Below are 72,089 nucleotides of genomic sequence, written 5' to 3'. Positions count from 1 at the left end.
GACTCCATTCGTGCTGGGCTTGGAGAGAGCTCTGACCAAGGGAGGCTGCATGGGTGACCAAGCTCCCTAAGTGGGGAAACAATTCTCAGCCCCTCTCTTCAGCATCACTCCTTCCAATCACAAGACATGCATTTGTTGAGTGACTGAATGACCAACCTGCAGGTGGCTATGCAGCCTCTCACACCCAGAACTGGTTTTTCTTCATCAGCTTTGGAGTATTATCTCTCTCTGACCAATCTCCAGTACTGGGGTTCCCTGGGGATGCTCCCTGAGCTCTATTCTCTTTGCTCTGCCTTCTCTGTGTGATCACATCCCTGGTCCTATTACCCTCTGTGTGTGAGTGGCTGTATTTCAGCTCAGACTTCCCCTCTGAGCTCAGTACTTCACAGGTCTCCACCTGCATGCCCAAAAGACATCTCACCTCAATACTTCACAATAATTGGCATCATTTCCTCCCCACCTCAGACAAAGAGACTGGGACATTCTTGCCCAGCTGCCCAAGCTCCAGCTTCAGGCTTGTTCTTGAGAGTCCCTCACCCTCACTTCCCTACAGCTAAGTTCTCCTTGGCTAATCTCCAAGTTCTGGTGCCACCCTCATTTATCCTCCAGATTCCTCTGTGACTCCCAACTGATTCCATCAGCTCTAGCTGCCCCCCACCCCCACCTCCATCCAGTCTCCCCAGGGCAGTAGGAAAAAACCTTCCAAGTCCCAGATCTGACCTTAGTACACTCCAGCCTAAAACTCTGGACTCAAAGAGAAAGCTCAAATCTTCAGTGTGACACCCAACGTCCCCCAGGATCTAGTCCCCACTGACGTCTTTGATCTCAACATTCTCCTTGCTCCTAGCTGCTGGACATTCAGCCACCAAGCATTCACTACTCCTGAAGTGCTTGTGAAGCCTCTGGACATGCCATCTCCTGAGCTGTAAATCTCTTCCTTTTCCTCTACACCTGCTGAACTGTCATTAAGCTTTCAGGACCCAGCCTGGATGGTGTCCCCTCCTGGAAGTCATTCCTGATCCTGGAGTCTGAGCAAGGAGCCCATCTCTGGGCTTTCCTACCCCCTCAAGCCTCTCTTTTATGTAATGGCCTCCATGCCCGGGCTGTGGGACTCTGCCAGGATGAGGACAATATTTGATGGTGGCCCCAGCGCCTAGCCCAGGGCATGGTACAAGGAAGCTCCATGAATATCCATCAATCAGGCATGGATCCTGGGTCATCAGAATGAAAAAATGTCCTCTTCCCTTTGTATCTTGGCTTTAGTCAGCTGGGTTCACAATCTCCTCCCCACTCCCCTGTACCCTGTTACCTCATCCAGCTTGTTCTGGGACAGGAACCCCCTCCTTGGGCACACCCCCTCCACTTCATGGTGATCACCTCTTCCCTGAGGCCCTCAGGACTACACCAGACACAGAGCTCCTCTAGGGTCCCATTTTAAGGTCCTGGGAGATCTCTCCACATATAGTTTTTCCCCTGACTGCACCACATTTGAAACCTCACATTCACTTCTTAGGACATAAGAAATTTCAGTAGAAAGTTAAAGATCTTGGGGAGAAAGAACATTTAGGTTAACTTCACACTAAAGTATGGCCAGCATAATGTACTTAACTGGGATCAGGTATGAACAGGTGGGGCAGGGACAGGAACAGGAATTCTCTGGCTGCGTAAAAAGGTTAAGAACCCATGAGAAAGGGAAGAGACACTGTCAGGCTGCATGACCTATCTCATACAGCACTCAGTTCTCACCTGTATTATCTATGGGGGTGTGTGTACATGCATATGTGTGCATGTGTGTGTGTCCATCCTCAGGTAAAACTCTTAGAACCTGAAAGATTCTCCTGCTGGCTCCATAACTTCAGCAAGGAGCTGGACACACTGTGGGTGCCCAATAAATGCTTGTAGCTGACTTATTGGTCCAGAGCTTGGCTTGACAGTTGCCCCTGCTGGGGACACACCCATCAGCCACTTCCCCATAGGGGACTGGGCAGTGTTTGCAGGAGGAGGGGGGTCCTTCCTGGTTCTCTTGTGGCTCTGATGAGCTCCTTTCCCATGAACTCCTTGCCCTTCCGGCAGTCACACTAATAACCTACTAGAGCAGCTCCCTGGGCGCTGAGGGAAGCGGAAGCCTGGAAGTACCTCCAGGGTCCTGGCCCCTTTCTAGGGTCAGAGCCCCTCTAGGGAACTGCAAATTTGCTTGAGATGGCCTGAGGCATCTTCTTGGCCTCCAACACCCCTCCGTGCCTTCCATTCATTCAACAGATGTTTATATAGGTGCCAAAACCAGTCTTGGTGCTGGGGATGCATTGGCAAACAGACAAAAATCTCTGCCCATATGGAGCTTATATTCTGACATTTTTTTTTATGAGAGGGAGGCAGCAATAAACAACAAAAAAGTAAAATAGAATAATGTATTAGTCATAAGCACTAAGAAGAAAAAATAAAGGAAAGAAAAGAGAGAGATATGAGTCATCTTGTAGGTGGAGAGTAGAAATTTTAGAGAGAGTTATGTATATTTTTAAAATTTGTTTTTATTGGGGTAAAATATACCTTAACATAAAATTTACCATTTTAACCATTTTTCAGTGTACAGTTCAGTGGCATTTAGTACATTCACATTGTTGTGCAACCATCACCACTCTCTCTCTCCAGAACTTCATCATGTCATACTGAAACTCTGTACCCACTAAACACTAACTCCCCGTATTCCATTGTATGCATGTACCACATTTTCTTTGTCTATTCATCTGACAGTTGTTTCCACCTTTGGCTATTGAGAATAATGCTGCTATAAACATGGGTGTACAAATATCTCCATGAGTCCCTGCTTTTAATTCTTTGTATATTGCTGGGTCATATGGTGATTCTATGTTTAATTTTTTGAGGAGCTGCCATATTGTTTTCCACAGCAGTTGTACCATTTTACATTTCCACCAGCAAATGCCCAAAGGTTCCAATTGCTCCACATTCTTGTCAACACTTATTTTTCATTCTCTATACATACACACATCATACCATCCTAATGAATGAGGAGTAGGTTTTGTAGTGAAGAGTAGATTTTATTTGCATTTCTCTAATGATTAATGATATTGAGCATCTTTTCCTGTGCTTATTGGCCATTTATATATCTTTGGAGAATTGTCTGTTCAAGTCCTTTTCCTATTATTGAGTTGAGTTGTTTCTTTTGTGTTGTTGAGTTTTAGGAGTTCTTTATATATGCTGGATATTAAACCTCTATCAGATATATGATTTGCAAATATTTTCTCCCATTCTGTGGTTGTCTTTTCACTTTGCTGATAGTGTCCTTTGATGCATAAAGTTTTCATTTTGATGAAGTCCAGCTTATCTATTTTTCCTTTTGTTACCTGTGCCTTTGGTGTCATATTTAAGAAGTCACCACCCCATCTAATCTTATGAAGCTTTTCTCCTGTGGTTTATTCTAAGAGTTCTATAATTTTAGCTCTTATGCCCAGGTCTTTTCAACTTTGAGTTAATTTTCATAAACGGTGTTAGGTAAGGGCCCAACTTCATTCTTTTGCATGTGAATGTCTGGCCTTCACAGTATCATTTGTTGAAAAGGCTGTCTTTTCCTATAGAGTAGCCTTGGGACCCTTGTCAAAAATCATATGACTATATGAGGGAGAAGATGAGTTTTGAGTAAAGACATAGAGGAAGTAAGGAAACTATGTGGATGTTGGGGGAAGAACGTTTGTTGGGCAAACAGCCAGTGCAAAGGCCCAGTGTGGGGGAGCATGAAGAAGGGCAGATCTGGCTAGAGTGGAGTGGGTGAGGGGGAGAAGGGTAAGAGATGAGGTCAGAGAAGTGGGGGATAGAGGAAGCAAATCATGGAAAGTCTGTGGGTCACAGGGAGGATTTTGCTGTTACCCTGAGCAAAATTGGAAGCCACCGGAGGGCTGCTTATGTTTACATTCTGGTTCCCATGTTCAGGATAGACTTAGGGGCCCAGGGCAAAAGTAGGAGGACCAGTAAAGAGAGCCCCCAGGCAAGGGAAGATGGTGGTCTGGGCCAGGGGGTGACAGGTGGTGAAAATCTAGATGATAGGATTTGGTGATAGATCAAATGTGGTGGTGGAGGTAGTGGGGGGCAAGGAAAGAGCAAGAGAGAAAGAGAGATATTGAAAAGTAGAGGGAGAGAGATAGTTAAGGATGATGTTGAAATTTTCAATTTTAGCAACTGGAAAAGTGGAGTTCACATATAACCAGAGGGCAGGAGAAAGACCCATGAAGAAACCCATGCAGGCATGGGTTTGGGGAGAAATCAGGATTTTGATTTTGGATGTGAGGCACCCATCAGACCTCAGACTGGAGGTGTCATGTGGGCAGTTGGAGATGGGTCTGGAATTTAGGAGAGTAGGCTTGGCTGGGGTCATGGAGCAGGCAAGGAAGCCCCATACATTGATGTGTGACTACAGTATAATCCCTCTCCCTCTCTGGGCCTCTCTGGGCAAATTAAGGTGGCTGGGTCAGATGCATTTCAAGCAAAATCTTCCAGCTTTTGTGATTCTAACAGGAGAGAAATGGAGCGAGAAGCTGTAGGATGCCCCTATCTCCTCCACAGACCTGTTTCTCTCCCTAGATGATTTTCTCGTAAGATCGCCACCCCCAACAGATTGCCCAGCCACTACCACAGAGGGTTCAAATCTTGGAGAACATTGGAGAGGAGGAGCAGAGCCAGCCCCATCTCCATCCTATCAGTGCTCTAGGGTGCTCTAGGCTCCTTTAGAAAGAAGATATGTGAGACACACAGTGAAGGCATGTGGACGAGCAGAGACCAGCTGGGCAGACCAGTGATTGGAGTATGGGCTAAACTCTAACCACTCTCAGCTCCTGATCTTCACTTGTGACCAAGGAGAACATAAAAGAATTCTTCCCAAGCCAGTGACTGTTTCTTTACTTAATTTTGCTTATTTTTGTCTCCATAATAAAAGTAATAATAGCTAATGATTATGAGTGGTAACTGTGTTCTAGGCATTATGCCAAGTGTTTAGGCCACATTTTCTTATTTAACCCTTACACCAGTTCTATGGAGGTATGTGTGTCCCTCTCCTCACTTTAGCAGTCAAGAAGCAGAATTTCAGAAAGGTTACTTAACTTTCTGCAGGTCACACAGCAGCAAAGTGTTAGATTTGAGGTTTGTATTGAAATATATTTAACCCAAAAGAATTTAATAAAAATGCATTGAGGAAATTTGGGCTAAGGGAAAATTCAACAAGGAACAGAAAATAATGCCTGTAACACAAGGTCCTATACCTTGTGTTGCTGAGAGAAATGAATACTGATTGGGTTTCTTAGCAACCAAGGCAAAAAGGGAAATTGATCAGATGTAGGATTCATAACGTCCACCACATTAAAAATTTGAGTATTCCTAGTGTTGAGACTGAGAGGACTTTTGGAAGTCAGTGTCGTGAGGATGAGCTGTGACATGTTGGATGATGGTGTCAGCAACAAGATCCCTTAACAATGACAAAAGGAAGTTTCATGTGGAGGCCTCACACAGTGCCCTTTGATGGAGGTCAAAGCCCAGCTCAGCAAAAACAACTGCAGGGAGGAAAAAACAGGGTGGTCAGAATCAGACCCTTGGGAAGAAGCTGCCTGTGTTTCAAGGAGGCCATCTCAGCACCCCAGGCTCACAGAGGAGCCCCACCAGGCCTGGGATAGTGGGTAGGGAGCCCTTTTATTGCCTTCACAACTCCGTGGAGTCCCCAAAAGGCCAGTCCACCCTCCCTTTTAGGGCAGGGCTGGCATCATTTTCTGGGGACAGATATTACTGTGGGAATCCAGGTCTGTCTCCCTCCATTCAGCTTAGGGGTTGGGGAGCCCCAGGTCAGGACTCTGTTCCCAGCCCTGCCCACTGGTGCACAGACTCCAGGGTGTCAGTGTCCAACTGCTGCTTCTCAACACACCTTCCCCGGGACAGCCAGCGACCCTGGGAGCCCTTCCCCAGAACACTCTTGGGTGGGACACAGGCAGTGACTTTTTCCTGGAAGGACACAGAGCCAGGTACCCCCTTGTGCAGAGTGCTGCTCCATAAATAGTTGTGGAAGAAAGGAAGGAATGAAAAGCCCACTGGAAGAGATTTTGTATTTTGTCATGCACTCTGGACCCTTCTCCATGAGTATGGGCTTCTAACCTTTGTCCTTCACATGGCTCCGAGCAGGTACACTGTCTCTGGGAAGGTGGGCTGGTCCCTTGGGACCCTTGGGAAGTGGGGCTGTCCCCTAGTCTGGGGAGAAGGCAACTACACTTCTGGAGCTGTGTGTGGGTGGGGTGAAGGGTAGGAGGAGTAGGTCTGTGAAGTCAGCAGCTGACTTAAACTCTTACTCCATGGGTCAGCTAAGAAACTGTGGATGGAGATGCCACTTCTCTGGTCCTTTATTTTCTCTTCTCTGAAATGGGGATAGCACTACCTGCTTCATGGACGGTTGTGGGTATTCAAAGAGGTCCAGCCCCTTCCTGACACAGCAAAAGATCAGTACAAGATCCTTCTTTAAATTCTGGCCTAGCCATTACAAGCTGTGTGAACCTGATGTGTCACGTTACCTCTCTGAGCCTAGTTTCCTCATCTGTTAGATAGGAATAGTAACACTGACAGTGTAAGATTGTTGGGAGGACTGAAAGAAATAGCACATATAGCCTCTACCATAGAGAATGGCACATAGTAGGTGCTCAGTAAAAGGTGGTTATAGTTATTGTTGTTATTATCAGAGACTAAACTGTGTCTCATAGGATGGATGTCCACAAAGGATATAGGTAACCGAGGGCCAAGGCACAGAAACATGCCCTGGAGGAGGTGTCCCTGGTGCCCAGCCAGATCAGATTGGGATTATGTGGGTGTCAAGGAGAGGGCTATCACCTCTGGGTAGGGCCTAATGTGAGCCAGAGAGGGCACATGAAGGGGCTAGGGTCTGCTCTGAAAGGGAAGGGAGCATTTTGGAGAGAAGCAAGAATACAAGTATTTCTAGTTAGCTGTGGGAGCTCAGGAGGACCCAGAAAGGCCAGCAGAGAGAATAGGGGGCCACTCTAGTGAGGCAAGAATCAACCCCATTCTACAGGTCTCAAAACTGAAGCCCATGGAGGACAGATAGAATAACTTGCTCAAGAGGAGTGAAGAACTTGGCACTGAAATATAAATCCCAAAATGGCTGGTGCTTAAACAGTATGCGTTCCTGGGTCTTTAATTAATAAAAAAGACCTCCCCACAAGGCGGTGGGGAGGGGAGCGTAGCTAACTGGTGAAGAGCAACCGCGAGAAATGGGGAGTGGTGTGGAGCTCAGCTAGGCCGTTTGGAAATGAACACAGATGAGCCTGAGCCTCTCTTGGGCTGTTATGGAGATTAATGGCCACAGACAAGGGCCCTCACGCATCACTAGGGAGAAGATTTCAAAGACCCTTAAAAATCATTGGGAAACATTTCAAAAGGAAACTGCTAGCAAAACGCGCTGCCAGAGGCCCGCCAAATGCGCTGGCGTATAGCTCACCAGGCGATGCTTGTAATCTAATTGCCTATGAGCAAGAGTTTAAAACAATATTTACGATGTGGAAAAATAGCCCATGATTTGATTTGTACAGAAGAAACACGCCTAATGAGTAAATTAGATTTTGATCTTGTTGGCTCGGGTCCTGTGGGTGGAGCCTAGCTCTTGGGAAGGGCGAGGCTCTCCTACCCTTCACCTCCCTTCCCACCCCTACCATGGTTCTGTGACAGCTCTGTGCCCCGGTATGACGTCCAAGACCAGCACCATTTCCCTGATGCCTGAGCATAGAAGCCCCAAAACACATCCTTCGTTTTTCTTGAGCCTGCCAGCCTTTCAAACCTCACCTACCCCTCCGGGAAGCCTTCCGGACTGCTCCAGCCTGCTCTCTTTTCACCTCCTACAGCTCTGACAGTCTGAGACACCCAGTCGAGCTTCAGCGAGATAGAGCTGGTTCTTATTTACATATTCACTAGCTTGGATTGTTTTTGCTTGGTGTGCTGTCTCCTGAAGGCTTTTAGACGTTCCTTTGCAATCTCGACTTGTTGCATTTCTTTCCTTATTTAATGAAAGTGCTGCAGTGAGTATTAATTGGTTTTGCCTGATTCTCTTTTGCCAGTGTCGATTCTCCTCCTTTTGGAAAGAGGATGATGATTTCCCTTGGGGAAGGTATCCACTCTGCCCAACCCCCATCCCAGTCTCACTCCACGTGTTGTGGGCAGTGCTGACTAGACTCCTCTCACCCTATGCGCCTGTGGGCACGTGACCCAGAGCTGGCCAATCAGAGCACCACTCCTCTTGGCTGCAGTAATGTAGTCAGAGTTGGGCACGTGACTCACGCCAGGCCAATGAGAAACCGCCTTGGGAAGGCTGCTGGAGCTACCGGGAGAGAGGCACGTCTGTGCTCTGGGATTGCTAAACTGGGAGACTTAGAGTGCAGCTCCTGGTGGACATTTGGTTACTTCTTGGGGGAAGCGACTGTGAATGTGACGCAAGTTCATGGGAAGTGGAATGTAGAGCAATTCCTAGGTCCGTGGTCAAGCACCTGAATCCAGACGTGGGTGATTCACGTGTACTTGAATCCAATACTTTACCGGCTCTCGTCTGTTTAAACCAGTTTGAGTGGGCTTCGGTCTTTCACACAGAGGCCACTAGTTCTGACTTGTACGGGACTAGTGTCCAGAAGTGATGTGTACAGAAGGCACAGGACTAGTGTCCAGGAGTGATGCTTAGGTTCTTCCAAAACTGAGTGAAATGTAGAGACTATCAAAATCAAAATCACATAATTCTGTGACTGAAGCCGGGTTGCCAGACTTGTCCTGACTGCCTGCTCTGTGTTGGCTCTTCCTTTAGGTACTGGGAACACAGAGAAGAATTAGAGCAGGCCCAGCCCGGAGGAGCCCACAGTCTTGGAGGGGAGGTAAGAGAAGCAGTGGCCAGCTGCAGCCAGGGGCTGTGAGGAGGAAGTGTCCTGTGTGCTGTGGAGAATCACCCCAGCCACAGGGCTCTGGGAGCATCCTGATGAGAGAGCCGAGGAGACATTGGGAGGGTGGGTAGGGCTTCATAGGGAAGTGAGAAGGCCCCATGAGGGAGGGGCAGAGGTTTAATTGTAAAATTGGTGGCAGTGCCTGGGATGAGGCTCCTCGCCCCAGCCCTCTGGAACATAGGCCCCTAAACTTCCATTTAGCACTGGACAGAGGTCTCCTGGTTGTCTCTCTTCCAGCCCACTCCATAGCAGCCCCCTCAGCTGGGAGATGATGCAGAAGAGTGTAGAGGTTGTCTTGGGACGTGTGTGGGCATTGGGGGCCAGCAGAAGGGTATGGGGCTTTCCAACCACATGGTGAGGCAGGGAGGCACGTGCCAATACTTGTCTGGATGAGCCAGTCACGTTCGTCATGGCAATCACTCTCCAAGGCCTCTGTGGCCATCAACAATTCTGTGACATTTGCTGCGTATTTCCATGTGGTGGCTACTATGCTGGGGACTGACACACAACGTTCCGTGTCCTCACTTAACAGTGAACCACCTTCCTTGGCTCTCACTTTTCTGATGGTGCTTAGAAAAGCTTAGAGAACTAAGTGCAGGCCTGTCTCGCCTGGGTCTACTTGGCAATGATGGTGTTACCATTACTATGAAGTAAATTGAACTGAACTCAGCTGTTCCAGTCACTAAGTGCCTGCTATTTACTGAGCCTACCTCCCTCTCTACTCAGCTGCCAAAAATAGAATAAGCAGCAGGCCATAGCTGACCACCATCCTTTCATAGTGTGGGACGCATGCTGGGATGTGTGTGTGTGCATCTGTCCATGACAATATGTAGAAACACGTGCCGAGAAGATTGGGCTTAATTCAGTGTTGGCGATCAGAAAGGCATACTGAGGTAGTGAAGGCCAAGCAGTACTTGGAGGCTGGGAAGAATTATCCTTCAAACAGCAACCTTTTTGTGCAGTGAGATCCTAATAGCAGCGTTGGCATTCAAGGTCTGTCATTTCCTGAGAGGTAGGTTCCCCCTCTCGCCCCATTTTACAGAGGAGGCAGTTGAGGCTTAAGTAACTTGCCAAGGCACAACAGGGCCAGGATTCAAACTATGCTCTGTAATGCAAAGTTTGGGCTGCTTTCTCTGTGCCTTGCTCCCTTTGGGGTACCTGTGGCTTTTGTTACCCCACCACTGAGTCTGCAGAATGGAACCTCCCCTCTGCTGGCCTAATACATCCAATCCTCAGTAGAGTCTGATGTCACAGTGCTTGGAGATGCTCTCATTCACCCCACCCCCACTTCATAGGTATAAGGGAGACAGACCGGGGAGAGATCCAGGTTTCTGCCACTCGGGCCTGGCTCCCCACACCGTCCCGCTTCTCTGGTTGTGGGGATGGATGTCAGACTTCAAAGGCAGCAATGCACTGTCTCTCCAACATCCAGTCCATGAGAAAGCGCCTAAGTCCCAGAACAAAGGCCTTTCCAGACTCACGTCACCTGCTCAGCACTTAGCATGGGGCTTAATTAAAGGAAACAGAGCTTCTTGGAGTGAGAGTGAGGAGTGAGTGAGAAAGTCGATAACACTAAAGACACCGCCATTAATAAAGCCAGACTCACTGCTAATATCCCACTTGAATTCAAAACAGGACAAATAATTGGAAATCTGAGCAGGGTGAGTGGTGGGGCCAGTGGTACAGATGACAGAGGTCTGGCAGCTGTGGGAGACCTTCCGTATGGGGCTATGTGCCTGGGGCAAAAGCTCCTGGAGGGAATAATTTAGTCCTGGGGCCCAGTGTCCTCCTATTGGCCAACAGCCATAGGCTGACACCTGGATATGGCAAAAAATGTGCCAGGCACTGTTTTTTTTCAGTTCTTTACAAATATTAGTTTAATCCTTTAAAAATATATATCCTTTATACCTATCTATACCTATTTATCTAATTAATTAGATACTATTACTGTCTCCATTTTACAGATGAGGAAACTGGTGCACAGATGGGTTCAGTAATTTGTCTAGGCTGAGCTCGGATTTTGAACCGGTGTGCTATGACCTCAAAGTATATGTGCCTAACCATTAGACTACACTTCCTCCCCTGAGTGAACTGGCCTCTCATCTCTGGTTTGCTGGATAACTTTGGGCAAGGACTGCCATTCATTCAGTCAGCAAACATTTGTCAGGTATAGTGCAATCTTAGCAACAATAACCACGATATATGGTTCTTACCATATATCGTGCTAGGCACTAAACACTTTACATGCATTATCTCTCTTAATCCCCCTGATCCCCCATACGGTGGGTACTTTTATTGCCTCCATTTTACAGGGAGTGCAACTGAGCTTCAGAGAGGTTAGACATGTGGTCCCATGTCTAGTTAGTACCAGAGCCAAGATTCAACCATACATCTTTTGGCTCAAAGTGCCATCCCTAAATCATTGCTGGTGTCAGTGCTTATTTCCAAAGGGTGCTCACATAAAGCCTGGGCAGGTTATGCTTGTGTCACAAGCAGTTATGACCCTGGCTGATGGATGCTGCACACACCTAGACATGAGCATTCCTAGAGATGGGCAGGAGCCAGGTATGGCCCACTGAGTACCATTCACTTATGTCCTCAGGCCATAACCCTGGGACACTGCCCTATCCCCATCTAATGCCTTCTGATCCTTGTGTTTATCATGTCTGCTCTCTTGTGTGTTCCACCCACAGCCCTAAAGCTGGGGACAACCACCTGGGGAATTCTTTGCATTCTGGACCCTCTGTGGGGGATTGGAATGCATTCTTCCTAGGAACTGGCTCCCTGCTGGTGGGTGACATAACCCACACTGATTCAAGAGGCAATGTAATAGAATGAAAAGGATGTGGACATTAGAGTCAGGCAGGCCTCAGTGTGACTCTGATTTCTGAACCCCAGTTTCTCTGTTTGTGAAATGGGCCTGCAGGTCCAGAGAATGGGTGGAGAAGGCTGGTAGGCTGGAGGCCCACTAAAACCTGAGGCAGCCTCACTGTGGAGTAGGAAGGGAGAGTAAGGAGAGGGTTAAGGCCTATGAATTCTGGAGAGCACAGGGAGAAGAACATGGACTCCTCTTAGCTCATCATATTGGAATGAGGGGCTCCTTAGAACTGGAGGGGAAATGAGGGGAAATGAGAGATGTGGACATGGGAGAGGAGATAGGGCCTCACTGCCTTGAGAGTGCTGAAGGCTGGAAATGTCACCTAATCCAGGAGACTCAGGTCACCTCATGCAGGGAGCCAGTGGGGCACCGAGATGGCTCAGGGCCTGGTTTTATCTTTAGGGTTGTTATCCTGGAGGACTTCAAGGCTCGTAGCTTAGAGAGTCTCCCTCCCCTGTGACCCTGTCTCCTTGCCCTTACTAGGCCTGCAAAAGGGTCACCCCTGATCCTTATCTGAAATGTCCTCGTCTCACCTGCATGGCACCACTTACAGGGCTGCCTTGGGGGTTTTGGTCGGTGAAGGACAGAGAAGGTGAGAGTGGTCAGTGCACAAATGGAAGACTGAGCCCACTGCCTTAGACCTCTCCTGATTTGATACTGAGGCTAATGAGTTTGGCCTCTGAATAGTCCAGCTGTGATAGCCAATGACAGGGACTTTGTGCCAAGGACCTGAACTGGATTTACACGTTAGCCATAAATAGGAGCAAATTCAGTGTTCTACTGACAAATGGTTAACAACCAGCTTTCTAAGGTTGGGAAAAGCCTACTATATAGTCTTTGATGATTTCTGTCGTCCCAAGTGTTCCCACCACGGCTGATCTACCAACATGACATCACTGAACATTAAGTTGAGAAGAGGTGTGAATGATGGTTTTTCACGAGCCCATACACACTGGCTCCAGCATACTTGTGGACAGATTCACCACGAGGCAAAGGAGGCTCAAACTTCAGGGCTGCTCATTTGTAGGGATCCTTCCAGGGCCCGTGCAGTTGTTCACCTGGGCATATGTTTTTGTACAGTTTGCAAAAGTCAGATATGATAACTCCATTGGTTAAGATTCTTCTTTCTATTCCTTATATTGCATGGTTTGGAGTAGCCATGGGCACGTTGTAATTTGTAGTAATATTTTTTTCATTTGAAATATTTATTATTTTTGTACTTCATTTTGATTTGTAATTTTCTTTTCTTTAAAAATTTTTTTAAGTTTATTTATTTTTGAGAGAGAGAGAGAAAGAGAGAGAGAACAAGCAGAAGAGGGGCAGAGATGTGTGTGTGTGGTGGGGGCAAAGGATCTGAAGGGGGCTCTGTGCTGACAGGAGAGAGCCTGATGCGGGGCTCAAACTCATGAACCAGGAAATCATGACTTGAGCTGAGGTCAGAAGCTTAACTGACTAAGCTGCCCAGACGCACCTATTTTCTTTTTCTTGAAGAGAGCCTCAAAACCTATGTATACTTCCATCTGCAAAGCATGTATCTACTGTGGGAGTAAATTAGATTCCAAGTCACCCTCCAGGAAATTTTGGTTATTGTTATCTGTACCTTAGAGTCACACTGGTGTATATAAATTCATCACTGGATAATTTGGTCCAGATTAGCTTCCTAGAATGCAATTTTCATTATGTCAGAGCTCTACTCAAACCTCTCATGGCTCCCCTTTGATCCCTTAAACTGGCATTCAAGGCTCTCCATAGATTGAACCCCTCCCTCATCTCCTTCTGAAAATATCTTCTTTACTCCCTGTTTGTCCCCCAAATAAAACTTCTTCCCTTGTAACTTTGGTTAATTTGTTTCCTCTGTCCGGAGCACCTTTTTCTGTCTCCTCTCTTTTGAGTTTGACAGATGCTTTCTCTGTGTCTGTTGAGATGATCATGTGGGTGTATTTTTTCTTTTTTTGGTCCTTTTTTTTATATTAGTATGATGTATTACATTGATTTTCAGGTGTTAAACCAACCTTGCCTTCCTGGGATAAATATCACTTGATCACAGTATAATTCTTTTTCTATTTTGCTTAATTCAGTTTGCTCGTATTTTGTTGAGGATTTTTGCATGTACATTCATAAGAGATCATTGATCTTTAGCTTTCTTGTGATGTCTTTGGTTTTAGTATCAAGGTAATTCTAGTCTCACATAATGAGTTGGGAAGTGTTCTCTTCTATTGTTTAGGAGAGTTTATGATGTTTTAGTATTAATTTTTCTTTAAGTGTTTTGATATAATTTAGTGAAATCTCTGAGCCTGGGCTTTTCTTTGTGGGAAGTTTTAAAGTTACTAATTATCCTGTCTTGTTATAGGTCTATTTAGATTTTCTATTTCTTCTTGAGCCAGTTTAGATAGTTTTTATCTTTGTAGGAATTTGTTCATTTCAGCTAAATTATTTAACTTGTTGGCATATGGTTGTTTGAAGTATTCCCTTTTACAGGCTTACCTGGGAGATAGTGTGAGTTTTGTTCCAGACTACTGCAGTAACGTGAATATCACAATAAAGTGAGCCAAGTGAATTTTTTGGTTTCCCAGGGCATATAAAAGTTATGTTTACACTATACATTAAGTGAGCAATAGCATTATGTCTAAAAAACCAATGTACAGACCTTAATTAAAAAAATGCTTTATTACTAAAAAATGCTAACCATCATCTGAGGTTTCAGCAAGTTTAATCACTGATCATAAGTCATCATAACAAATATAACCGTCATGAAACATTTTTAAATATAGCAAGGATTACCAAAATGTGACACAGAGACACAAAGTGAGCCAATGCTGTTGGAAAAATGGTGCCTGTAGATGCTTAGTGCAGGATTTCCAAATCTTCAGTTTGTTGCAAAACACAATGTCGATGAAGCTCAGCAAAGTGAAGTCCAGGAAAATGGGACCTTTCTGTAACCCTTTTTGTTCTATATGGTTGATAGTGATGTCTTCTCTCTCATTTCTGATTTTAGTCATTTGAGCCTTCTCTGTTTTCATTTTGGCCAGTCTAGCTCCAATTTTATCAATTTTGTTGATCTTTTCAAAGAATGACTTGTGGTTTTGTTGATTTTCTCTATTGTTTTTCTTTTTTTTTTTTTTGATGTTTTCATTTATTTTTGAGACAGAGAGAGACAGAGCATGAGCCGGGGAGGGGCAGAGAGAGAGGGAGACACAGAATCTGAAGCAGGCTCCAGGCTCTGAGCTGTCAGCACAGAGCCCAACACGGGGCTCGAACTCACAGACTGTGAGATCATGACCTGAGCTGAAGTCGAACGCCTAACTGACCGAGCCACCCAGGCGCCCCGTCTATATTGTTTTTCTAGTCTTTATTTCATTTATTTCTACTCTGGTATTTATTTCCTTTCTTCTGCTTGCTTTGGGTTTAGTTTGCCCTTCTTTTTCTAGGAGAAAGTCCTGGGAAAGACCCTAAAAACTGTGTAACCCCATATTGATATTTTAGGATATTGGCTGAAGCCCCAAAACTAAAAAAAAAAAAAAAATTACAAAGTAAGATACCAGCCGCATCTATGCAGATTACTAAAAGGTAGCAGAAATGGTCCAGTGACTACTCACCCTTATCATCTATTTCCAGCCTACATAAAAGAAAATAGAGATTTGAATGGAATTCAGGTGTCTTTGTGTCCTCCCATATCCTCTACTCCATGGGGAAGAAAGAAATGCTTCCCCCAAACAGATTAATAGGACCTCAGAAGTACTTGCGGTGATTGGAAGTGGGCTGTCAGAAGAGGAGTCTAGCACTACCCCTTGCCATGATATTTGCTGAGCTTCAGAAACTCATAGGCTGTCTTGCTACATGAAGTAGAAGGAAGGACACTGAGAATGGTTATAGCATATATCACCTGGAGTTTGGCAGTGATTGCAAACATGCAGATTGCTGCCTGCTTCTTTCTAGGGACTTGGAGGGCTGGCTGGAGTGGCCCCTGGTGGCAGGGGGAGGGGCAAGGGCAGTGGCTGTAGAGCAGCCTCACATGAGCTTTTCCTGTCATGTGGACAGACTAGGGCTCAAGCCATCTTGATAGGACCTGCCTACTGGGAAGAGGAACCTGAGCTATAAGAGGCTCTGAGGAGGATCACCCTCTGAGGAGGGTGCTGACAAAGGGGTCAAAGATCCAGAGAGTGCATAGCCATCACTAGGGAGCTATACTGTGCAGTGAGCAGGTGTCTGTAAGAGCCTACAAATGCATTCCCAATAGGTGGGTGGGGTGGTCAGCATTTTGACATCTGGTGTTATCAGAGGGCAGAACAGCCAGGCAGTATTTTCTTGGTCGGGAGTTTCATCCTCCCTTCTCCTATGTGCACTTTCTTCAGTATCCAGGTAGGTTATGTGACCTAATCATAATCAGCAAGTCCTCTTGAGAGCTCAGTGTGACAAAGAACATCACGCATAAGGAGCTTGATTCCTGCCTTGCCCCATTTGCTTTGCCTCTATTCTACTGACCAGGAGTGATATACAAGAGATCCCTGGGGCCAGCCTCCCATTGCACAGACAGGGCAGCCATGGTTCAGAGGGGGGAAAGGCCCTGCCCAAGATAATGCATGCAGGCTGTGTGAGAGGTTCCTTCGCCCTCAAATTCCTGGAAGCTGTGGGCCTTTCCTATCCGTTCAACACAGCTCTAATTATAAAAGAACACAAGTTGGGGTGGGAGGAGTAGGAAGGGAGAGGATGAAACATAGATCCTCTGAATTTTATTTTCATCATTAGAGGTTTCTCAGGGAAAACAATAGTTCCAGCCCAGACCGAGAAGTGGCAGTGGCCTCTGCTAATGTCTACAAGTTGTGGAAAATGCCTTATTTTAACTCTGTTCCCCCAGAAGTCATATTCATCTATTTGAAACTGCCAATCAACCTTCCAGCAAAGGAAAACACACACACACCTCTGCACAAATGGCTTTGATTAGGCTTAGCTGTAGGTTTAAGAAAATTTAATCATCTTAACCTGTTTAGTCTTTTCCCTGATGAAAATCATCAGTCAGATTCCAGCATGAGCCTGTTAGAACTGAGCTGCTGTCAGCACCGTTGTTTATGTTAATACGTTATAGGCATGAAATGGAGGAGAGTGGAGTTATGAGAAGTCCTGAGTGAATTAGGAGAGTAGGGGTCTGTGGCAGGCCCCTGAGGCTGACAGGGGCTCTGGAAGGACTGTTTATTTATGCGTCTGAAGCCACAGTCTCCTCTACCTGTTGGAAAGGATGTTGAGCGACTCTAAAGTGTATTTCTCGGTGTGGTCAGAACTGACCTTCAGCGGAACTGCAGGTCTGGAACCCCAGAGATGCCATTTGCTAGCTGTATAACCTTAGGTAAGTTACTTAACCTCTCTCAGTGTCAGTTTGTTCTGAGAAATGGGGCTAACAGGAGTAACTAGCCCACTGGATGGCTTTACAGATTACTGACATGTTGGGTAAAAGCCTGGTGCTCAGTCAAATGTTCCATGGCATCAGCATGATCTCTCTTTCGTGATGCCAGCTGGCTACTTCACGATGCTCTCTACTGGTAACCTAGACTCTGTGGACATTGGCCAGTGGGTGATTCCCACTCCATGTGAGATGGTCTGCTGGGCACAGATTGAAAAGGCCCTAAATCTGGAGCTTTGACCCTCTCTGTTATGAGAACATAGATGACTTTAGGGAAATCACTGCTTCTTTGGGTCTTGGTTTCTCAGTCTACCACATGAGACCTCTATTTGTGCCCATCATCCACTTGCCCCTTCCTCCTAGAAGAAAAATCCCAACTGCCACTCAGCTGAAGGTCTACATTTCTCAGCTTCCTTGTAGCTGCATGTGGCCATGTGAATGTTTTTGGCTATTGAAATCCAAGAAGAAATGTTATGTGGAACTTCTAGAAAGTCTTCTAAAAGAGAGGGGAAGAAATAAGTGAATGTCTATCAATGTGTGAATAGATAAACAATGGCCCATTCATACTGTGGAATATTACTCAGCAATAAAATTCTGCTGATACACACAATGGTATACCTCAGAAGTGTTATGCTGAGTGACAGAATCCAGACACAGAAGAATAAATTTTATTTTTATTTTTTTATAAGAAATTTATTGTCAAATTGGTTTCCATACAACACCCAGTGCTCATCCCAACAGGTGCCCTCCTCAGAAGAGTAAATTTTAAATTACTGCACTTTATATGAAGTTCTAGAAAAGGAAAACTAATCTATAGTAATGTCAAAGGGGAGCATTGATGGCAAGAAGCATGAGAGAACTTTCTAGGGAGATGGAAATGTGCTGTTTTTCAGCTGATGTGGTGGTTATGTGGGCATTTAAATTTGTCAACATTTATCAAACTCTATACTTAAAATGTATGCATATTATTTTAGATAAATTATACCTCATTAAACCTTTTAGTTAACTAAAAAAAAGGTAAAGAACTTCCTTGTCTACAGATGTGATGGCTGGAACTGTAGCAGCCATCTTAGACATGAAGATAAGGATTAGGTTCTACTAACTTAAGAGCAGTGAACTAGAGGGAGCCTGGGTCCCTATAGACTTTGTGGAGTCACCATACCAGGCCTAGAGTGCCTGCCTCTGGATTTCTTTTATGTGGGAGAGAAACATTTATCCTGTTAAAGCCACTATTAGCCATTGCTGTTGCTCTTGATTATGTGCAGTTGAATTAAATCCTGACAGAAGGGAGATGACTATAGGGCAATGGGAGGGCCAAGAGAGAATGATTGGAATAGTCCTGAGACTATTATTACTGCTATGATTATTATTTGTCTTTTCTTTCTCTCCCCGGTGTGCTATTGAGGAGCAGATGGCTGGTGAGTTGGGGACATGGGGCTGGGACAGCTTTCCCTTGGGGCCATGTGACAGCCCAGGGCAGGCCCAGCCTTGTTCCTCACCTCCCTCCCTCTTCTGCCTACTCCTTCTACCCTTAACCTCCCTATCATGGAGAAAAGGACTGCAAACTAGAGTGGCCCTTAGAGAGCTTTTATGCACTTATCTTTGGGGTAGCATTGCCTGACTCACAGAGGGAAAGGGTCTCTTCCTCACAGGATGGGTCCCCTTCTTACAACACAGATTTCTGAAGCCCAGAGATGAGCAAGGGCTTGTCCAGGCTGCATTTGGCAGTCTAGTCTGGTCAGTGGCAGGGCCCCCCTCCTATGCCCTTCCCCCTGTGTTATCCTGACCTCGGGTTATATGCAGCTTCAACAGGAGAGCTGGGAGGTCCCAAGGATGCCCCAGCAGGCCTGAACTGGAAGTGGACAGACTGCCTTGAAGCTGGGTCTGGAGCTTGCCTCCTCTTTTCAGTGCTGCACACCAGTCACAGGTCATGCCAACACGTGCCTGCATGGGGACCAGGGATGTGTGTCTGCTTCAAATGAGTGCAAAAAGGGATGGGTCATACCCTTGAGATGTGAGGCAGTAGGGATAAGGGTGCTGTTCCCCAGGCCTCTGAATTGCAGAGTAAGGATAGTCCATCAGCTTAGCCCTGGTGAAGGAGAGGAGGTCCTGGTGTTTCTGTAAACACATGCGTGCATATATGCACTCACATGTGCATGCACCCATACATACTTGTACATGCTTCCAACATGCACACACACGGATACACCCACAGATACATACACACAATGTGCATGAGCAAGCACACACCTCACTAAACATCTAAGAGCATACTTGCTTCCTCCCCTTCATAACTCTCACTACAGGTTCCTGCTTAAATACCTCTTTTCCAGGGAGACTTTGTCACATCTGTGTGCCAGAGACCCTCCCAGCCCCATGCACACAATGTGCATGAGCAAGCACACACCTCACTAAACATCTAAGAGCATACTTGCTTCCTCCCCTTCATAAACTCTCACTACAGGTTCCTGCTTAAATACCTCTTTTCCAGGGAGACTTTGTCACATCTGTGTGCCAGAGACCCTCCCAGCCCCATGAAGCCCTGCTCTGAGCCTTCACCACACTTTTTGTAATCATAGCTTTGATGTCTTTTCTAACAAACTGTGAACTTCATAAAGATAGGGCCTGTCCAGCTTGGCCACCTTGTGCCCCAGCACTGGGCCTGGCACTCAGTAGGTGCTCAAACAACGTGTGTTGAATGGATAAATAAATATACACATTCATGTATCTGTGTGTGCTTCCCCCACATGACTAGGGGCTCCTCGGGAGTGAGGCCTTGCCTTGAATGACTCTGTGGAAGTATTCAGAAGTGCTTGTTGAATGGTCGAATGAATGGATAAATGACCATCCATTCCAAACACACACACCCACACACTGAAATTCTGAAACCTTCTTATTCATTCAGATTCCTGTGTAGTAAAGATGACCACATCTTCTATCTTACTATTCCAATTGAGAGTGTCATCCAATCACCTTTTCCTTGCATCTGGGTTGGCATTGTGACTTAGAATGAAGCAGAAATGGGGTGCCTGGCTAGCTCAGTCAGAAGAGCATGTGACTCTTGATCTTGGGGTTGTGAGTTCAAGCCCCATGTTGGGGGTAGAGATTACTAAAAACAAAAACAAAAACAAAAACAAAACTTTAGTATGAAGCAGAAATGACGTTCTGGACTTCTGAGGCTAGATCATAAGAAGCCTTGCAGCCTCTGCCTGGACGTATTAGAACATTTACTCTTGGGACCCAAGTGCCATGCTATGAGGAGGCCCAAGTCAATAGATGACACCACCTTTCCAGCCATTTAGGTTATCTTGGGATGGATCCTTCAGCCCCAGTTGAGTTGCCCCAGCTGGTAAGCAAAGATGAGCTCCTTCATAAAGTTCCACCCAAGTTGAATATTCATAAACAAAAGTAACAATTGTTATAAGCCACTAAGTTTTGGGGTGGCTTATTATGCAGCAATATATAACTAGAACACCATCTAGTCACATGTATGTGTGAGAGGAAGTGCTACCTGAGGTCCCTCAAGGGATTGCTGGCAGTCTTCCCAGGTGACATCCCTGGGCCCCTTCTAAGGGGAAGCAGCAATAGGACAGCTGACTAGGACCCTAAGTTTGCTTGGGAGGGAGGATGGGAGAGAGGGAAGCATCCCAAAAGATAGGCAGAAGGTGTTAGGGGCTCTCATCACTATCTGGTATATTCTCTAAGGATCTCACAGGATACACACAGGTGTATCCAGATGCCAGACTTACAAGCTGTCTAAACACTAGAATCCACTTTTCTTCCTGCATGCATCAGTGACTCTACCTCCTCAAAGCTCCTCTCTGCCTGGAGCAAGAGGTTAGGAAATGCTGGTGAGAGATAGAGGAGGAAAGTAAGCTGTCGGAGCTTGTAAAGAGCCATCTGACATAAGCTCACCACCCACCATGCTGGCAGGTTGGGCTGAATCTAATGTGCTCATGTGTACAGTTCCATGGTGGGTCTGCTGGGTGAGGGGTCTGGATCCACACATGTGGTGTGGCAGGCCAGCTCACAACTGAACTTATGAACCTCTTGGCCCACCTGATACTTCATGGTCTTTAGAGGACAGAGGGGGTCTAAAGAAGGAGTGGTCTCTATGCATCTGGCCTGTGGCTAATGGGAAGGATCTCTGACTGACAGATTCCTGTAATTTAAAATCGTGGAGTCACTCCTTCAGTCAGACTCTATCTCTCTAGGATCCTCTCAAAATGTTAATTTTTAAGGAAGAGAAAATCTAAGAAGTTTCCTGATAACATAATATACTACCTATGATATGTAACCTACCAGGGAAAGGAGATAAACTGTTGTTACTCATTCATACTTTAACATAATTAGTTTACACCTTTCTTTTTATTGAGGGGAGAGAGTACAACAATGGGAATTAAGTACATTCAGGATGGGGGAGAATTACTGAAAAGAAGAAAGAGAAGGGAGAGTGATATTTTATAAAATACTTACCCACAGCCCAGATTTGCTTAAGCCTCTCTTTGAGATGGGAAATGCCTAATATTTTTGCCTGCCATGTCTGTGCAAAGACTCATTTCTGAAGCAACGATGCCTTAAATACCCTGAACAAGTTTCCAAATGATAACAGTGATATATCAGATAAAATACTTCTAAAATTATAATACGCTACTGAATTGTAGGAAACTAGGGAATCATAGAGCCTGAAACTGGATGGAGTATGGACATTGGGATGGAGCACAGTGCCTGCTTTTATTCCAGGATTTACCAAACACTGGTGACCTTAAGTTTCCATGTTGATGCTGGGCTGGGAGTGGGAGAATACAGATAAATCCTGAGGCCTGCCCAAGTAAGAAGTTTAGTGAAGGAAACCTGCATAAATCTGGGGCCCCAAGGGCTACACCTTTAATATAAGAGTAACCAAGAAATGAACCCTGTTCATACAAGAGAGAACAAGAACACCTTGGCCCTATGTGGATGAGGGGAAATGCCTCTTCTGAGAATTCTGGTTTTTTTTAAAATTTATTTTGAGATAGAGAGTATGAGTTGGGGAGGGGCATAGAGAGAGGGAGAGAAGCACCGTCAGTGCGGAGCCTGATGCAGGACTTGAACTCATGAACCGTGAGATCATGACCTAAGCTGAAGTCAGATGGATGCTTAACTGACTGAGCCACTCAAACACCCTCTTCTGGGAATTCTTAATCCAAAGTTGACTCTCACATGGATACATGGCCCAAATTCATGTGTAGCCTGAAATCCTTAAGCAAAAAGTCTAACTGAAAATGCTCCCTACATTTGGGAGTTGGTGCTTCCTACAGGTGACTGGCAGAAACAAAGACACGTTATCTCTGCAAGAAGCCAAGGTCAGCACAGGCTCAGAGAGTTCTCATAGGTGTAAGATTCCAGGGGACATTTAAGTTCAAGTCAAAAATCATAAAATCACACCAGGACACAGGATACCATGAATGAGAATTAGCAGAAACAACAGGCTACAGAATCAGACGATTAGATGTACAACTTCAGATACTGAAATGATCAGACATAGGAAATAGCTGTGCTGAATATGTTTTAAGAAATAAAGGTTTGATAATATGAGTAGAGCAAAAGATACTCGTTTTAAGTTACTTATTTAAGAAATAAAAAAAACTTAATTCCAGTATAGTTAATGCAGTGTTATATTAGTTTCAGGTGTACATGATAGTGATAGAATGTACTATTCTATACATTACTCAGTGCTCATCATAACTGTACTCTTAATCCCCTTCACCTAATTCACCCATCCTTCCACCCACTTCCCCTCTGCTAACCATCAGTTCTCTGTAGTTGAGTCTGTTTTTTTGTTTGTCTCTTTTATTTATTCCTTTGTTTTGTTTCTTAAATTTCACATATGAGTTAAATCATAGGATATTTGTCTTTCTCTGACTTATTTTGCTCAGCATTATACTCTCTATCTCCATCCATATTGTTTCACCTGTCAAGATTTCATTCTTTTCTATAGTTGAGGAATATTCCATTGTATGTGTGTATACCACATCTTCTTTATCCATGCATCTGTTAGTGGACACTTGGGCTGCTTCCATAATTTGGCTATTGTAAATAATGCTGCCATAAACATAGGGGTGCATATACCTTTTTGAATTAGTGTTTTTTTTCTTTGGGTAAATACCTAGTAGTGGAATTACTGGGTCATATAGTAATTCTACTTTTAATTTTTTGAGACACTCCCATATTGTTTCCACAGTGGCTGCACCAGTTTACATTCACACCAATGGTGCATGAGTGTTCCTTTTTCTTCACATCCTTGCCAACACTTGTTGTTTCTTGTTAATTTTACCCATTCTGACAGGTGTGAGGTGGTATCTTGTTGTAGTTTTTATTTGCATTTCCCTGATGACGAATGATATTGAGGATCTTTTCACATCTCTGCTGGCCATCTGTATGTCTTCTTTGGAGAAATGACTGTTCATGTCATCGCTCATTTTTAACTTGGATTATTTGTCTTTTGGGTGTTGAATTTTAAAAGTTCTTTATATATTTTGGATACTAACCATTTATCAGATATGTCATTTGCAAATATCTCTTCCTATTCTGTAGGTTGCCTTTTAGTTTTTTGATGGTTCCCTTTGCTATGCTGAAGCTGTTTATTTTGATGTAGTTCCAAAATTTATTTTTTGCTTGGATTTCCCTTGCCTCAGGAGACATATATAGAAAAATGTTGCCGTGACTGATGTCAGAGAAATTATTGCCTGTGCTCGCTTCTAAGATTTTTATGGTTTCAGGTCTCACATTTAGGTATTTCCTCCATTTTGAATTTATTTTTGTGTATGGTATAAGAAAGTAGTCCAGTTTCATTCTTCTGCATGTTTCCATCCAGTTTTCCCAGCACCATTTGTTAAGGAAACTGCCTTTTTTCTGTTGGATATTCTTTACTGCTTTGTCAAAGAGGAGCTAACCATATAGCTGTGGGTCCATTTCTGGGTTTTCTGTTCTATTCCATTGATCTATGTGTCTGTTTTGGTGCCAGTACCATACTATCTTGATGACTACAGCTTTGCAGTATATCTTGAAATCTGCGATTGTGATACCTCCAGTTTTGTTCTTCTTTTTCAAGATTCTTTTGGCTGTTCAGGGTCATTTGTGGCTCCCTACAAGTTCTAGAATTATTTGTTCTAGTTCTGTGAAAAGTACTGTTGGTATTTTTGTAGAGATTGGATTAAATATGTAGATTTCTTTGGGTAGTATAGACATTTTAACAATATTTGTTCTTCCAATCCATGAGCATGGAATGTCTTTCCAATTCTTTGTGTCATTTTCAATTTCTTTAGTCAATAGTTTATAGTTTTGGACACCTGCATGACTCAGTTGGTTGAGCATCAACTCTTGATATCGGCTTAGGTCATGATCCCAGGGTCGTGGAATCAAGCCCCATATTGCACTGGGCATGGAGTCTGCTTGGGATGCTCTCTGCCCCCCTTCTCTCTATCCCTTTCCCCCCTCCTGATCTCCCCCCCCCAACTTGTGAGCTCTCTCTCTCACAAAATAAAAAAATAGTTTATAGTTTTCAGAGTGTACAGGTCTTTCATATTGTTGGTTAAGTTATTCCTTTGTACTTTATTATTTTAGGTATAGTTATAAATGGGATTGTTTCTTAACTTCTCTTTCTGCTACTTAATCATTAGTGTACAGAAATGTAATGTTGATTTTGTATAACTGAGACTTTACTGAATTTTTTTATCAGTTTTAGTAGTTTTTTAGTAGAATCTTTAGGGTTTTCTATATATAGCATCATGTCATCTGCCAATAGTGAAAGTTTTACTTCTTCCTTACCAATTTGGATACCTTTTATTTCTTTTTCTTGTCTGATTGCTGTGGCTTGGACTTCCAGTACTATGTTGTATAAAAGTGGTGAGAGTGGGCATCCTTGTCTTGTTTCTGATCTTAGGGGAAAAGCTCTCAGTTTTTCACAAATTAGTATGATATTAACTGTGGGTTTTTCACATATGGCTTTTATTATGTTGAGATATGTTCCCTCTAAACCTACTTTGTTGAGGGTTTTTTATCATGAATGGGTGTTGTACTTTGTCATATGCTTTTTCTGCATCTATTGAAACAATCATATGGTTTTTTTTTCTTGTTGATGTGATGTATCATGTTAATTGATTTGTGAATATTGAACCACCCTTGCAACCCAGAAATAAATCCCACTTGATTATGGTCAATGATTTTTTTAATGTATTGTTGCATTCAGTTTGCTAATATTTTGTTGAGGATTTTTGCATCTATGTTTGTCAGAGATATTGGCTTGTAGTTTTTTTTTTCTTCTGTAGTATCTTTATCTCGTTTCGGTATTAGGGTAGTGCAGGCCTCATAGAATGAATTTGGAAGTATTCTTCCTTTTCTATTTTTTGGAATAGTTTGAGAAGAATAGGGAAATATTTGGTAGAAGTCACCTGTGAAGCCGTCTGGTCCTGGACTTTTGTTTGTTGGGAGTTTTTAGATTATTGAATCAATTTCATTACTGGTAATTAGTCTGTTCAGATTTTCTATTTCTTCCTGATCCAGTTTTGGGAGGTTTTATGTTTCTAGGGATTTATCCATTTTTCCTAGGTTATCCAGTTTTTTGGCATATAATTTTTCATAATATTCTCTTAACAGTTGTTTGTCTTTCTGTGGTACTGGTTGTTATTTCTCCTCTTTCATTTCTGATTTTGTTTATCTGAGTCCTCTTTTATGTTTTTTTCTTTTGGATGAGTCTGGCTAAAAGTTTATCAATTTTGTTGATCTTTTCAAAGAACCAGCTTCTGGTTTTCATTGATCTGTTCTCTTGTTTTTTTTTAGTTTCTATTTTGTTTATTTCCACTCTAATCTTTAATATTTCCTTCCTTCTACTGTTTTGGGGTTTTGTTTATTCTTTTTCTAACTCCTTTAGGTGTAATGTTAGGTTGTTTATTTGATATTTTTCTTGCTTCTTGAGGTAGAGTTATTTTGCTATAAATGTCCCTCTTAGAACCACTTTTGCTGTATTCCAAAGATTTTGGACGATTGTGTTTTCATTTTCATTTGTCTCCATGTATTTTTTTATTTCCTCTTTGATTTCCTGGTTGACTTGTTCATTATTTAGGAGCATGTTATTTAACCTGCATGTATTGTGTTCTTTCCAGATTTTTTCTTGTGGTTGCTTTCTAGTTTCATAGCATTGTGGTTGGAAAAGATGCATGGTATGACTTCGATCTTTGAATTTGTTGAGGCTTGTTTTGTGGCCTAATATGTGATTTATTCTGGGGAATGTTGCAGGTGCCCTTGAAAAGAATGTGTATTCTGCTGTTTTAAGGTGGAATGTTCTGAATATATCTCTTAGATCCATCTGGCCCAGTGTTGATTCAAAGACCCTGTTTCCTTGTTGATTTTCTGTTTGAATGATCTATCCATTGATGTTAGTAGAGTGTTGAGGCCACCTACTATTGTATATTACTATTGATTACTTTCTTTATGTTGTTATTAGCTGCTTTGTGTATCTGAGTGCCTTCATGTAGGGTGCATAAATATTTACGGTTGTTATATATTCTTATTGGATTATCCCCTTTATGATAATACAGTGTCCTTTATCTCCTGTCACAGTCTTTGTTTTCAAGTCTATTTTGTCCAATATAAGTTTTGCTACTCTGGATTTGTTTTGACATCCATTTACATAATAAATGTTTATCCCTTCACTGTCAATCTGTATGTATCCTTAGGTCTGAAATGAGTCTCTTATAGGTAGCATGTATAAATGGGCCTTGCCTTTTAAATTTACTCTGTCACCCTGTATCTTTTGATTGGAGTGTTTAGTCCATTTACATTCAAAATAATTATTGATAGGTGTGTATTCATTGCTATGTTGGTACTTGTTTTGTGGTTGTTTTTGTAGTTTTTCTCTGATCCTTTCTTCTGTTGCTCTCTTTCATGGTTTGCTTGCTTCTTTAGTGATATACCTGGATTCCATTTTCTTTATTATTTGCATATCAATTAATGGCTTTTTGATGGTTACCATTAGGTTTGTATATAATATCTTATATATATAGTAGTCTATATAAAGTTGATGGTCACTTCAGTTTGAACCTATTCTTTATTTCTCTTTCCATCATGTTTTAGGTATATGATGTTGTACTTTACATCCTCTTATGTTGTAAATCCCTTGACTGATTTCTGCCAATCTTTGGGCTGTTTTCTGGGTAATTTAACTGATGTGGATTTTATCTAGTTGTATCCATGGGATGAGGTGAGCTCAGGGTCTTCCTACTCTACCATCTCCCTGGGAAGTCAGGACACTAATTTTTAAAGTACAGATTTGTAAAAGAATCCAAAGGAACTTCTAGGGAGAAAATATGCAATTATTGAAATGTAAAATTCACTGGATGAATTTACAGTAGGTTAGATATAGCTGAAGAGAAAATTAATGAACTGATAAGATGATTCTTTAAAAAACTATCCAGTATCCAGAGATACAGACAACAAAAAAGCAAGGTTAAGAGACATGAATAGGTCATGAAGGTCTAATATATATATCTTTGGAGTTCCAGAAGGAGACGATTGTGTAAATAATGGGGAAGAGGCAATTTTCGAAACAAAACAAAACACAGTGGCTGGAACTTACCAAGAATTTTTTAAAAACACCAAAACTCAGGCTTAAAAAGCACAAGAAATTTCAACTAAGATAAATAGAAATTCACAGCAATATAAATTGTGGTGAAACTACAGAACATCAAAGACACTTTACTTTTAAGTGTGTGTGTGTGTGTATATATATATATATATATATATATTCCTTTTCAGTATATACTTTTGTTAACACACTCTTTTATAAGTTCAGTTGACTCTTTAAAAAATTTTTTTTAAATGTTTATTCATTTTTGAGAAAGAGACACAGAGTATGAATGAAGAAGGGGCAGAGAGAGAGGGAGTCACAGAATCCAAAGCAGGCTCCAGGCCCTGCCCTGTCAGCACAGAGCCTGATGTGGGGCTTGAACTCATGAACCATGAGATCATGACCTGAGCCGAAGTCAGACACTTAACCAACTGAGCCACCCTGGTACCACAAGTTCAGGTGACTCTTGAACAACATGGGTTTGAACTGCACAGGTCCACATGTTCACAGATTTTTTTTTTTTAATATAAGTACAGTACTGTAAGTGTATTTTCTGTTTTTTATGATTTTCTTAATTTTTTCTCTAGTTTATTGTAAGAATAAAGTATATAAAATATATATATATATACATATATATATATATATATATATACGTATATATATATATGTATGTATGTATGTTTTTTGACTGTTCATGTTATTGGTCAGGCTTCTGGTCATCAGTAGGCTATTAGTAACATTTTTAGGGAATCAAAAGTTAGAAACAGATTTTTGATTTTGTGTGGGGTTGGTATCCTTAATCCCATGTGTTGTTCAAGGGTCAAGTGTGTATTTCATAATAAAAATTCTTTCAGTGGCTCTGAGCTCCTGAAATGAAGAGATGTGGTTAAACTGAGGTGGCTGGAAAGTGTCTCGGAATGTAGCTCTAGATCACCTGCAGCAGTGTGTACATGGGGAGAAGTGTGTGGACCTTTGAATTTGGAAGACCTAGTTTTAAAGGTCAGGTCTGTTGCTTCCAAACTCTGTGATACTTAGCAAGTTACTTTACTTCTCTTAATATATTTCCTCATCACTCTTTGGTGTGTTTGGTAGATGGTATCGATTTCAAAGAATTACCCGGTGGGGGAGACCTTAGGGATGCCTAGCCTAAGTCCTTTCTCACAAAGGGACTGTGAGTCCCACCTCCCCCACCGCTTTGTGAGGCCTCCATGCCCTTGTTTCTCTTCTTGGCCAAGCCAAATTGTACTTGCCCTGAAACTTTGCTAAAAATTATTACTGCCTACTTGGAGCCAACACCATGCTAAACATTGTCTGCCGTGTTCTCATTTCTCTCATAAGAGCCTTGCAAAGGAGGGCTTTAAATGGAGAAGTGGGAGCCCCGAGGGGCTAAGCCACTTCCCCTAAATCATGCAGCTGCAGAGTTAGAATTTGAACCCACATCTGTGATAATTCTAAATCTGGACTCTTTCCTATCATTTCTTGGATGTCCTTTCCTACAACCATAGGCCTGAGTCTCTGTGCCAAGGCCCTTGCCCCTCCGTCTTGTGGGCCAGCTTGTTCACATCCAGCACTCTCGAGGTCTGTGAGAATTCAAAGCCTACCCTCCATTCTGTGGGTGCCCAGGGGGTCTCAGCCGGGGGGTCAGAGCCTGGCATACCCAGAGGCTTGAAGGCACATCTTTCCCCTTCTTCTCACTCTGAGACACCAACCTTTGAAAAGTCAAAGGCTGGCAGGGACCAGAGAATAGAAGCAGGAGATTTGGAATCAGCCAGATGAGGGTTAGAATCAGACTCTGACTCTTCTCAGCCTGTGTGAGCCCGGGCAGGCTACTTCCCCTCTCTTTCCCTTAGTTCCTCATCTGTAACTTGGGGAGAATGATCTCTGTGCCAGAGCCTCCCACATAAGTAAATACACGGTTAGTGGGAGCTATGCTTATTGAAGGTTAGGAAGGTCCCTGGGGTTGAGCAGAGAGAGATACTCATGAAGACTTAAGAGGCTTGGACTTCCCGCTGCTTTCCTTTTGGGTAGAAGATCTTGACTGTCACAAGGACAGGATTCAAGCAGGGAGGACCTTGGAGGTTCATGCTTCCTGAGGTCATCCTGTACACTGTCCTGAATGAGCTAAGTGGACAGGGTAGTTTGTCCCCACCAGCAGAAGGAGAACTCAGAGAGGCTCAGAAAAGTTAGGTGACTTTTCAAAGGCACTTAGCAAATCTTTATAACTAGGGAATGTGAGGATTATGGTTAAGTAGCCAAACTCAACAGTCTTATTGGACCTCCTCTTCATGGTCACTCTTGCCTGCCTTTTCCCTTCCAAATCACTTTTGCTCTCTGCTTAGCAAGTTCCATTTCCTCAGTGGTGTGTTCTCAGAACTATTCCTCCTGAACAAATGGTGAACTAATTTACACTAAGGTGTGAATGACCCTTGTTGCCTTTCTATTTAAACCTTGTAGGGCCCTGTACTTTGGAAAAGGGGAGATGCCAAAGCAGTGAACTACTCATGGTAGAATATCAGGTGCCAGGGCAGGAAGAGATTTGGAGGAAAGCAGGGCATCTCCCCAGAGTGTTTACATTACCTCAGACATTGGCTACAACAAAGAAATTGGTGGGTATTTTACAATTTTTGACTGGAAAAAATGGCAGTCCCAACGCCCACCTCCTTGTTGACACATGCACCACTGACTTTTTAGTAAAATTATGGATTCAGCGGCCAGTGTGCCTACGAGCTCCAGGGTCCTCTTCCACAACTTGCAGGGTGGACAACTCACTAAGTGTCTCTGAGCTGCCAGTTTTTCATCTGATTCCAGCCCTCCCCCACCCCCAAAGTGGGTGTAAGATCAAGTGTGGTTTGCATGTATGAGTTGGTGCTGACTAAATGTCTGATTCTTCCCCTCTGTGCTGCTCACTTCTGGATTTCTCTTTCCAGAGTTTGACAGTTCCAGTTGGTTTGGGTGAGAATCCAACTCCTTTCCTTTTGTTCCCGGCCAGGACCTGGCTTGGGTGATGCTAGCCTTCCAGAGATGGTTCAGCTGTGTGCCCACCATGGATAGCAGCCCAGTGGGGCACACATCCCATGCCACCCACCTGGCATCCCATCTTGCCATCCTGGAGACCCATGCCCTCTGGTCCTGAGGTCCCAGGAAACTACTTCTGACCAACATAGAAATGTGCCCTCAAAGCAGCTCCTGCCTTGGCAGCCTGGGAAGCAGGCACTCCTCGATTCACACTCTGCAGATGGGCTGGCCCTAGATGTTGGAAGCCTTGGCCACTCTTCCTGGACTCTGTCCTCACATGTAGAGAGCCTTACCCCAAACACCCCTTGGTAAGCAGTGGTTTCTTTTATGGCCCTTTCTCTTGTTTGCAGCTATTTTCTGGGCTGAGCTAGAAAAATGCATTTCTGCTTGAGGGCTACTTGAGGCCAGTGGGTTTGTCTTTGCAAGAGAAGGGAGGTGAAAGGGAGTTGGGAGTGGGTACAAATCAGGTGGGTAGCAGAGGTATGGGTGCAGAAGGGAATTTAGGGGTAGAAGGATGTTTCGGGTATGGAAGAAGATTTGGGGATGGAAAGGAATTGGGGAGATGAAAGGGAGTGTGCTGGGGAGGGAGGGCAAATCCCCCTCCCTGGAAGCTTGGCAATGGAGCCTTAGTGATGTAGAGGGATCTGACTTTTTCCAGGAGTGCCTAGAGTCTTCCATTCATTAAAATTTGGAGCCCACCTATCAGCAAAGTAGTGTCCACCCTGCTGTGGGGTGGCCTTGCTGATGGAGAGTGCCCAGGGGCTCAGCTGGGGGTAGGATGTAGGAGGCCACATTCTGGGAGTCAGTCCATCCAGTGGGACAAAGACAGGAACGATAATAGTGACTGTGATGCTCATCCTCTGCTAAGTACTTTACTCTGCAGGGTGCTCTGCTGAGGGAACTTACCCCTCCCTGACAGTCCTGGGAGGGAGGCGTAGTTATTATTCCCATTTAGAGTTGAAGACTAAGCTAAAGAGAGGTAAGAACCCACTCAGGTCAACTTGGGGGGCCGAGTGGGATTTGAACTGAAAGCCCATATGTTTTTTGGGGGTGGTGGTGGTGGGGGTTTGTTTTACAATAAAAGTAATGTAACAGTATGGTATCTTATCACTTTTAGGATATATATTTCATTTTAACATCTCTGAAGTCATGATGTTCATGACTTAATTGGGAAGCTCATGGCTTAATTGGGAACATTTTTTTTTTGTTTATTCATGGCAAATAAAAACAGTGCATTTAATCATCAATGATATCTTAGATTCAGTGTAATTAATGTATACATTTTTTCCTTTCATAAAAGTGGGATTGTGTAACCTAGTTCCCCACCCCTATTGTTTTATTGAGATAAAATGACATGTTACATTATATTAGTTTTGGTGTACCATGTAATGATTTGATATGTGTATCTATTGTAAAATGATTACCACAGTAAATTTAGTTAATATCCATCATCTCATATAGTTACAAAAATTTTTTTCTTGTGATGAGAATTTGTAATATTTACTCACTTAGTTTTCAAATATACAATGCAGTCTTGTTAACTATAGTCACTATGCTGTATATTACACCCCCAGAACTTACTAGTCTTGTAACTGGAAGTTTGTATCCTTTGGCCACTTTTCTTCACTTTTCCCACTCCTACCTCCTGCCTCTGATAAGTAACTGCCTCTGTTCTCCTTATTTATGAGGTTTTGTTTTCTGTTTTTGTTTTTTTTTTTAGGCTCCACATCTAAATGAAATAATACAGTATTTGTCTTTGACTTATTTCACTTAGCTTAATGCCCTCAAGGTTCATCCATATTGTGACAAATGACAAGATTTCCCCCTAATTTTAAGGCTGAGTAATATTGCATTGTATATGTATACACCACATTTTCTTTATCCATTCATCTGTTGATTGACAGGTTATTTCACTGTCTTGGCTAATGCTATAGTAAACATGGGGTCCAGATATCTCTTTGAGGTAGTGATTTCATTTCCTTCAGCTATACACTCAGAAGTCGAATTTCTGGATAGTGTAGTTCTATTTTTACTTTTTGAGGAACAGCCTTATTGTTTTCCACGGTGGCTGCACCAGTTTGCATTCCCACCAACAGTGCACAAGGATTCCCTTTTCTCCACATCCTCACCAACACTCATTGTTCCTTATCTTTTTGAGAGTAGCCATTCTAATGGGTGTGAGGTGATATCTCATTATGGGTTTGACTTGTATTTCCCTGATGATTAGTGATGTTGAACACCTTTTCATGTACCTGTTTGGCCACATGTCTTCTTTGGAAAAATGTCTATTCAGTTCCTTTGGCCATTTTAAAAAAATGTTTATTAATTTTTGAGAAAGAAAGAGAGATACAGAGTGTGAGCAGGGGAGGGGCAGAGAGAGGGAGACACAGAATCTGAAGCAGGCTGCAGGCTCCGAGCTGTCAGCACAGAGCCCAACATGGGGCTCGAACTCACGAACCGCAAGATCTTGACCTGAGCCAAAGTTGGATGCTTAACCCAGGTGCCCCTGTCCTTTGAGCACTTTTTAATCAGATTTTGTTGTTGTTGTTGATATTGAGTTGTAGGAGTTCTTTCTATATTTTGGATATTAACTCCTATTCAAATACATGATTTGTGAATGTTTTCTCTCATTTGGTAGATAACCTTTTCATTTTGCTGATGGTTTCCTTTGCTGTGCAGAAGCTTTTCAGTTTGATGTCCTATTGTTTATTTTTATTGTTTGTTTTTGTTTTTGTTGTCTTTATTTGGTGTCAAAAAAAATCATTGCCACCAAGACTAATGGCAGGGAGCTTATTAACACCTCTGTTTTTTTCTAGGAATTTTATAGTTTCAGATCTTACACTCATCTTTAATCCATTTTGAATTGTTATCTTATATGGTGTGAGGTAGAAACTATCCTTTCTTCATTGTATATTTTTGGTGACTCTGTCATAAATTAATTGATCATATAAGTGTGGGCTTTCTGTTTGTTCCATTGAACTATGTGTCCATTTAAAATTTTTTTTAATGTTTATTATTTGAGAGAGACAGAGTGTGAGCCTGGGAGGGGCAAAGAGAGAGGCAGACACAGAATCTGAATCAAGCTCCAGGCTCTGAGGTGTTATGACAGTACAGAGCCTGATGCAGGGCTCGAACCCACGGACTGTGAGATCATGACCCGAGCCAAAGTAGATGCTTAACTGACTGAGCCACCCAGGTGCCCATAACTATGTGTCCATTTTTTATGCTGGTACCATATAGTTTTGAAAACTGTAGCTTTGTAATGTGGTTTGAAATCAGGAAATATGCCTCCAGCCTTGTTCTTCTTTCACAGGATTGTTTTGGCTATTCAGGGTCATTTTTGGTTCCATACAAATTTAGGGATTGTTTGTTCTATTTCTGTAAAATGCCTTTGGGATTTGAATTTCAGTACCATTGAATCTGTAGATTGCTTTGGGTAGTATGGACATTTTAACAATATTAATTCTTCCCATGGATAAGCATAGAATATCTTTACATTTATTTGTGTCTTCTTCAGTTTCTTTCATCACTTTCTTATAATTTTCAGTATACAGGTATTTCACACCTTGGTTAAATTTATTCCTAGTTTTTTTTTGTTTTTTTTTTTAGTATAGTTGACACACCGTGTTACATTGGTTTCAGGTATGCAACTCAGTGATTTGAAAGGTTTATACTTTCCTAGGTATTTAAAAAAAATTCTTTTTACATTTATTCATTTTTAAGAGACAGAGAGCACAAGTGGGGGAGCGCAGAGAGAGAGGGAGACACAGGATCCGAAGCAGGCTCCAGTCTCTGAGCTGTCAGCACAGAGCCTGATGTGGGGCTCGAACCCACGAACAGTGAGATCATGACCTGAGCTGAAGTCGGTCACTTACCCAACTGAGTCACCCAGGCACCCCCTTTCCTAGGTATTTTTGATGCAATTATAAATGGGATTGTTTTCTCAATTTCTTTTTATGAAGTTCATTGTTAATGGATAGAAATGCAATTGATTTTTTTGTATGTTGATTTTGTATCATGCAACTTTCTGACTTTATTCTAACAGTTTTTGGTGGAGTCTTCAGGGTTTTTAAATATATAATGTCATGTTATCTATAATTATACAGTTTTATTCTTCTTTTCCAGTTTGGATGCCTTTTATCTTTTTTCTTGCCTAATTACTCTGGCTATGACTTCTAGACTATGTTGAGTAAAAGTGGCAAGAGTGGACATCCTTGTCTTGTTTCTGATCTTAAAGGAAAAGCTTTTAACTTTTCAACCATTGAGTATGATGTTAGATGTGGCCTTGTCATTTATGGCTCTTACCAAGTTGGGGTACATTTCTTCTATACTCAATTTATTTTGAGAGTCTTTATCATGAATGGATGTTAAATTTTGTCAAATGCTTTTTCTGTACTTATGGGAATGATCATATAATTTTCATGCTTCATTTTGTCAGTGTGGTGTATACCATTGACTGATTTGTAGATGGTGAACCATTCTTGCCTCCCTGGAGCAAATCCCACTTGATCATGGCGTAGGATCCTTTCACTGCATTGAGAATACAGTTTGCTAATATTTTGTTGAAGATTTTTGCATTGGTGTTCATCAAGGATATTGCCCTGTAATTTTCTTTTCTTGTAATGTCCTTGTCTCATTTTGGCATTAGGGTAATGCTGGCCTCATAAAATGCATTTGGAAGTACCTTCTCCTCTTCTGTTTTTTGGAAGAGTTTGAGAAAGGTTGGTGCTCTTCTTTAAATGTTTGGTATAATCCACCAGTGAAGCCATGTGGTCCTGGACTTTTTTTGGGAATTTTTTGATTATGGATTAAATATCCTTACTGGTAATCAGTTTGTTTAGATTTTTTGTTTCTTCATGATTCAGTCTTGGCAAGTTGTATGTTTCTAAGAATTTATCGGCTTCTTCTTGATTGTCCAATTTGTTGGTGTATAATTATTCATAGTGGTCTTATGATCCTTTGTGTATTTGTGGTATTGGTTGTAATGTCTCCTCTTTCATTTATGATCTTGTTTGAGTTCTCTCTTTTTTTCTTGGTGAGTGTAGCTAAAGGTTTATCTTTTAAAAGATAAGCTCTTAGTTTCATTGATGTTTTCTGTTGTCTTTTTAGTCTCCATCTCATTTATTTCTACTTTAATCTGTTACTTTCTTCCTTCTACTGGCTTTGGCAAAAGATCCCATTTTTTTATGTTAAATGTACAAAAGTAGTTTATTTAAGCAAATGTGCCCAAATTTTAAAAATTGTTGTCTTTTTTTTTCTTTTTTTTTAATTCTCAAGTTAGCTAACATACAGTGTAGTCTTGACTTCAGTGCAAACTGGTGCAGCCCCTCTGGAAAACAGTGTGGAGGTTCCTCAAAAAAAATTAAAAATAAAATTACCCTACCACCCAGCAATTGCACTACTAGGAACTTATCTAAAGGATACAGGAGTGCTGATTCAAAGGGGCACATGCACCCCAATGTTTATAGCAGCTCTATCAACAATAGCCAAATCATAGAAAGAGCTCTAATGTCCATCAACTGATGAGTGGGTAAAGAAAATGTGGTTTATATATACAATGGAATACTACTTGGCAATGAAAAAGAATGAAATCTTGCCATTTGCAACAACGTGGAAAAGCTCCCACTTTTAACCACCTCTCAACCCTACTTTCTAGCTGGGAGGCAGGAGGGAAGCTCTTTATCAAAGACTGATTTCTTTATCTTTAAGAAAAATCAGAAAGACTTCTTTTAAAATTGAGAAAGAAACAGTCATATGTGTTGATTATATAAACCTCAGAGAACCCAAGGGAGTATGAAGAAAGTCCTAGAAACAACCCTTGCCCCATGAGCAAGCACAGCCTGGCATAGGGGAAGCCCAGCTGGGACCTAGCCCTGACAGGTTATAGGAGACGACTGTGGTCACAGTCAGGGACTTCTAAGCAGAGACCATTCTCCATCAATGTAAGACATAAGACATGTTCAGATGACCCAAGCCCTGTGCTTGATGCATTGTCCAAGCGGGGCATGCTGATGGGGGTGCTATAGAGAAGGGACATTGGTTGGAGTAAACTGGGTTTGTGAGATGAGGGTTGGCAGGGAAGTGAGGAAGAAAGGGAAGAAATGTTGGGCAGGGGACCACAAAAAAACTCCTGGTGTGGTGCAGGGAAGTGGCTGTGAATTTGCTGGGCCCCATGGAGGTGAGGGAGAGGCTGAGAGCAGGGAGGGAGGCAGTTCTGGAGATGTCTTGCATCAGAACAGGAAGAACACCAAGTGACCATGTGCACTTGGTGAGCAGAGAATGGGAAGCATGCCGACATGGCAACAGCAGTCACAGTGTGGCCAGAGGCCAATGGACAAAGACCAGATAAGGGGCATTCAGGACCAGTACTGGAACTGGTGAGAAGCCACTACAGGGAGACGTAGGGGTCCCTTCCTCTAACACCTGCAGCTTCCATCTCCCCTCTGGGGAAAAAGATGGGGGAGAAAGGAAAGGAATGCTGGATTGACTGGGAATTAACTGAGAAAGTCTGGTAGAGACTGGGTCTTCTAAGAAATTAATACCAGCAAGTGGACACAGGATTCAAGAGGTAAAGTGGGGAAATAAAGACACCACTTTGTCCACTGGGGTGTGGGTGTGTAAATTTCATTCTCCTCTGCAGTGTGTTAGCTTTATTCCTCCAAAGTAGCTCTCCTCCCCTACTGCAGACAGGGAGCTGAGGCACAGGGGGTGAAGTTGTTTACACAAGGCCAGAGCAAGTGGCTGGGCTGGGACCTGAGCTCTGTGACTTCAAAGTTCCTGTCTAGTCCCTTAGTCTCATGTCTGTGGCCTGCTCCTTGGGGGTCCTGGGACAGCGTATCTGCTGCATTCCCAGCAAAAAGACGCTCAAACTCAGAGAGGCACCCCTGGCTGTGCCTGAGGCCTGGTTCCCCAGCTGCTCAGCACCACGCCCTGTGGACAGAGCTGGATAACATGGCTACAGGAAGCAAGACCGCCTGGGCCCTTTCCTCCCCTTTCAGCACAGCACTGAGCACTGATTGGAGGATATTTCTGGAGGTTGCTCAAGGGCCAGGCCCCATGCACAAAACCCGAATGATTTGTCATCTGAAGACCTGAAAACATGGTGGAGAAATCTTGATGAGCTGATCACGGAAGATGATGCAAATCCCCCAGCCTTTGGTGCAGACATCTCCAGCCAAAAGATACCACCTCCAGATGTGGTATTCTCTAAAAATAGCAGGTAGAGTCATCTCCCCTGTCTAATTGTTCTAAGTGGTCCCTCAGTGCCATCTGGAAGTGGGTCTCATCAATGTACCAGGACGTCACCCCAATTATGTATGCGACGGCTCTTCAACGCTGGCCCCACAACAGAGGGGCGGCAGCTGTCTCCACTCAGCCCCCTCTCCCGCCAGCACCCGCTCTGCCTCCGCTGTGTACTGCACACCCTCGCCCCACAGGTCCTGCCAGAAGAAGCTGTTCCCCCATGGAGAAAGATCCTAGGAGCCTCCGGGAGGCAAGATTCTGGCAGAACGAGGCAATTTCTCTCTCCCGGGCTGCAGGAAGGCAATTAGAGTGGGTGAGGATGGAGTCTGCTTTCTCTTTTCTTCACTCTGGAGAAATGTGGGCCAGGTCACGCCACTGGCAGATGCTGCCGCTCTGAGTGTGCAGCATCCGCTCTGGACGGCTTTCCTGCCAGCACCTCTGGCAGCCAGGATAGGAGACGTGTGTGTGGGCCCATCTCTCCTTTGGGTTGCAGGGATCGTAAGGGCAGTGCCCGCTGCAGGCAGGTCCCAGACGGGCACTTGGCTGGGTACCTAGGCCCAGCTGGTTTGGGACTTTGGGCGGGTTCTCTCTCCACCTCAGCCTCTGAGCTGCTTAGCTGGTCTCCTTGCTCTGTCCACTGGTCAGTTCTGAGGAGTGAGAGATGGCCAAGTCCTCTGAGGTCACCTGGCTCATGATGAAGTGCTCGGAGTGTACGTGCATTCTTGGAAGGAGCATGGTCAGAAGGGGTGAGATCCAAGTCAATGACTTGGAACAGTGTGGAAGAGAAGAGAGGAAAGGGAGCCCAGTGCCTGGCGTGTGGCCCTTTAGCCCTGTGCCTGCCCGCCCAGCCCTGCTTTGCAGAGACAATGGGGGAGAGGGGAAGAAAGCCTTCCAGGGAAACAGGTGGTACAGGCTTCTAAGAATGGCCCATGGAATTAGAATCACAGAATGTTGGAACTAGAAATGTTCTCTCAAGGTCATTGTACCAGTTATATCTCGGAGAGTCTTTGATCAGAAAGGACTTCACTGCAATTTTTCAGAACTAGCGTTCACAAAAGGAAAGAGATATATATACTGTATACACTGCCACCCAGAAAACTAGAGGAAGAGCTGAACATAGACCGAAGGGCGTGAGATATCCGGCCCTGGCTGCTTCCACTGGTACCCCAACCCCCACCTCCCAATTGCTGCACCTCTTCTCTGAAGGCCTGAGTTTCCAGGTAGAGCTAAACTGTGGGCACCCTAGCCTGGAGTTGTGCCCTCCTGCCTTCCTGAGAAGAGGTGACAGCAGGGAAGCAGTCAGGGCTCCTCTGTTGAGCTTATTTCAGCAGATTTCCCTGAGCGATGTGCATGGGGCAGGCCTATTGCAGGTCCCAGGTGGTCCCTGTCCTCAAGGACTGTGGTCTGGCAGGGGAGACCATCATAGAGTGGGCAGTACTGTGGCAGAGGGAGGCTCCCTGTGCAGTTCACTTTCTCTCTCTGTGCACATGTTGTTCCCTTACCCCCATCCCTTCTCTTCCTGGAAAATATCTGCTCAGTCTATAGAACTCAGCTCAGCTTCACCTTCTCCACCTTCCTTACTTCTCTCTCTGTTGTGCCGTCAGCACCTTTTCTCAACGTGCATGCGTGCGTGCCTGTGCACACACACACACACACACACACACACACACACACACACCTACCTATTCACTGGCTTCCCTCTGCCAGGTTATACTATCTGCCTCCTGGCTAGACTTTGAGCCCCTTGAAGTGAGCAGTTATTTGACTAGTGTGATATCTGACATGTAGGTACTCAGTAAATGTTTGTTGAATGACTATATGGGACCCAAAGAGGGAATCAACATCGAGTAGCTACCCTGACCTTTCCCCACTGTAATCTGGACAGTCTTGAACTATAATACGAGGTGCTCTCTGTGATTCAAGGAGAGGTTTCCTGTTGGTGAGGGAGTGGGGGTGACCCTGTGGCCGAGGTCACCTGGCCGAGGAGCCACAGGGAGTGTGTTCTGTGACAGACCCACCTGGGCTTTGGGGTGGGAAGTGAGTATGGTCCAGTTTCCAACCCTAGGGCACATGCATTCTGGTGGGGTGGGTAGGGGCTGGGCTGAGAGGGCCACCGAAATGTCAGAGCAGTGTGAGTGGGGAGAGCTCCTGGTGGCTGTTGGGCCTGTGTTCCAGAGGAAGGGGCACTGGTAGATTTTCAACAGGCTTGATGAAAGGGAAGGGTATTCCAGGTGGAGGGAACAGCAAGGACAAAGGCAGAGAAGCAGGAGCCTGCAGGGCACATTACAGTCAGGGAAGTTGTATATGGGAGAGCCCAGTGATATCCCAGAGCTGAGTGGGAGAAAGGTAAGCCTGGCGTCTGTAGCTGCCAGTGCTGGAGGGCCTCTTGCATCCAGACCATCCTCTGTGGAAGGGAGCATGGGCCAGAGAGGCTAGCACACTGCCAGGAGTCTGGGCCAGACTGGGGGTGCTTCAAGTATCCCCACCCAACAAGCTTAACACCTGCCCAGTGGACAGCAGGCACCTTCACACAGGGCAGGAGTCCAGGCTGGATGAGCATGAAGGCACGTCCCCACTGCAGTGTACCATTCAAAGTTTGGAAGGCCTCTGTCCCTGCATGTCTCTGCCACTTATCTGTCATGGTACCTTGAACTCCCACTCGGGAATTTTTATTTTGGGTTAAGGTTCTGCCTCCTCTCATGGTGCCAACATTCCCAGAAAGGGTAGCACATTAGGCCTCAAATACTTCAGTGTGGGTCAGTGGAACTGGACTGGAGAGACCCTAGCTTAGGGGTCCTGGGAGACTGGGGAAGAGGGGTGGGGTTGGGCCAGACAGAAGGACACCAGCACCAGCTTGGTCTTGAGAGAATGCGGAAAGCAACACCTATCTGGACAGAAGCCTTTGTGGGTTAAGCAAGATACATGTCGATGTGTTGAGCACACAGTGGCATCAATACATGGTTGTGCTCCACCTCCTTCCCCACTGATAGTTGGGGGGCAGACCTGTTTCTCGTGGTAGCCCCACCCAGCAGGCTCACCAGCCACCATCATGCATGCTGGTTTGGGGGGATTACCCTATAGGTTCTTCCCCCATGCTACCCACTGTGCCCCTGCTTTAGTATAGAATAGAGCTCACCGACTTCACCCCTACGCATGTGCTCCTGAGGGACACCCTGTGGCATAAATGGGAGGGGGGGAGGTTGGAGTACAGGCATGGCTATGGCAAGGTAGGGACTTGTGAAATGCTCAGGAGGTGCAAATACAGACCTTTCCTGAAGCCCAGGCAGACAGGCTGTGGCACAAGCAGCTCCACGCACTACAGACAGCAACACCTGTGCTGGACACCGGGGTCCCAGGTGGACTCTGTTCTACTCCCATCCAACTGTGTTACCTCCACCAAATTGCCCATGGGTCAACTTAAACGTTCGCCCGGCTCTGACTACATGTGACTACTGAGAGGTAATGCAAGGGATCGGACAGAACAGATGCAGTGTAAACTCATGCAGAGATGGGGTAGGATGAGATCAGCTGGGGATACCTCCCCCAGTTTGCCTAAGCAGAAGTATGGTGCCGAGCCATGGGAAGGGCATCTCCAGAAACGTCTGCAGAAACCAGCTCCCCTGGCGCCCTGGGCAGCCTCCCCCCACGCACACTTTCTGGCCTGATTGTTCCTTAGTTTATCTCTGACCTCCGTTGCAAACCAGGCTCACTCTGACAAGGCTTTGAAGTCTAGTGCCTGAGTCTCTCTCTCTGAGGCTGGGCCTAGCCCAGCTGGACACAGACTGAACACAGGGCAGAGGTTGGGGTGCACGTGTCCGGAAGCAGGACCAGGGAAGGCCCCAGAATGTGGGCTGCGGAGGTTGGTGGGGAAGCGAAGTGCTAGGAAAGAGGGGAGAAGGGCTGGTGCTGGCAGGAAGAGGGCAGGCATGGTAACCAGGAGGGGTCAGAGACCTGCAGGGTGTGGAGACCAGGGGCTGGTGCTCAGGGCCTACCCCAGAGACTGGTGATGGATATTTCTGGGCAATGCAGAAAGGCTAACACAAGGCAAGTGTTGAATCTACTGCCTAAGTGGCATGTCCTGACCTTCTTCAGGGATTCTTAAACTCTGAGCTTGCATCAGAATCACCTGGAGGGTATGTTAAAGCACGTAATACTAGAATCCGCCCCAGAGTGTCTGATTCGGTAGGTCCGGGGTGGGGCCCAGGATCTGCATTTCTCCTCCTCCTCCTCCTCCTCCTCCTCCTCCTCCTCCTCCTCCTTCTTTTAAAGTTTACTTATTTATTTTGAGAGAGAGCATAATTGGGGGGATGGTGGCAGAGAGAGAGAATCCCAGGCAGGCTCTGCACTGTCCCTGGGGCTTAAGCTCACAGACCAAACTGTGAGATCATGATCTGAGTCCAAGAGTCGGATGCTTAACTGACCGAGCCACCCAGGTGTCCCTAGGATTTGCATTTCTAACTGTTCCTGGGTGATGCTGCTAGTCTGGGGACCACACTCTCAAATGACTGCCTAAAGTCCTTTGCCTCCCCACTCCCTGGGGAACAGGAAGAGCCAGAGCCAGGCTGCATACACTAAAGAAAGCAAAGGGGGCCTCAAAATTCATTTTATCAGGATTAACCATAGGAGTAGTAACATTTGTTGAGTTTTTATTGGGTCTGAGTCACTTTACCTACATTATCTTACTGAATCCTTATAAGGGATTAGTACTCCCGTTTTAGAGAAAGATAAACTGAGACAGAGTTGCATCACCTCTGGCCAGTAGTAGAATTAGGGTTAGAAGACAGGCAGTCTGGCCCCAGAAGCCATGCGCTGTGTTATAGGTAAACAGCCTAGACCCTCAAGACAGGTAAACAGCCAAGACCGTGGGATCAGTTCAGAGACTAGAGAAACCCTTGTTCATGGAAGGGTCAGGGTAGGCCTCAGCATGCTCTGGAGCAGTGCTCCCTCTGCCCCCTGATGTTGCTGACCCAGGCCAGGGCCTCCCTGAGGCCAACCAAACTGGCCTGAATTGTGGGATAGACTAGTGGGGGAAATACAAGGGGGCGGGGTAAGCAGTGTGGAGGTCTGGATTACCCTTTCAACTGCTGCAGGCATGGCAGACTCCCCTGACAGGCCCTGCACCTCTCTGGGTCAAGCCTCTGCATTTGTATAATGAGGGAACTGGAGAGGGCCCCGTGTTACCCTAACACCTAGAGGGGCTTCACACAGAGGATAACCATTTTATACCTGGCCAGGTTCCTGATCCCCCATGGGTCTCCTCCTGAAGCCAGGTTGACTCTACTCATGCTCAGGGGCCACATGCCTTAAAGGAAGTGGGGACTGAGGCCAGGCCTCAGACTCAGGCCCGACTGTCATAGAATGCCCCATGCATCCCACACTGTTGGACCCTGCCAGAGAAGAGAGCCAGCGTAGCTCTGGAGAGAACAATTCTCTGAGGAACAGGGATAGCATCTGATAGCATCAGGAGTGCTAAGATGTTGGCGTAGCTCCTTCCTTCCTTTTTTTTTTTTTTTCTTTTAAAGCTGTTTCTGAACCTCCGTAGCCTATATTTTATTTTTCAGTTGAAGCACTCCTCCTGCCTCCTGCAATCTACTTGGCTGTATAATTCCTGGACTGAACATGTTCTCAATGGTGTGAGCATATAAATGCGTATCTGGGTGTGCACAGGGACCTGTGGACACATGTGAGTTGCTGTGTCTCTGCAGGCACAGGTGGTGTCATTGTGTGCCTGGGTGCACAGAGGCCTGGGTACACATGCGCAGGGGTCTGAGCGCATGCTGCCTCTCTGTGCTTCCCGGATGGGCACTGACTCCTAACTGTGAACAGATGTGCCTCGCAGGGCCAGGCAGGGATCGCAGCTGTTTGGCTGCCAGAAGGCGGCTAGCTCTGGGGCCCCAGAAAGGAGCCTGGAGCACCTTGACCCAGAAGAGGAACACCTTACCCTTGGTGCTGCTGCTGGCCAGGAGGCTGCCTCTCCCAGCCTGTGCTGCTGAGCATCGTGTGGGGGAGACAAGGCCGCCAAGCTGTTTATCAAGCCCTTTGAAATGGTTGGGGGCTGCTGGCCAGGCCAGCAGCTGGGGGGAGGGTGGGGATAAAGCAATGCTTTCTGGGCCTGACTTGGTGGTGACCTGGCCTCTTGCTCCTCATGCTTTTCTCTGGCCATTCAGTCTCCTATCCCCATGGTGCAGTTGCCTATGAAAGGAGGTTCCCTCCTTCCTCCAACCTATGGGGGAAGGAATAGTGGCTAGAGGATGGAGCGAGGAGGAGGAGAGGGGCAGGGAGGGCCTCTGCATCCCAGGGCAGGCATAAGAGGGAGGAAAGGATGGTCTTTCAAAGGCCTGGCTTTGCCTGTTCCCCTCTGTAGTTATGAAGCAGCCTTGATCTCTTCTTAACCTGAGAAAGACCTCTAAGACAAGACAGAAAGAGTGGGGAGGGCATCCACTAGAATATCCCTATGTTAGCCAATCCTTCCATACCTGGTACCTGGCATAGCCCTTGGTACATAGCAGGCACTTACAAAATGTGTATGGACTACTTCATAAGTATTGCTGAATGAAGAGGGAAAGAGCTAGAAACTTAGGGGTAACAGCTGGTAGAGAAAAAGAAGATGAAGTAGCAGTCACAGAAATAACAGATAAGTAGGGAGCCTAGCTGGCTATGAGGTGCTACTCAGGGAGGTCAGTGATGAGAAGAGAGAGAGGGAGAGAAAGGGAAAGAGGTAAAGGAAGCAGCCAGCAGTGAAGGGGGGTGGGATATCCCCCCGAACATCCCCCAGCTGCAAAAGACCGGGGATCCAGGGCCCACCCCAACCCGTGCCCAAGTGCCAGCACCAGCAAGATCATTCCCAGCCAGCAAGCTTTGTCTCTGCTCTCCCTTGGCAGTGGGTAGCTTTGAGAATGGATGATGGGAACTTTGAGGCTGGTCTGGAGGTCTGGATTCTGTTTTGAAGGAGGGGGTGCAGATGCCTCCTCTGTAGCTTCAGAGAAGTGCATCAGGCCTGGTGGGGTGAGGGTGAAGTGGGACATGGGGCAGAGCGGCCATCAGGACACCAAGACCCTGCCTGCTCTTAGAAGGGAAGTGCTGTACTGAACAAGGTGCCTCATCGGTATTTCACTTTGTCCTTGTCATCACATGTCTGCCGTGGAGGTTCTGTCCACTCTGCGGCTAAAGAAACTGAGTCTGAGAGAGGCTAAGAGGTTTGTGGTAGGGGAGAACAGGCAGGGACTGGGAAGGAAGGGACTCAGATGTGCTTGATGCCAGAACCCAGGGGTCAGGACAGGGCAGGAAAGCTTCTTGGAGGAGGTGGAATTTGATCAGCCAAGACTTCAGTGACAGTAAATTGCATTATCTGTAAGAACCAGTTGGAGAGAAGAAACCCCCTGTGTTTTCTCAGGAGAGATGTCCTGTCTCAGGGCTGCCACGGCTGCCACCCTGCATTAGGCTGCTCTGGGGGCCCCCTGCATAGAGCAGGGGAAATTAGAGCCAATCAAGGCGATTTCAAGGCAGCAGCTTCCTTCCCAGCAGCCCGTGGCCATGCCTGTTAACCAGCCTGCAGCCCCACTAGCCTGATACCGTGAGCAAATGGCCCCTAATGGGGACCAGACCTCCTCTGCCCTCCCACCTGCCTGCCTGTGTGTCAGCATGCCTATGTGTTGAGCTGAGAACGTTGCCCTTGGGGCCCCTGTGCTGCCTGCAGGCCCTAGGCCCCCTCACCCCTACTGGGCCAGAATGGGGTGGGGGAAGGAAGGGGCTAGAGCCTTGCATGTGGCCCCTACTCTGCAGGGATCAGGGCAGCTCCAGCCTGTGGGGTGGGCATGGCAGGGCTTTGCCCCAGGTAGTTGCAACTGGGTCATCTGTCCGCTCCGACCCCCATACCTTCCTCTGCCCAACAGAGGGTCCAAGAATTCCCTCCCCACTCTTTACTAAAGGGAACCCAGACAGGCTGGGTGCCAGAGCTGCTGGAGAGATTCTGTAATGCATGTTGCCCCTGTCCACATCCTCCTCTCAAACCCCATCTCCCTAGACTTGACTTGAGTCTTTATCAGCCCTTACCTGGGATTCTTGGACTCACTCTTTATGGGTATTCTTGCTTCTGATCCCTCTGCCTCCTGGCTCCCTTCCACCCTGCCATTGTCAGGAGACTTTCTAAAATACATTTGATGGTATTACTTTCCTGCTTTACCATCCTCTGTGGCTCCCTGCTGCCTACGGGGGGAAAGACAAAGTTCTGAACTGAGAGGGCCTCTCCTGGGGCCCTGTCTTGCCCACTTCCCAAGCCTCCTGTCTTGAATGATCTGGGACTAGGGTGAGGGGAATGAGGCACTCACCTCCAGTGCAAAATATAAGGGGGCATGCCCCAAAATGCAGTAATCGAGGTAAATAATGTCTTAATGCTGTCTGTTTTGGAATCAAAATTAATGCAAAAATTCCGTGGTAAAATACCAAAATTTTGAATGAAGACATGAACCAACAGGGCGAGGGTTAGTGACAGAAGTGGTGAGTTGTGCAAGGCAGGGTCAGATGCAGCCTTTATGTAGGCCTGGTGCTGGCCCTGTATCTGGATGCGTCCCCCTTATTCCCCACCACCCAACTGGGCCCAAGGAACTGCTCAGAATCCCCCAAGCACCACTTTACTGTGCTGTTCTCTCTTCCCAGAATTCTCTCCTGTCTTCCTTCTTTGTTCTTTACCTGGATCCTTTAGAATGACTCTGAAATTCAGCTCTGGCCGTCCCTCCCCTGTCCCCAGGCCAGATTAGGAGACCTTCTTTGTCTCCTCCACCCCAGCCACCACTGCCAGCATTTGGCCTCTGCTCCTTCAGAGCGGAATGTTGACTCTCTCATCTCTGCATTCTTAAAGCCCATCGTGGGGGCTGACGCAGATTACGCTTTGATCGTCTCTGGCTGACCCATGAATGAATGGACAAATGAAAGAATAACAGGGCTCTGGGTCACATGCCATTTCAACTAAAACTTTAATGACCAAAACCAAACAACACCCTTGAAGTTCCTCAGACCCAGATGGGTCCGTGTGCTGCCAGCACCTAGAATGAGTGGTGCAGCGTTTTGGTCCAGTAGAGATTCTAACGGTCTCTGAAACTCTCGGCAATGGAATTTGACCTATACTTTTTAAAAACAATTTTTTTCATGAATAAAGCTCTTCAACTAAAAGATAACATAGGAAGAGGGAGACTGTGCAGGCCAATCCTTTCCAAATAAGGCAAAACCCAACTTCCCTTTATTTTTAGCAATGTTTTTCTCAACTGCAAGAAGGCACGATTCCATGAACCAGCCTTGCATTTTGGTCCAATAAACCCACCAACTTCCAGAAAAGTTTCAACAACTCCTAAAGATTCGAATGTGCATGATAAACCAATCACCCCTTTTAGAGATGGGGCCCCCAGACAGAGCTGGAAACATGAGTTGGGGCCCAGTTGCCCTGTCCCTAGGATAGCTCCCCCAGCCGGGCTGGACAGTGAGGCCTCCCGAACAAGCCTAGCTTCGCTGCACTGGGGCAGCCCCAGCCCCTCTCCTCAGGCTCCTGGAGAAATTCAGTTTTGCATTTCTCTGAAGTTTGGGGGACCTGACACCAGAACATCTTGAAAAGTCACATTTTCTGGAAAACCTCACCGAACACTAAGGAAAAAGGTTGTCCATTAACTTCATGGAGACCCACGGAGAGCCCAGCCCATAGCACAGGAGCTGCAGGAAGTCAAAGCACCTCACTGTTACTGTCCATACCCCACTGTCCTCATCCCAACAGGATGGCTGGAGAGAAATGCCTGGGTCCTCCTCTGGTCAAGTCAGGAGCGCTCAGTGCCTATTGACTCATCTGGAAAATGGGGATAATGTCAGGATGAGCTAATCAATGAGAAAGCCAGAAAGCCTGCTGTCTTGCCATCTCTGTTTCCAATATGATTTTTATGGCCTCCAAGATGGTGTCTCCTTGTAATCTTTCTCTGCAGCAGGCTTGTTTTTCTCCCCAAATTCCTCCGCATTTGGCTAAGAACAATCTGTTTTTCCTACATTTGTCAAGTTGCTCAAAATTTCTAATGCTCATTCATGTTCTTTCCAAGGATTAGCAGAACACCCCTTGCTTGTCTTTCACCACACTCCCTCTGCACGTGGGGTAAAAATTATACTTGAGTAGAACCCTGGCTATCGATGCCCATAAAATGGAGACTTTGGCGAGACTTGCTTGCATGGGGCAAAGTGGGAATGAGGCTGCAAAGCAGGCCTGAGCATCTTTAATGACGTGCAGAAAGAGAGGGGCCTCTGCCTGCATGGGCAGATGTGCACAGCTGTTAATGGAGAAGCCCCTAATACTGCGGCCAGCGCAGAGTAACGGATACCCTCAAATGCTTCCTAGTGGAGTTAAGAATTTTTTGTTGATCGTGCCTTTGAACTAAGGTCATTTAAGTATACAACAGATGTTCCTCTGAGGGAAACAGACTTATAAAGTCAGGAACACAGAAGGGACCTAATGGTTTACTGGGGGTGGCGCATTAAGTTCATAGCGGTTTAACTCCTTTCAATGTTAAACAAAACAATGACGCAATTTTATGCACAATAAAAACCTGTCAAAACAATCATCCTGGGCAGTGGAGGTCCTTTCAGTCATTCTTCTTCTAAAGATGAACCGAGGGCACAAGTGACAGACATTTCTGGCTTCTCTGTGTGGTTAAAGCAGTCGGTGTGGCAACCTCAGAGATTCAAGGCTGAATCATCCAGGATGGTCAGAGACTGGACCTTGGGAGTAGAGGAAAGGGGCAGGCCGAAAATTAAAAGGTCTTGCTAGCCTTCCCCAGGTACAATCACCAGTCACCTGGGAGACAAAGTTGGTGGGGAACTGGGCAAATCCCACTCCCATATCTGCCTTCATATGCCACAACCACCATTAGAACCTTATCGGTCAGATCACAAATATTTTTGAGCGCCTGGTAAGCATCAGGCACATCCACTGAAGTTCAGCATTGACCCCTTCAGGGTCTTCCATGGAAATGTGGTTCTCTCTGGGGGGAAACCTGGAGCAGAGCAAAAGGGGACTGGATTTGAATTCAGATCTGAGTCTGTAATCCTAGTGCTGGCATTTTTTAGCTGTGTGACCTTGGGCAAGTCGCCTAACCTCTCTGAACTTTTATGTCCCATTTACAAAATGGAGGTGGTCATTCTCCCATCACAAGGTTATTATCAGGTTTGAGTGAAATAAATGCATGAAAATTCCCAGGCTGCTTCCTGGAGCAGAGTGGATATTAAATTTTCCTTCTCAAGGAAGAGGTAGGCAGTGTCTTCAGAGGGCTTATAGTTTAGATGGGTAGACAAACTCCACGTGCATAAAAGGCATTGGTTCTGCCGGGCCTTAACACTGGTCCTCTAGAAGCCAAGCAGAAGGCAGGCCACTTGGACTGGGAGACAGGGATGGGTCACTGGACGCATAGGTCTTGAGCGGGGGCTGGTAGACAGTGGAAAGAAGAGAGGTCATTTCAGTCAGGCAGAGCCCAGCGAGTATAGGTGCACTAGAAACCCTGAAGGCATGCTGGAGGCCCACAGTGAGGCTGCTGGTCTGGCTGAAGTATATGGTTCAGTGGATAACTGGTGGCAATTAAGGTTGCCAGGGATATGGGGTACGGGTTACGAAGGGCTTTGAATGCCAAGCTTGGCGCTTTCTGGAGGCAGCCCAGACCACTGTGGCTCTTTGAACTAATGAACACTAATAACATTTGTATCTCAAGATTTGTCTCGTTCATGAATGGGAGGAACCTGGCACACTCCCATCTCTCCTGTGTCCATAGCAGACATTGCTAATCAATCTCAGCCTGGAGCTGCTATAGCAGTGTCTGGGGATGAAGGTATGCCCTGGGCGAGTTTGTTCAGTTACTTGAGAACATGGGGAGAAAGGGTTCTCTGTGAGTGTACAGTGATCTTCATCTTTGCTGCTCCAGGGACCAGATTCTGGATCTGGAACCTTCTCACCAGTTTCCTGGCTCCTCTGTGTTCACTGTCCTGAGCAGTCTCTGGTGCCCCCTGTTGGATCCCAGATCAGAGTGTCATAACTGCAGCTGCAGCTGGCGGCCAGCCGCAGAGCCCTGGCCTACAGGGAGAGGGGCTGGGGCTGGCAGCCTGGCCCCGGGACCCCTGGGTCTGAGGTTCAGCAGTAAGCGGTGAGTTGTGGTTTCCCACCTGCACCGTCTGTGGCAAGAATGCACATCGAAAATGTCTGACTGTTTGGGCAGGAGCTTGGCAGGCTTGGCCTCACTTTGGAAGGGGGGTGGAATTTTCCCCAAATGACAAACCATTTAAATCTTTCAGGACTTTCTGCCGTTACCAAGGTGCCAGAAATAGAAGGCAAGTCTGCTTCACATTGTTGTAATTTCCTTCTTGATTTGCATTTAGAGCCAGTTTTGATCTACAGAGATGGCAGCTCCCAGGGCTGAGTCCTGCCTCTGTAGGAAAGGGAGAAGCGGGGAGGCTGCTAGAGAGGAGAGGCCACCCTTCTGCCGGCCAGGGCCCCCCGGCATCTGTGTGGGGCTGCCACCATCCCACCTGGCCGCTTCACATGGGAAGGACAGCTCCCTTCCGCTCCCCTAGAGAAGCCTCCAGCTGCGGGGGGAGTGTGAATGGCTGGTTTCACTCCTCCCTGAGTGTGGCACCTCTGGCCACGCTCCAGCCACCCTCTTCACCCCCGTGGTCACTGTCTTCTCTCCTAGAAGACTGGAGCAGCCTCCTCAGTGGTCTCCCTGCCTCCTCTCTCAGTGTCCTCCCTCCCTGCTCCACCATTTCATATGGCAGGCAGGTTGGTCTGTTTGAAAAGCAATACTGGTAATAGCAGAGACTGATCTAGATGCTCTTCTAGGTGCTTTGCACACAGTAACCCAGTGGGGGTGGCGTGATCACTTTCCTCATGCCCATTTTATAGATAAGGAAACTGAGTCACAGATGTTTAACAACTCACTTGAGACTCCACAGCTACCAGTGGAAGAGCCAGGACCAGAACCCAGCATCTCTGGGTCTGGAGCCCATGCACCGTGTCCTCTGGGCTCTGCTGATGCCACGACTCTGCTTAAAGCTGATCTCTGGCTTCCCCTTGAGCTCAGAATGATGGCCAGCCCTTGCCAGCCCCTGCAGGATCTGCCCAGGGGCCCTCCTTTGATCTCTCTCAGGCCATTTCCCTTTGCTTATTCTATTCTGGTTGGTCTGGAAGAGGGTTCCTGGATAAAATAGAAAATGCCCAGTTAAATTTCAACTTCCGAGAAATCACGACTACTTTTTCAGTAGAGGTATATATATCCCATACAATGTTTGGGACATATTTATACTAGAGAAGTATTTGTTGTTGTCTGAAATTCAGATTTAGCATTTGTGGGTGTGTACACGTGTGTGCATGTTTGCACTTGGGCCCTGAAATCTTGCAACTGTAGCTTGGGCTTTTCCTGTTTCTCCACTTGCTGAATGTGCGCCACCTCAGGGCCTTTGCTTCATTCGCTTTTCCCTCAGCTCAGCTGCTTCCTCCTGGTCCTTCATGTGTCAGCTTGGGTATCACCTCCTCAGGGAGGCCTTCCCTGACCACCAGTCTAAAGCAGGACTCCCTCTTATTCTGGTTCAGAGCATCTTCTTCCCTCCCCACGATTTGAAATTACACGCAGAACCTTCATCAAGGCTGCCTTCCCGCCTGGGCTGTGAGCTCCCCAGGAAAGGGACGATGCCCCATGCCAGCAGCAGCCGGGCCAACCACACTTGTTGTATCAGTAAACAGCCCTGCTTGCACCCATGTTGGTCCTCCTCTGGAAGCCCTCTATCTCTCCTCACCCCATTCCCTACCTGTCCTTTTAATTTGGTTGATTCACTTACTGTCCTTTTAATTTGGTCGATTCGCTATTGTTGATGAGCCTCGGGGTGTCTGGAGCTGGACTGGATGGGTCCTCAGGAGCTCAGTTCTTGCCCACAGGGAGCTCACAAAAGTGAAGGAGACACATGGGGACAGTGAGTCCTGGTGCAGAGTGCTAAGTGCAGAAAGGTTGGCCTGGGTGATGTGTTGTCAGGGGGGTGCCCTCCTGGAAGGCTCCTGTGCTGACTGCCCTCCCCCTTCCCCTGGGAAGAGCCAGTCCTCCTGGCCCTGGCCCTGGCCCAGGAGAGGGAGCCCTGGTGGCTCCCCTGCCATGCTCCTCAAGGGCAGAGGCCCTGCTTGCTCCTGTCCTCCCCAGCTCCTCCTAACAGCTTGAATCAGGGCAAGTTTGTCTATACCTTAGAATGCTTTGGGCTGCAAGGGACAGAACCTGTGAGTCAAACTACTTTAGTCAATAAGGAGATGTCTTGTTTCACACTACAAGGAAGCCCAGGGGCAGGATGGACAGATCCTACAGCTCAGTGATGGTATCAGGGACCCGGGTCTCCATGCCCCTCTGCTCATTTGTCCTCAGTGTGAGTGCTGTGCTAAGGGCGGTTCCCTGAGACCAAGGTGGCCACCACTGGCACTCAGGTCTGTGTGCTACTCTGTTCTCACCCAGAAGGAGAGTGAGAGAAGCGACCAGCCATGGCACATGTGTCCCTATCCTCAGTTTCACAGGGACAGCGGCACACCCTGGACCATGGGCAGGTACCAGGGAAGTTCCTTGTTCTTATTAGCATAGGGCAGAGGTTTCCAAACTTCCTCAGTGACAGCACGCTTAGTGCCTCCGACATTTTCATGGCATCCTAGGCCAAAAGAAACATCTGACAGCTCTCCTTATTAATTACCTAGGTACAGACTAGGCACAAAATTAGTAGTAATTTGAAAAAAATAAGACACATAATGGAAAAAAATCATCTTTTATATCATTCTTAAGTAACCACAGGTATTTATTAAAGGGATGTATGTGTCTGTTGGGCACTGCACAGTTTCTCCAACCTGGGAGTTAGACTGCACATGCCATCCTTTTTTCCTAATTACATTGATTTTTTTTTTTTTGCAGTACTTGCTTTTTATGATAGCAACACTGAAAACTTGACGTTACAAAGATATGGGGTCATTAATGTTAAAACTGCGAAGTACCTTGAGCTAGTAGTTTTCGTGATTCTGACAGATGTCACTGTGTTTCCCTCAAAAAATTAAAACACCACCCTGTGCTATGGTGAATTTAGTGACGCACCTTGGGGCACGTTAGTGTGTGGTTTGGGAACCATGGGCTCAGGGTAATTATTCTGCCTCCATGAAGCCGGCCTGAGGGAGATAAATATCTGAACAAAATTAGGGCTCTGTTTTGAAAGAGAAAGAGAGGGAGTAAGTGCCAAATAGGTAACAGAATCCACTGAAGTGGATGTTATGATTGTTGCCTGAATGTTGGATTTCAAGCCATCAAGGAAAGAGAAATACCTTCTAGCAGCTACTTTGTGATGCTCCCCATGGCAGATTCTTAATTCCTATTACATAGAGTCATTTCGCTTGGTTCCAGTAGGTGACTTTGCTCAACACATTGGTAACTGGCTCAGGGATTCTTCACCTCTTTTGTGACAGGCTGATGAAGCCTCTGAGCCCTTCTCAGAAAAATGAAATGTTAGTAGACTTATGCTCACATGCTGCTTGGCCCCTAATTCACTTTGTCAATTTGGGCACATTTTCTGCCTGCTCTCAACCTCAGTTTCTGGTTGAGATCTGTGAAATGCCAATAGTCACTCCCATGCAGTCTCCCCCATGAGAACATCTTGTCCTGGAATCAGGGGTTCCTATTGCCGCTGGGCAAAACTGGGGTGCTAAGGACACCTGTTGACTAGAGCTGCGACTGCTTCCTCGTGAGAGCCTAGGCATCCCCCGAGCCAACTAGCCATTCATCTTGGAAGGTTCTGGCTTGGCCCCAGCGGCTGGCCCCTGGTAACAGGGCACATTTCTGATCACGACTCTTTATATCCATCCTTGGCCCAGAGAGAGGATTCTGTCCTGATCTCACTGCCACCCTCCACCACCTGGAGTTAGGGATCTGGCTCCTGGATCACCAAAGCCCTGAGGAAATGTCTGCACGCTGAGTCAGTGAGGCCTTCCCTGAGCCCCCAGGTACAGTTTCTCTTGGCTACTACACAGGCTTATCAGAATGCAGCGTCCTTGTTCCCCCGCGAGTGAGTGAAGACAATCTCTTTCCGGAGATTATGTTCCCAAGCCTCTGTGCAGCCCAGGGCTTTGATAACCACCTGGCGGAGTGGCCTTCAACTCCCCTCCCGGGGAAGCGTCGTGTTTCGTGTTTCGTGTTTTGGAGCTGCCTGTCTGAGGGGCGCTGCACGGCCAGACCTCGGGGTCAGACGTCAGATGAGTGAGTGCCGGCCACTGCCTGGGCTAGACAGAGACAAGGTTAGGCAACTGCCAGATAACTCGTGCCACCGTGGGCCGGGAGCATTTGCTCTCTCTCCTTGCTGGATGTGTCAACCTTAGAGGCCCTCCTTTGATTGTGTTGCAATCAATGTGTTTGTAGTCCACACAAAGCAAATGTGATCGATCTGTCAGACCTTTGTGTCAGGCACCATTTTACAATGTTTCGATATATAATTACATTTAATCCTCACGATGACATGATATAGGTAATGTAATTTCCTTCATTCCCATTTTGCAGATTATAGGATCGAGACAGGCAAGTTAAATAACTTTCCATGATCATCCTACTGGCAAGTGGCAAGGGTAGGATATGAGCTGAGGCAATTTGACACCCTGGTCCAGGTCCTTACCTCCAATACCACCAGCCTATGCCCGCCGGCTGGGGCCCTTGGGGACCATCCAGTTCAGGTGCCCTGCCTGACCGATGAAGACCCTGAGGCCTGAGTTCACCCGACTCCCTGGTGACAGAGATTGTGAGACCTGGTCTTTTAATCTCTTTGGCCCAGAGCTCTTTCCAAAGATGTTTAAAGTTTTTTTTTTTTTTTTTTAATTTTGTGGGGAAGGTGGCCTTTGGGGGTGGAGATGGGGGAATGTTTGGTGCCTGCAACCCCAGAATTGATAGTGGTGTCAAGATAACTGGATTCAGAGCAGCAAGGTCTGCGGTTGAGGGCTCTATCACTGGCAACGAGCACAGGGTGTTGAATTCCCTGTTTATCAAGTGTAAACCAGTTCAGTCCTCCCAGAGAAGATTGGGTAATAAAGTCCAAGAACCCTAAAAATGTCCCCTACACTTTACCCAATGGTGTCATTTCTAAGAATCTGCCCCAGGGAGGTCTTTTGAAATACAGGCAGAGCTTTGCATGCCATTCCTTTTGCAAAACCACAAAACAAATGAACTAGGGGAATGCTCATATAAACTGTGCCTCAGTCCAGTGAAGAAGACTATGCAGCCTTTAAAAATGATGTTGACAAAGAGAGTTTGATGAAACCAGAAAAATCCTGCTGATTTAAAATTGAGCCAAAGGTAGGGGGAGGGGAGGATGGGCACAGAATGACAGAATGATAAATAGTGTTCTCAGTTATTTGGGGGAGAAATGAATGAAGGGAAAAAAGACTGGAAGGAAAAGTCCTGTAATGTTGATTGCTCCTCTCTGAAATGTTCTGTTTGTACAGTTTTCTGCAGATTTAGCTCTACTTGTGTAGTTGGAAAAAACCGACCAACCAGCCTTAACAATAAATAGAAGTGAATATTCCTGGGGCTGGTGCCTCTCCAGACCGGGAGGGTAAGGGCTGCCCCCGCCTGCTCCACTCCTACACGGCCAGTGGGAGAGGTGCGCTCAGGGACTGTCAAAAGCACCATGTTGAACTGACCTGGAAGATTTGCTGCCTCAAGGTGGGCGGGGGAGAGGATAGTGCTCCAACTCACGCCCACTGGAGGGAGGAGTATGTGTACATGGGTGGGTCAGGGTGGCTCCTTCATGCAGCCAGCTGAGCCGACTTTGCCTGTTCCTTGGGGAGAGCCCAGGAAGGAGCAGGCCCACTGAGAGGGCGACCCAGCCTGCCAAGAGCCGACCTGTAGTTGGGCTTCCCTTCATCCCTTCTGCAAAGCTAAACAAAATCTCTGTTGCCATGGAAAGTGCAAAGCTTTGAGTGGGTGGGAAGAAGCAAAGCCTCTAGGTCAGAAGCATCCTGAGTTCCGGTCTGGTTTGAAGTCCAGAGACATGGCTGGAGAGTCAGGGGAAACCTCCTAAACGGTCCAGGACACCCAGCAGGGTCCAAAGCTCTGGGCTGGGGTGAGTCCACCGAATCCAAGCCACAACTCCCCGCTCCCTGCACACCTACCTCCTGTGGAACTGAGGGTCCAAATGGCTCTCCCCACCCCCCACCCCCACCCCACCACCCCCGCCCAAGCAGGCTACTGGCTTGGTGAGTGAGTAGACAAAGGCTACACATAGGAGATTGTGCCCCCAGCAGAGTGGACTCCAAAAGGCCCTGCTGCGTCATTAATTGTATCTTCTGTCTGTTGAGTGTCTGCTCTGCTGTGGTGCGCCCTGCCCTGGGAGCTACTCAGATGTCTACACAGAGGTCAGTTAGATGAACAGCTGGAGGAGCCTGGGACCTGCCCCAGCCCTTGGTCTGCTGCCTGGGGGACTAACTATGAACAGCAGGGAAGGGTGGGGAGAAGGAAGTGGCCTCCAGAAGAGCCACAGGGTTCTGAGGAAGGTCCCCAAGGAGCCAGTGAAGTGACTCTCCACGTGGCAGTGTTGACAGGCTCCACTGGGTGGAAACCTGAGCTTTCCATGGCTCTCCTCTATTCATGTGATTCCTGTGTTCTGCTCATTCCTGAGCCTTCTCTCCACCCACCCACAGACTCGTGGGCCAGAGAGGTGTCTCCGGCCCTGGCGCTGTGCAGATGTGCGCACGTGGGCCCCACACTGCTCCCCACTCACCCTGGCTTCCTTGGTCTCCATGCTGGAGTCTGACTCACCCCCCACCCCGGGAGCAGTCTCAGGTTTCCTTTGCTGGATCTCGTCAGGACTTCTCTCACTTCTCTCTCTGTGGTGGCTGGACTGGCCCGCTAAGCTATGCCTGGCATGCGTGTGGTCACGGGACAGTTAGAGTTACTTGGTGCTGGTTATTTTGGTTTGGGGTTGTGTTTGTTACTGTTTCTTAATACTGCTTAGATCAGACAGAGATGTGGTTCTGTAAAAAAAAAAGTAAGGACTCTTGGCTATGAGTGGCAAGAAAACTCACAGTGCAGGGATTCAGTCCTTCCAGCTGTTTTATTACAGAAGCTACTATTTATTGAGGGCTTACTGTGTGCTCTGCCCCACCTCATCACGTTGCCCCTAATTCTCACAACAGCCCTATGAAGTAGGTATTTTGGGATCATTCATTCACTCCACAACTCTTGGACTAGTCATTACCGTCCTCCAGGTGTTCTTACCACCCATATTGTAAGGTGCAGTGACCTAGACTCAGAAGGGCTCAGGAACTTGCTGAGGCACTCAAGGCAAGGAGTGAAGGGAGGTGAGGGAGGTCTGGGGGGAGGGGGCCCAGATCTAGAGAGGGCTGTGTGTGTCAGGCAAGAGAGTTTGGGTATTGCTGCTGAGAATGGGACCCTCAGGAACATGACTTAGAACAAGCAGGTGTGTGTGTGTGTGTGTGTGTGTGTGTGTATGATGATTTATTGAGAAAGGACCTCATGCTGGAGAAGACAGGAGCACTGATTGATGAGCTTGGAGTCAGCTGGAGATGAGCCTCATTCATTTTGCAGGTTTCCCAGACTTTTATTGAACACAGCAAACACAAAAGGAAGAGCTGACCACATGGGAACTGAGGCCGAATTTGACATCATGAAATTTATTTTATTAGATTTGGATTTTCTAAAAGGCTCCCTGTAAGGCTCAGGATTACTCCCAGCTCCCATTTTCATCCAGAGTTCTTTGTGGACACTCACCCTGTGCTTGGGCCTGGGTTAGCTGCTCCTAGAAGGGAGGGAGATGGAAGGAGCAGGTATGAAGCCCACACACAGGGAGTTACAGCCCAGGTGGAGGTGACAAGACCAGTACCTGTTTCTCTGCACCATGGGCTGGAGAGCTCACAGGTGACTCCATGGAGGAGGTGGCCCCTGAGTTGGGCCTTAAGAGGAGGGTAGGAGCTGGATTGGTGAGACAGAGGGAAAGACATGCAGGTGGAAAGCACAGCATGACTAACGGAGGAAACAGTTTCAAGCATGATTGTTGCAGGCCAGGGCCTAACATGAATGCAGTGGAGGGGGACGTGTGTTGTTTTATTCTTTCCAGGTCTGTTGAGATGTGATTGACAGACAGCCCTGTGTAAGGTTAGAGTGTATAACATAACGACTTGACTTACATATATTGTGAAATTATTACCACAATAAATTTAGTTAACGTTCATCACTCATATAGATACAAAAGAAAAATAAAAGAAAAAGGTTTTTGCTTTGTGATGAGATTTCTTAAGATCTACTCTCTGGCCAATTTTCAAACATGCCATACAGCAGTGTTAGCTCTGGTGACCTTGTAGTGTATTATCACCCTCGTTCTTATTTATCTTCTAACTGGAAGTTGCTCCCTTTTGACCACCTTCCTGCAATGCCCCCTCCCACTGCTCCTGCCTCTGGTAGCCACAAATCAGATCTCCTTTTCCATGACTTTGATTGTTTTCTTTTTTTCAGATTCAACATGTAAGTGAGATCATACAGTATTTGTCTTTTTCTGTCTATTTCACTTAGTGTGATACCCTCTAAGTCCACTCATGTTGTTGCAAATGGTATTTTTTATGGCTGAATAATATACCATAGTATATATCTGCCTCAACTTCGTTATCCATTTGTCTATAGACACTTAGTTGTTTCTGTATTTTAGCTGTTGTAAATACTACCGTTGTAAACACGGGGGCGGGGGTGGGGTGGGGACGGGTATCTCTTCGACATAGTGATTTCGCTTCCTTTGGATATATTCCCAGAAGTGGAATAGCTGAGTCATATGGTAGTTCTATTTGTAAATTTTTGAGGAGCCTCCATACTGTTTTCCACAGTGGCTGCACCAGTTTACGTTCCCACCAACAGTGCATGAGGTTCCCTCTTACCCACATCTTCGCCACTACTTGTTATCTCTTGTCTCTTTCGTGGCAGCCGTTCTGACAGGCATGAGGTGACATCTCATTGTGGTTTCGATTTACATTTTCCTAATGACTAGTGGTGCTGAGCACCTTTTCATGTACCCATTGGCCATTCATATATCTTTTTTTGAAAAATGTCCTTTCAGTTCTTTCCCCCTTTAAAAAAACTAGTTATTTGGAATGTGTGTTCTTTGAAAGCTTTAATCTAAAATGTTCCTGCTGAGAAGGAAAAGCAGAGTCCCAGGTCCCATCTGGAGAGTGGAAACAACCTGTCTTGGATTTCCTGCTACCCACTCCCACCTGGAAAATAATACCTGGAATCCCTTTCTGGTGAAATTCCCATGCTCTTCCAATTATCTGCAGAGATTAAGAGGTGGTATGACATGGTAGCTATGAGATCAGCCTCCATATTAGAGAGACTTGGGTTCTAGTCCTGGCTGAGCCACTTCTCAGTGCTGTGATCTTAGGCATATTGTTTAGACTCTCTGTGTCTTGTGTTACTCAGCTATTTAAAGGAGATAATGAGAATTTCTATTTCATTCAGTTGTGAGGATCAAATGAAATATAACACCAGAAGTTCCAGTGTATCTGTGGTTCAAGGAAGCCCAGACCAGGAGCCAAAAGTAACTTAAAAAGTATTTCAGTCTTCATGGCATGTCTTGAAGGACCTCGTGGGGGATCCATTCTGTAACTCACCAGAGTGATTCCCAAAGTCACTCTCCTTTTCTCCTCAATTCTCCTGCACCTGCCACAAAAATCCTCACTCACCAAAGGGCTTTTCTGTTCTTTCCCTAGTGATTAGCTGAATTGCATCATAATATGGCAAGTGATGGGAGCTTGTGAGTGCTGATACATCCATCTTTTTGCTTTGCTACAGAAATAGTACTTACAAAGCACTACTCACAGAGCCTGGCTCTTTAAGGCCTCAGTGCATTCTGTTATTAATAGGAAACACTGTGAATGCACATAGTAATTGTTCAAAACTTGGAGCTCAAAAATATAATCAGTACAAATAGTACGTTTTCTCTTAAGAATATTGAATAACTGAAAACAGCCATTTAAACCTTGGAAACTTTAAAAAAATTTTTTTAATGTTTATTTATTTTTGAGAGAGAGAGAGAGAGAGAGAGAGAGAGAGAGAGAGAGAAAGACACAGTGAGCAGGGGAAAGGTAGAGAGAGAGAGGGAGACACAGAATCTTAATCAGGCTCCAGGCTCTGAGCTGTCAACACAGAGTCCAACACGGGGCTCTAACTCATGAACTGTGAGATCATGACCTGAGCCTAAGTTGGACACTTAACCGACTGAACCACCCAGGCGCCCCAAACCTTGAAAGCTTTTTAAAAGTAACTCCCCTAGGGTCGCCTGGGTGGCGCAGTCGGTTAAGCGTCCGACTTCAGCCAGGTCACGATCTCGTGGTCCGTGAGTTCGAGCCCCGCGTCGGGCTCTGTGCCAACAGCTCGGAGCCTGGAGCCTGTTTCAGATTCTGTGTCTCCCTCTCTCTCTGATCCTCCCCTGTTCATGCTCTGTCTCTCTCTGTCTCAAAAATAAATAAAATAAACGTTAAAAAAAATTAAAAAAAAAATAAAAGTAACTCCCCTAAAGTTTTCGTTCCATAGATCTGTATCCTGAAATAGTGTCTGTGGATCAGTAAGGGAGATTACCTCCCCTGGCCTGCTTCCGTAGCCTTTCTAGTTGCCTTTGCCACTCCTTGTGCCCAGACCAGGGAGCACTGCTAAAACTCCAGGGGCAATTCAGGGAGCTCTGTAGCTGGAAGGGATTCCAGGGCCCCTTGGCCTCCAAAACAGGAGGGGCCACCAGAAAGGAATTCCAAGTGGGAGTGGGTGGGCAAGCAATCCAAGTGACTTGCCACTTGTATTTATTGGAGTTGGCTGAGTCTTAACTGAGAAGAATTGTCGGAGAACAGAGGAGAGGTGGACAGTACAGAACAAGAGTTGTTCGTTCGTTCGTTCATTCATTCATTCATTCATTTACCAGCCCTTCATTGAGTGCCTGCTGGTAACTGATTGTGGCAGACCATATTTCCCAAAGATAGCCACACATTTATGTTTATTCCACCCCACATGCTTTTCTTGCAGTGTGACTGTCACTCTTTCCACTGAGAAGTGGGGACCTATGTTTATTCTGCTTCAGTCTGGAAGGGTGTGTGCGGCTACCTTGATCAACAGAGTAGAGCAAAGGTAATGCCGTATGACTTGTAGTTTTAGGTCATAAAAATGATACGTATTCCTCTTGTGTTTGTCTGTCTGACTCTCTCTCTCTTCTTGGATGCTTGCCCTTGGCACCCAACCACCCAGGGGAAGCCTAGGCCACATGGAGGGGCCCAGTTAGTGCTTGGTCAATAGGCAACATCAACCACCAGCCATTGTGACTGGCCCATCAGCTGGTTCTAGACTCTGGCTAAGGCCTTAGATGCTGTGGGCATGATGTCCCTGCTGTGGTGAATTCCTGACCTCTGGGAATGTTGGACCCAATAACTGTTGTTGTTTTGAGTCACTGATTTTTGGGAGAGTTTGTTATGTAGGGTCTGCTGGGCCCACTTTCAGGGTCTCTGGGGGGGATCTCTAAGTTAACAGAAAGTGACTCTCTTGCTTGATAAGGCGGGATAGAGGGAAGCCTCAAGGAAGTACGTCAAACTCCCCTGGGGCAGTAGGGGTGAGGGCTTAGAAAGGCTTTTTGGAAGAGGTGACACTTCAGCTTGGTCTGGAAGGGCAGGTAAGAGTTAGCCAGGGGGAGGATGGAAAATGGGGAAGATTGTGGGAGGAGCCTGGACTAGGGGCCCAATCCCTGGGAAATCGCTGTCAGGGAGTTACCTGGCTTTTCTCACTCCACATGAGTGACTGGTCTCTCAAAGAACTGACCGTAGTGTGGGGCCTCACATCTGGCATAGCCCTTGACATCTGCCCAGGGCACATCAGGACTGTGGCTCCAAAACCCTGTCCTCAGTTAGGCTCTGGGCCCTGGCAAGGTGTGAGGCAAGTGGCCCCACAGACAATAGCAGGGACTTCTCTGAGAGCATACCTTTCCTCCTGGGTCTCTCAGTCTTACCTCAGTCATCTTCTTACCTCCTCCAGGGTCTGGGCCACCTTCGGAAGGGACTGGAAACTAGTGGTGGTGGGGAGGTCAGCAGCCACCGCCAGGGCAGGGGACTAGCACTGGACAATTTCAAAATGGTGCCCTACGCAGGGGGGCAAGCTGTTTTTAATATGAATCATAGCACCATCAGTGATCTTACTTCTTCAGATGTTCCCAGCCACTCCTTGCGGTCTAGCCATACTGCATGAACTACCCTCCTCTGAACATAGCTTCACCCCAGTTTTCCTGGGTTTTAGCCTGGGCTCTGCCTAATGCCAGAGATGTCGTTCCTGCCATTTTCACCTAATCCCTCACCTCAGGCATCCCCTCCTGACTCCTCAGGACTCCACAGCCCTCTATGGCACACCTTTGAGAGTTGGTGATGCCCTGGCCTGTTTACCTGTGTGCCTCCCTGACTAGGCTTAGGACAGTGGGGTATTAGAGTAGGTGGGGTTGGTGTGTTTGTGCATTTGTGTGTCTGTTGTAAGTATCCTGTGGTTTGTGTCTTTGTGTCCTATCTAGGTACATGTGCTTGCATATGTCTGTGGCTGAGTGTCCATGTGTGTCTAATCCTGGATGTGTCCATGTGTATCTTCTGTGACTGCGTGACTGTGTGTGTTGCGTGCCTGTGTGGGGGATGCTCCCTCTGGGCTGAGAGTGGGGGGTAGAGACAGTCACCAGTCAGGAGCCCGCCAGCTATGTCTTCACGGAACCTCTCGCCTGCCAGCCTCCCAGGACAGCCAGCCCAGCCCAGCAAGACACTCTGTCCCCTCTTTTCCAAGTTAAGACACGTGACACAGACACAGCCCGTGGCACTGCCCACCCTCCATCCCCCCTGCCTGGGTGGTGTGCGTGTAGACACGGCCAGCATCTCCCTGGTCTCTGTGCTGCTCAGTAAGGAATGGATTATAATTCCTGGGAAGGCTGCATCTGCAACCAACTTGAGGGAAATAATTGTTGAGTGAGTTGAAAGAAAAAAATCGTAGCAAGGAACTTCAATCCAGCCAGCCATCCGTGTCATTAAATTAGGCTAATCTAAATCCTCAGAGCCTAATTTAGCAGCCTCCAAGGCCAACTGAAGCCTTACCCTACATGGCTCTCTGGAGTTCCCACTGCAGAGTCCCCGGCAGAGGTGAGCTATGGGGGAAACTGTGGGCAGTGACCTCACAGCCTGAGGACACACAAAGCTATGATGGACACCAGCTGCTCCGTGGGGACCTGGCTACAGGAGGAAGCCTGAGCTGGGGGGCAGGCAGTGAGTGTTCTTGAGCTGGCCCTGCCCCTGCGCCAGTCACCCAGCCACCCCAGGCCTCATCTGTGGTCGCCCAGCTCACAGGGGCCATTAGCAACATGCACAGGGAGGGGCTGGTGTGCGGATAAGGCTGAATTCTCTCAGAGTTACCTTAGTGTTTTTCCTCTGAGCCCAGAGCCGTGTCTTGTCAACACCAACAGGTGGGTGAATGGAAGAAAGAATGCAAGATGAATCTGCTATAAAATACAGCTTTTGTAACGATTACTGTGATTCCTTAATTCCTTCACCCCTTCAGACACTTCGTGACTCATTGATTCAACCATCCCTCCCCTCCTTTAATCACTTTTTCTTAGCCCCTCTCACTCCCATTCTCTCTGATTTACTCATTCACTGGCTCTTCCTATCCTCTCTCCTTCCTTCTTGCCCTCCTTTCCTCCCTCGCGGCCTCCTTTTATTCCCACTTTTGGGGAATTGCCTGGTAGATGCTCATCCCACTGGCTGTCCAGAAATGAAAAGCACTTGGGGTCTGTTGCCTCAAGGACCAGTGCCTAGGCCAGGTTCCTGCACTTGGTCCTCTTCCTCCATCCTTGCCTCTGGCTCCCCACTGCCCCCTTCCTGGAGCAGCATTTCCTCCCTGCTCCCCCTCCCTGGGGCCTGGGAGGGTGGGAGCTGATGGTGGGCTGTTGGGTGCATCTTTGCCAGGGGCACTCAGGAGGAAAGGTGCCGAACTGACCTGATAAATGAACCAACAGGGATGTGTGGCCTGGCCCCCCTCCCCCTTTGATCAAAAGCCTCTGAACCCCTGATGACATCCCATGGCGTATTCCTCTATTAATCAGAAAAGCCTTGACAGATGTAAGCAATTTGTCTTTGGAGAGGACTGAGGGGTGGGAGCGGTGAGGGGAGGGAGCCCGCTCCAACCCTGTGGAGAAGATGCTGAGGGTAAGTCTTGAAATGGGGGCTGAATTCATGCATACTAAGAAGGCAGGAGAACCCAGAGCCAGGCAGATCAGAAAGAGAAGCGTTTTCATTTCAAAGCATATTTCTTCCTTGATTGAATAGCCCCCCCCCCCACTACCACCACCAAACCGGGATGCTGGAATGAGGCTGGGATCCAGGGGTTAATCCCACCCAGACCCCTTCAGGGCTCAGATGCTTAAAGCAACAGGGGCTGGCAGGTGGGGTTCAGGTGTAGATTCTCTGACAGAACAGCAGTCAGCATTCTCCCAGGGCCCTGTGGCCGTTTTGGTTCCTGCCTGCTGCTGCTGCTGCTGATGGTGAAGCTCAGCTTAAAAACACCATCAGACACACCCAGTGAGCCCACTGTGCAGCACGTCCAGAGTTGGCACTGGAGGCACAGACAGGAAGTAATGTCTACTCTCCAAAACACCCAGCCTAGACCACCAGGCAGATACATAATCCAGGAAATGAGTCTTGGCATGGGGGTGGGGAAGGGAGGGAGTGTATCTGCTACAGTGTGGATGCAAAGGGGATCAACAACTCAGCAAGGTGGGGACGCTTCCTGGAGGAGGAAACATAGCTGTGTCTTCAAGGATGGGTAGATGTGCTCACATGGGAAGGGCTTCCCTTTGTCAGTTGGAGAACTACTCATCCTTCAGGACCCAGCCTGGGTCTCCTCCCGTTAGGCTCTTTTCCTCACTAATTTTTGAGGTCAGAAACTAGGTCTCATTCATCTCCGTGTCCTACTGCCCAGCCCAGGGCTTGGGTTAGAGTACAACAAATGCTTCCTGAAGTGAGAGGAACAGAGTTGCAGATAATGGGAACAGTGTACAAAGGCATGGAGGCAGGCAGGAATCAGCTTTAAAGTGTAAGAGTAAGAAAACTGCAGCCTGTGTTTATATCAGTGGGGCCGTGTCCAAACAGTGTTCTGTATCCATAGGGAAGCTGAAAACTGAATTGAATTTCTCAGTTTTCATTTGGATGTCTGGCACCCTACAGGGGCACCTGGGTGTCTCAGTCAGTTGAGCATCTGACTCTTGATTTCAGCTCAGGTCATGATCTCACAATTTTGTAAGTTGGAGCCCCACGTTGGGCTCTGTGCTGATAGCACAGAGCCTGCTTGAGATTCTCCCCCTCTCTCTGCCCCTCCCCCACTCTCACTTTCTCTGTCTCTAAATAAATAAACTTAAAACAAAAACAAAAACAAAGATAGCCCAAAGACTCAGCTGCAACTGAGGAGTATATACAATCTTATTCTCATTGTGGTTAAAAAAAAAAAAAAAAAAAAAAAGAGTGCTCCATGAATCTATTTAGATGCTTCAAACATAGATTTTAAAACTCGCTCTTGCAAATTTCAGAGACCAGAGCCACAGCCAGTGTTTTGATCATTTGCCTCCTTCCCTTTCCAATAAACACCTAACATACTTTGCCAAGCTTTCTGTGGTCGGGATTTACAGATCTGTGACTCACCCAAGTGAGCCAGGGAACATGAAAAGATGTCGCTGAGGAGAAATATGCAGGAAGGATGGGAGAGGTCAGCGCCTCCACCAAGCAGGACAGACTCCCACAGCTTTTCCTAATAAACAAGTTTCCAGGGCCCTTTGAATTCTTCCGGAGAGGAGAGGAACGTTAGCATTCACATGGAGGGGAGGAACATCGTGGACAGTGACCACGTGGGTCTGGATCCTTAGTGAGGGGGTATGAGCTGAGGCAGGAAACTGAACTGGGAGGCAGGCTAGGACCCAAATTGTGGTCGCTGACAACCATCATTGAGCACTTGCTGTTTGCCCCTCCCACAGAGGAAGTGAATTGTCTTGTCTGAGGTCTTGTGGCCAGTAAGTGGGGATCTGGGGTCAGAGCTGGGTTTGTTGGTTCCAAAGAACCTAGTTGTTGCATATTCCACTGTGATTTGGGCAGTATTGGGTCTTTCAGTATTGGGACCTGGGACCGGGGCCTGAACTCCCTCACTATGCAGATTGCTGCTCACTGAAACATGCTCAAGGACATTCACTGATACTGAGGCCCTCAAACTAGTTCAAAAGGAGTTCAGGCTAAGAGGATTTTAAATAGGATTCACCCCAGGCTAAGGGTGTCCTCTGAATGCCCTCCAACCTGCAGGACAAACCCTCTGCCAACCAGGACTGCACATGCATAAATGCCATTCCCTGTGCCCACGTTTCCTCCAACCCTCTGCGAGGCCGGTGCACTGTCCACCCCTGCACACTGCACACAGCCCTCTTGGGTTTCTATGACCTCCATTCATTTCCTGGCTCCCCAAGAGCCTGACCATGACAATAAAAAGCTGCTCTGTTCACTCAGTGCTCACACGGGCCTGCTCTGTGATCAGCGTTATACGTATGTTTTCTGGATTAACTCCCCAACCCTGGTAGGAGGTGGGTCCCCTTGTCTTCGTTTCTTAGATGAGGCAGTGGAAACTCCGGGAGGTTAAGTAACCAGCCAGAAGTCACACAGCCAGGAAGTGGTGGTAGTGATTTGAATGTCTCATCCGTATGACTGGAAAGCTAGTGTCTCCAGCACCTGTGCCCTTCTGTGTGCAGGCTGCCTCACAGAGGTTCACTGTCCTCCCCTGTGCTGCCACCAACTCGGGACCATCTAGTTAACCCTGGCTTCCCAAGTTTAAGGGGACTGGCCCCTTCATCTCCTAGTGCCATTTAAACCCAGCTTTTCAGTATGTGTTTAAGGCATTTTAGCATCATTAGACCTCAGCATGTGGTTTCTAGAAGGTGGCGAGCCTGTGGTCATGTGCATCTGTGCATATGTATAAGACCACGTGTGAATGTGATTGTGTGTGTGAGCATATGTGTGCACAGGAGTGTGTTGGTGGGCAGAGATGGGAGACAAGAACAGGGAGAGGAGGGGGAGGGAACTTAGGACAAAACAGGTCTCTAGGACATGAGAGGGGCCTAGTGTTCCCACGGCTCTCTGCTGCACCCCACAAGGGACAAGAGCAGAGCCCCAGCGGGGCTGCAGCAACTAGAGGCCTAGGGATGAGCAAGGCCTCTGTGAGGTAGACACATTCCTCTGTGATATACTTGACCATGGTTTCTGGGCAGCCTGGCACAGACTTGTGTAGACCCAGAGGGAAAAAAAGACAAGCTTCCTACGAAAGCAGAACCTGCCTTACTGATGAGGTGTGAAGAAATGTAGTAATCACTGCCATTAGCTGAGCATGTCCTATGTGTTAAGTGTGTTATGTGCACGAATCTAAGGAATCCTTAAAGCCTTGCAAGGGGTACATTATGAATGAGGAAACTGGCCCAGAGAGGTTAAGAGGCTTGTCAAGTCCACACAGCAGACTGTTGAATATGGGAGTATGAATCAGGACAAGGATGGGACTGACTTCTAGTGACTGAAGCTGAGAGCCCTTTTGGGGGCTGTCAGGTGTGAACCTGTAGGGGCGCCCGGTGCCTCTGATCAAGGAGGACCCATGTGTTTCCCACTTTTGGCACAGAGTATGTGTCAGCAGTGTTGACGGAACTTTGGAGATCTTTGTATCTGAGTCTGGAAAATCAAATTGGGATTCACCAGGGAGACCCCAGGGAAAGTGCGTGTTCTCACCAAGCTCAACCTGCTTCTGAGTCATCAGGGTGGTCTTCCATTCCTGTCTGGTTCTTACCCACTTCTCAGGGCTGAGTTCCAGGCCCACCTCCTCCAGGAAGCCTAGCTTGTCTAGTCCACACATGCTGATCATACCCGCATGGCAGCGCAGCCCTGACCTGTGTGCAAGATGACCGTGACCCCACCTGGGTGTTCCACTTGTTGGAAACACCACAGCTTGGAGGCCCAGGAGAAAGCCAGTTGGCCGAAATGGAGAGGGAAGGGAGGCAATGAGCCGTTGTCATCTGCTGAACAAACTTGGCAGTGGGGAGCTATCAATGGCCTTCTCATTTGGAAATAAATTCTAGTCAAAGAGCTGCAACTGAGCAAGTCCTTAAAGAGTGTGCAGGTGTGAATAGAACCAGGATACTATTTTTAAAATGCCTCTCAACATACTTTCTAAAATGGGTAAGCTGGCTTTTTCTCCGAAATCCCACCTACCCGCTGAGGCAAAGCCAGGGGGTCTGTGCTCCAGGGGAGGAAAGAGCAGGTATATGTCCTAGAAGATGGAGCTCCCTAGGGCAGGGAAGGAAGAAATGCCGAGAGGTCTCTGCCAGGCTGCAAGGGAGAGGAAAACCTCTTTTAGTCTTGGAAGGGAGAAAGAAAGAGGAAGAAGGCAGGGGAAGTGGTCTGACTGTGTCTCCTAGTTTGCCCCACAAGCGCTTCCCCCATGGAATCCAAGACAGATGTGGTGTAAGAAGATACAATAAGTCTGAGGGTATTTCTGATTTCAGGGCTGATTTATGGTTTCCATGGAGGTAGATAGAACATTTTTATCCCTCTTAAAGTCCTGCATCTAATGTGGTGCACTGCCCAGAGGACAGAGTCAGTGATGGCTGGACAGGGAACAATGCAAGTGGTGGACAGTCTTTTTGGTCTTCCTCTAGAGGAGTCTGGAGTTGTCTGCAAGCTCCCACTGGGAGATGTTGGAAGAAGGTAGCAGAACAGCTAAGGGACTGCCGTGGTGAAGGTCAAGGGGGCCCAGAATAGAGACCAGAACAGAGGAGGCTGAGACACAGTGTGTGCAGTATCATCGAGGAGTGGGCTGGGTGCTAAGGTTGGGGAGCCCAGTGGGCATGGACCATGTTGAAGGAGAGACTGTGCATGGGTTCTCAGCCCTGAGCTCCATCAGAGGAGGTCACGTGTGGATTGAGAGAACAATTCCAAGGCTTGTCACTCACTTTCCTGAGACCCCTCCCCCACCTAAAAAAGGCCACACAAACGTCGTCCTACTCTTTGAAGAAAAAGAGGAAAGAGGGAGAAAGAATATTTACATGAAAGGGACTGAGATTCCATTTGTTGTTAAACTCAGTGACCACCTGCTTCCCTCTGCTCTCCTGATAGAGGAGACATATATACAGAAAATGAAAGGAAGCTTCAGTTTGGGGCTTAGTCCAGCATGTGGTAATGTGTCAAGTTTTTACTTTCTTTTTCACTTAAAAAAACATATTTGTTTATTTTTGAGAGAGAGAGAGAGACAGAGAGACAGAGAAGAGACTGACAGAGTGCAGGTGGGGGAGGGGCAGAGAGAGAGGGAGACACAGAATCCAAAACAGGCTCCAGGCTCGGAGCTACCAGCACAGAGCCCAACATGAGTCTTAAGCCCACAAACCACGAGATCATGACCTGAGCTGAAGTTGGATGCTTTACCGACTGAGCCATCCAGGTGCCCCAGTAATGTGTCAAATTTTTGACCATGAAACAAGATTAATCTTAGGTTTGGCCATAAATTTATGCTGAAGGCACAGTATCGCACATGTGAGAGATCTTTTCTCTCAGATAACTTACCGTTTATTATTTTAAATTATTTTATCATTTATAATTTGAAATACCCAGAACCAGAGGCCTTTAAAGACCATTATACCCCACTCCTCATTCCCTTTAAGTGTGAATGTTCTTGCTGTGCCCCCTTGTTCTTCCATCCCAATCCCTGTGTACTTCCAACGTGCTTCCCTTCCGTGGGGGAGAAGAGCGAGGGCAGGGATGGGTTTTCCAGTGGCCCAGCTTAGCTGGTATCCCATAGGGAGGATATGTAGCCAGCTTGAGTGCAGATTGCTAGAAGGAGTGACAGACCTAAGCTTTGTAGCTTGAAACCACATTTGCTATCTTAGCTTTTGGCTGCAAGTACCAACTCAACTAAGGGTGACTTAGAAAATAAAGATACTTAACAGGAAGACTGAAGAAGGGTGGCTTTCTGAACTCTAGTTCAGTGGCTTGAGGATGTCATCAAGGGCCAAGGCTCTTTCCAGCTATTTTCCTGTCCTTAGAACATCAGCATTTTTGACCCCATGCATGTTGCCTCACAGTCACAATACACCTGCAGTAACTCCAGACATCACATTCTCATACAAGTATGTTCAGATTCAGCTCCTATGCATCTCTTTGCTGGCAGAAGAACTTCTTTCAGAAGCTTGACGGGAGGGGAGCTCATGTGCCCACTCCCCAGACCAGGTTCTATACCCACCTGCCCTAGATCAAGACATCTATTATCAGATAATCAAGGTTCTCTTAGCAGAGAGCTAGGTTGGGATGTCTTTGGGCCAGAAAGCCAACAGTGTTTGCCAGTGGTTCAAGTAAAGCCAGAAAAGGAGGGGAGCCAGGGCAGGAAGCCTCATGAGGCAAAAGCTGAGAGGAGACAAAAAAGGATTTAAAGCGGGTCATTGCTGAGCTGCCAGGTAGATGATGATGATGGTGATGATGAGGATGATGATGGTGGTAGGGATGAACCTACAAGTGCTGGAGCACTTACCGTATGTCACACTTGCTAAGCATTAAACAGTCCACACTTAATCCTCACAACAATCCTGTTTTACTTACAGGGGAACTGAGGCCCACACTGTGTGCTAGCAGGTTGTGGAGCTGAGATCATTACTGCACACTTTGGCTGCTGATGTGGGATGCTGGTAGCATTTCAAAGCAGCTGCTATGCATAGATTCCTTCTTCCCTCTTCCATCACATATTTAAAAATACTTAATGAGTCCTCTGTTAGACTCATTAAAGGTCCTCACATTCTAGAATACATTGGAGAACAAGACTCATGAGGTCCCTGCCCTCGTGGAGCTACATTCTGGTAGGAAGCATGAGAGATTGTCATTTGATCTGTCAACAGGAAAGATGCCATGGTAAGGACTTGTGACAAGTTGGTGCCACCAGGAGTGCTTGGAGAGAGAGCCCTGTTTATACTGGGTGGCTTGAGGAGGGCTCTCTGAGGACAGGGTGGTTGGGTTGAAACTTCAGTGTGAGAAGGTACAGCCGCATGATGATCTGGGGGAAGGGAATTCTAGGCAAAGCAACAGCAAGGGTAGCATTTGAAGCACGAAAGAAAACCATCCTGGTTGGAGCATGGCTGGGCAGGGACGAGCGAGCATGTTTTGGTGAGGAGTCTGGATTTTTTTCCAAGTGATAGGAGACACAGTAGAGCACCATCAGCAGGGGGAATGCCTAATCTGAGTTATGCTTTTGGACATGTACTCCTGCTCACAGAGCCCTCCCTTTCCTGTGGGGCACACTGACCCTCATTCTGTGGGCGTCTCCCCAGGAGGATTGCAAGTTCCTGTAGGCGCCAACTGGAAGGTGCCTCCTCTTGCGCCTGCATGAAGCCATCAGCAATGAACCAGTGGCAGAGAAGCCAGTGTCATGAGTAAATATGGGAAGTTTCTGTCTTCACCTGCAGGGACCTGACTGCGGCTGTCCCAGGTGGAGAGTGAGCATGAAGGCATCTGCTTCTCTGAAGTACTGGGGTCCACCATGTCACAGAGCAGAGCAGGCGTGGAAAAGGAACATCTTTCTTCCCTGGGAGGTGTTTCTCCAGGGCGTTGGGGGTTCTGCTCCATCCAGTCTCCCACACAAGCTTGGGAGCAGCCCTGGGTCTTATTAGGAGGAGACCGTCAGATGATCTCAGCGTCCGGCAGATCATTCCCACAATGAGATCTGATAGGTAGCAGACATGTGTGCTGGGGGCGACCTGGTGAGCAGCTACCCCTCCGCCCCCCCACCCGCCAGCCCAGGGGGCTTCCCCCACCCTCGCAAGGTGCTCTCAGAACTTGGCTCTGAATGCACGAAACATGAGGCC

Source organism: Panthera tigris, chromosome C2 (assembly GCF_018350195.1).
Source record: "Panthera tigris isolate Pti1 chromosome C2, P.tigris_Pti1_mat1.1, whole genome shotgun sequence".
Taxonomy (NCBI): domain Eukaryota; kingdom Metazoa; phylum Chordata; class Mammalia; order Carnivora; family Felidae; genus Panthera; species Panthera tigris.
Note: the sequence above shows the minus strand (reverse complement) of the source record.